General features: G+C 35.7%; 1 long non-coding RNA gene across 1 annotated transcript; it reads right to left on the bottom strand.

The window, feature by feature from the left end:
- Positions 1-40,243: 40,243 nt before the first annotated feature.
- Positions 40,244-66,627, bottom strand: LOC112399719 (uncharacterized). Its single transcript, XR_003003301.1, has 5 exons — positions 66,547-66,627; positions 57,686-57,771; positions 57,242-57,413; positions 53,522-53,583; positions 40,244-40,293 (listed from the first exon to the last, which is right to left on the bottom strand). It is a non-coding gene; the product is annotated as an uncharacterized LOC112399719 (long non-coding RNA).
- Between the last annotated feature and the right edge of the window lie 5,462 nt (positions 66,628-72,089).

Below are 72,089 nucleotides of genomic sequence, written 5' to 3'. Positions count from 1 at the left end.
TAAATGTAGAGGGTACTGAATGGAGATTAGTGCTAGGAGGAAATAATAAAACAGGATGAAGAGGTAGTGAGCACCGGGTTGGGGGAGAGGGACAGGAGGATACTGTATTATGTAGCAGTAATGCCCACTAGAAATAGACGAGGCTATCCTGTCTGAGGAGTTTATTTCTGCCCAGGTAACTGACGTCCTGAATACATTTCTAACTCTGACCTAGCTCTCTCATCTTCCCTCCAGGATTATGTGGCAGATCAGTGTCTCCTTTGTCTCAAATGTTAGTGATCTCAACATACCAATATCGGACAATCATCTAGATTCCTTCACCTCCTGGTACCTGCCTTAATTCCACTAGGTTCAATTATCATAAAACAACTGACACAAAGATTGTGTTTCTCTTTAGAGACCTGTCTTTGAATGTATTCTATTTTGGAAGTCAGGTTCTCTGAGTTTGGTAGGACTGCGTTTGGATAAGGGATTAAAGTTCTTTGCAGAGCTCATCACTGTTCTTTTTTTTTTTTTGAAGTTGGATCAGGTCTTTTGACTTTTCTCTTCAAAGCCATAAAAGAGAACTGAAAAAAAAAAAGCCAGAGGCCAAAAAACAAACAGGAAAACCAATAGAAAACTGCACCCATCCTATGTGAGAATAATCTGAGTTGCCATCGAAATGAAATTGCTGGTGTCTTTTGCTTGACTTGGAGACATTTCGGTTATACGCAGCTTATCTTTCAAGATCATTACATTAATTCTTAGCCAAAACCTGTTACTCCCCACAATTTCCATCTTCTCCACAAAGTCCATTAGCATGGCTTTAGCCATTTAAATTTCTGTGTTTCTGAAAACATGATTCTTCTCACACCACCATCTTAACTGCTTTTCAGTTCACATGCTTCCTGTGCAGTTGCTTTGAACTTCATGGAGATTGGATCTTCTGATCTCCACTTTTTACCCACAGGGACTGAAATCATAATTCTACTTATCCTTATCACCCACCTTGAGAAGTTACAGTTTCTTCATCTGATTTTCTGTTTCTAATCCTAAATCTTGAGACTTTTATAAATATTCATCAGTGTGCAACACTGTGCTACAGCAATACCGAAAACATGAGGATTGTACAAAATGACTGAATGTTTAAATATAGAAGATTCAGTTAGGATCTATGAAGGAGAAATCATCTTGAATGATAGCCGTTCAGTGTAACTGAGAGTAAGGTGCTATAGGTAAGCATTGTTTCAAGCAGTGGAGAGGATTATGTGAATTGCTCCAGAAAACCAGTAAAGCTTCTGGCTCCTTCGGGGTTATGCTTAGTCCACCAACTTGCTCTGTTTTCCACTGTGGTATGCCTGCAGAAAAATACCTTAAAAGAAATGTTTACTCTGGGTTTTTGCTGGATCACAACCCCAAAAGTAACCAACCAGAAAGCAGAAAATTTTTAAATTTAAGGATTGAAGAGTTTGTTAATTTCAGGGAGAATGAATATTATGAATACCTAAAAACTTTTCTTAATGGAAAATGGCTTTTGAGTTACGGAAGGATTAGAATGAAATTACTATTCCCTCCTACTCTGCTTTCTCTTTGTATGATAAATGATAGTCAGTTTTGTTGCACTGGCAAATTTCCATATTTTTGAGATATTTGTCTCATGGCCATTGTTATACAAAGTCCACTTATCATTTAAACTGCCTATTGACTATTTTTTTCTTCTCTCTCTCTCCATGCAGTATAGGATTTAAAAAAAACTATACCACAATTTGAAACTTGGATATTAATTAACATATTACTGTTATTATAGACTGTCTAGTCAAAAGGCAACACAGAAATGTGCTGGCCAAACTAGCAGAGAAGTATGAAAGGTTACCAGTTGCCAGGCACTAAGTTATTTGCTTAGTTCTATTTATTTAGATAAAGAAGAAAACAGAAAGTGGAGAACCAGCAGATTAAATGGTTAGGTATGTATATGACTAGAATATTTTTCCCATGTCATCAACAGTTTTTCCCTTACATAGACTGGTTTTAGTTTGAACTTGTTTAGATTTTTAATCTCCAGGAATGAATGACAAGTAAGGATAGTGATCTTACTAATTTTCTAAATTAACAAAGAAGTCATTGTGCTGTGGTACAGTTCATCTCTTCAGAGAATACTTGTTAAAAACTGAGTGACAGGGTTGTTGATTTTCATTTGAGAAAACTTTATTATGTCAAACTTTGCTTTCTCAACTTTAGTTTAATATTACATTAAAATGTAACATTGCAATAAATTCTCTATGCATATCAGCTTATACTAAGACTCCTCTAAACTACTGGGAAGAACCATTACTTGATTGGCTTTTTGATGGTTTGGGACCAGTGAAAAAGAGACTATATTCACATCTTCACTTCTGTTTCTGGTAAATTTACTTGTTTTGATGAAACTCAAAAGCATTTTCTGTTAGAGCACTTATGGAAACAGATACTATAAATCGTTAGTTAAAAATTTTTTTTATGTATTCATTTATTTAGCATGCTTCAAATGTGCAAAGTTCTGGTTATGTCATCATCATGGTGGCATGAGATACTCCATTTGTCTCTCCCCTTCAATCTGCAACTAGTAAAACATCCATAACTCAACAAAGGTTTCTCTCCTCAACATGCCAGAATGCCAGAGACATCCACACATCTGTATACCTCAGATTGAATGGATTGGAACACACAGAGGAGGTAGAACCAGGGGAACAATAGAGGCAGTGCTCACAATCCTAGTCCCATCTCCAAAGTGGCTAAGCTCACAGCCCCAAGGAACCCAGTAGTAGCAGCATCAAAGGTAGTGCACATGACTCTGACCTCCCAGTGGCAACAGTACCCACAGCCATAGGGAACTGGGCAGTCTCTTCAGCCATGGTAGTGCCTGTGGCTCCAGCCCCGTACCCACAGTGGTGGTGCCTGCAAACCAAACAACCCCAGATGCAGTGGAAGCAGTCAAGACTCTGGCTACCCCCCACCACTCCTCCGCTCTGGTGGTGCCAACAGCCAGGTGACCTCTGAAGCAGTGGGGGCACCACCATCCTGGTGCCCCCGGCAGCAGCACCAGTGACAGTGGCAACACCAGCCACAGCAAGACACCAGCAACCTGCAGGCACAAGCAGCAAAGAGGAGTGCACTGGGAATACCTCTGGCTGAGGTCGTAGAGGGTGGAAAGTGCAGATTCTCAAATATAGCCAGAGGCAGCTCAGGTAAGAGAAAACCAAAACTTGTACTACAGTGCCACCTACTGAAAAATAAAATTACCCATCTGCTGAATTATTAGAATCAAAGTAAACAAAAGCTTAACCTTAATTAAAAAAGGTGTTCACCAATTCAAATGTGCCAGGAGAAGAACAACTCATCAAGCACCATGAAAAATCATAACAACATCGATCACAAAAAGAAAATGACAATTCTCTAGAAACTAAACTTAAAGTCACAGAAGACCATGATCTGATAGAGAATTCAAAATAGCTGTCATGAAGAAACTCAGTGAGCTACAAGAAAGCTCAAAAAAAGCAGTTCAATGAGCTCAGGAATAAAATTAATAAACAGAAGGAATACTTTGCCAAAGAGACTGAAACTCTAAAAAAACTAAACAGAAATTCTGGAACTGAAGAACTCAATAAGTGAGATGAAGAACCCAGTAGAAAGCATTGGAAATAGAGCAGACCATATGGAAAAGAGAATTTGCAAGCTTGAAGATATAAATCTGGAAGTGATTCAGGTAGAAGAGAGACACAAGATTTTTTTTTAAAATGAAGAAACTCATGAGAGCAATCTGACTCCATTAGAATAGGAAACATAAGGATAATGGGTGTCCCAGGAAAAGAAAAGGGGCTGAAGGCAGCAGAGAGCTTTTAAATAAGAAACAATAGCTGAGAACATCCCAAACCTGGGGAAGGAACAAGTCCACAAAGCTAATAGAACACCTAATTATCTCAATGCAAAATGACCTTCTTGGAGACACATTATATTGAAACTGTCAAAGGTCAATGATAAAGAATTTTAAAGGCAGCCAGGAGGGAAAAACAGTAACTTACAAAGGAGCCCCCCATTAGGCTATCAGCAGGTTTCTCAGCAGAAATTCTACAGACCAGGAGGGAGAGGAATGACATTCTCAGAAAATGGAAAGAGAAAAAACTGCCAGCCAAGAATACACTATCCAGCAAAGTTTTCCTTCAAATATTAAGGGGAAATAAAGGCTTTCTCAGACAAACAAAAGCTGAGGGAGTTCATCACTAGCAGACCTGCCTAATAAGAAATGTTGAAAAAAGCTCCTCTATCTGAAACAAAAAGGCAAACGTACACAAAACTTTGAGTAAGGTGATAAACAGACAGACAGAATTAGAAAATTGTAACTCTATCAGAAGAGGTTGTTAAACTCAATTATAGCATAAAGTTTAAAGGGAAAAAGACATGAAAAATAACTATGGCTACTTCAATTTGGTAACAAACTCACAACATAAAAAGAGATAATTTGTGACAACAAAACATAAAAGGAGAAGAGGAAAAGGATGGAACCTGTGTAGGCAAATGAAGATAAGATGCTATCAGCAGAAAAAGAACTATTTTATCCATGAAATGTTTTATACAAATCTCATGGCAACCACAAAACAAAAATCTAAAGAAGGGAAACAAATCTTAAAAAAGAGGAAGCTAAGAAAAACGTCAGAAAAATCATCAAACCAAAATGGCAGACAGAAACACAGGGGAAAAGAAACAACAGAGATATAGATCAACCAGAAAACAAAAGATAAAATGTCATAACTAAGTCCTCATATATCAGTAATCACCCTAAATGTAAAAGGATTGAATTCACCAATGAAAAGACACAAAGTGGCTGGATGGATTAAAAAACAAGATACAAATATAAGCTGTCTCCGGGAGCCTCATCTCAGCTCTAAAGACAGACATAGGCTCAAAGTGAAGGAGTGGAAGATAGTATTCCAAGCAAATGGCAGCCAAAAGAGAGTTGGTGTAGACATACTCATATCAGACAAAATAAACTTCAAGTCAAAAAAGGTAATAAGAGACAAAGATGGACATTACATAATGATAAAGGGGACAATCCATCAAGAAGACATAACATTTATTAAATGTACGCACTGAATGTAGGAGCACCAAGATATACAAGGCAACTATTAACAGACCTAAGAGAGAAACTGACAGCAACACAATAAGAGTAGTGGACTCTAACAGCTGACATACATCAACAGATAGGTAATTGAGACAGAAATTCAACAAGGAAATATCAACTTTAAATGAATGGACTTAATATATATCTGCAGAACATTCCATCCAAATGCAGCATAATACACATTTTTCTCAAGTGCACATGGAACATTCTCAAGGGTAGACCATAAGTTGGGACACAAAACAAGTTTCAGTAAATTTAAGAAAACTGAAATCATATCAAGCATTTTTTCTGACCACAATGGTATGAAACTAGAAATCAACTATAAGAAGAAAGCTTGAAAAATCACAAATATGTGGAGACTAAACAACATGCTACTGAAAAACTACTGAGTCAATGAACAAGTCAAAGGAGAAATCAAAAAGTATTTGAAGACAAATGTAAATGAATATACGACATACCAAAATCTATGTGATGCAGTAAAAGCAGTACTAATGGGGAAGTTTACAGCAGTACAGACCTACCTCAGGAACCAAGAATGTCAAATAATCTAAACTACACCTAAGGGAACTAGAAAAAAAACAAATAAAGCCCAAAGCCAGTAGAAGGAAGGAAATAAAAAAATCAGAGCAGAAATAAATAAAATAGAGACCGAAAAGACAATAGAAAAGATGAATGAAAACTAATCTTTGAAAAGATAAACAAAATTGACAAACCTTTAGATAAACTCACTTACAAAAAAAAAGAGACGGTTCAAATAAATAAAATCAGTAATGAAAGAGAAGTTACAACAGATACCACAGAAATACAAAGGATTGTAAGAGAGTGCTATGAACAGATATGTGCCAACAATTGGACAACCTAGAAGAAATAGATAAATTCTTAGAATCATACAACCTTCCAAGACTAAAACATGAAAAAACAGAAAATTTGAATAGACTGATCATTGGTAAGAACATTGAAACAGTAATCATCCCAAAAAACAAAACGACTAGATGACTTCACAGGGGAATTTTACCAAACATTCAAAGATTTAATACCTATCCTTTTCAAACTCTTCAAAAAATTGAAGAGGAGGGAATGATTCCTTACTCATTTTACAAGGCCAACATTACCCTGATACCAAAACCAGTCAAGGACAACACAAGGAAAGAAAATTGTAGACAAATATCTGTGAACAAATTAGATGCAAAATCCTCAACAAAATATTAGCAAACCAAATTCAACAACATATTAAAAGGATCATGCACTATGATCAAGTGGGATTTATCTCAGGGATGTAAGAATGGTTCAATACCCACAAATCAATCAATGTGATACACCACATTAATAAAATAAAGGATAAAAAAATCACATGATCATCTCAATAGATGCAGAAACTTGACAAGATTCAACATTGATCTATGATTTTAAAAACTCTCAATAAAATGGGTATAGAGGGAATGTACCTTAATATAATAAAGGCCATATGTTATAAACCCACAGCTAGCATCATACTCAGCAATGAAAAGCTGAAAGCCTTTTCTCTAAGATAAGGAACAAGGCAAGAATGCCCACTCTTGCTACTTTTATTCAACATAGTATTGGAAGTTCTAGAGAGAGCAACTAGACAATAGAAAGAAATAAAAGGCATCCAAATTGAAGAGGAAGGAGTAAAACTGTCACTGTTTGCAGATGTCATGATATTATGTATAGAAAACACTAAAGACTTCACCAAAAAACTATTATAAATAAACAAATACAGTAAAGCTGCAGGGTACAAATCAATATACAGAAACCTTTTGTATGTCTGTACACTAACAACAAACTAACAGAAAGAGAAATTAAGCAAACTACCCCATTTACAATCACAACAAAAAGAATAAAATACCTAGGAATAAATTTAACCAAGGGGGTGAAAGACCTATACACTGAAAACCATAAGACATTGTTGAAATAAATTAAAGAAGACACAAAAAATAGAAGGATATTTCATGCTCATGGATTGGAAGAACTAACATTATTAAAATGTCCACATTACTTAAAGAAATCTACAGATTCAATGCAATCCCTATAAAAATCCCAATGACATTTTTCACTAAAAATGCCTTGAAATTTGTATGAAACCACAAAAGACCCCAAATAGCTAAAGCAATCCTGAGAAAAAAGAACAAAGCTGGAAGTATCACTGTCCCTGATTTCAAATTACACTACAAAGTTATAGTAATCAAAAAAGCATGGTACTGGCAGAAAGACACACAGATCAATGGAATAGAATTGAGAGCCCAGTAATAAACCCACACGTACATGGACAACTAATTTATGACAAAGAGCAAGAATGTACAATGGAGAAAGGAAAGTGTTTTCAATAAATGGTATTGGGAAAACTGGACAGCCACCTGCAAAAAAAAGTAAATGAAACTAAACTAGACCACTATCTAAACACCATACACAAAAATTATCTTAACACCATACACAAAAATTAACTCAAAATGGATTAAAGACTTGAATGTAAGACCTGAACTTGTAAAACTCCTGGAAGAAAACATAGGTAGTATGCTCTTTGATGTCAGACTTAACAACATCTTTTTGGATATGTCTCCTCAGCAAAGGAAACAAAAGCAAAAATAAACAAATGAGACTACATAAAGCTAAAAAGCTTTTGCATACCATAGGAAACCAACAACAAAATGAAAAGACAACCTACCAAATGGGAGAAGATATTTGCAAATCATACATCTGATAAGGGGTTAATATCTGAAACATATAAAGAACACATATGACTCAACAACAACAACAAAACAATTAACAAGTGGGCAGAGGATCTGAATAGATGTTTCTCCAAAGAAGACATTCAACAGACACATGAAAATATACTCAACACTAATTATCAAAGAACTGCAAATCAAAACCACAATGAGATATTACCTCATTCCCTTTAGAATGGCTGTTATCAAAAAGACAAGGAATAACAAGTGTTGGAGAGGATGTGGCGATAAGGGAACCCCCATAACGCTGTTGGTAGGAACGTAAATTGGTGCATCCACTATGGAAGACAATGTGGAGATTCCTCAAAAAATTAAGAATAAGTTAATCATATGATCCAGCTATTCCACTTCCAGGTATTTATCTGAATACCAAAACACTAATTTGAAAAGATATATGCACCCCTATGTCCATTGCAGCATTATTTACAGTAGTCAAGATGTAGAAATAACCTAAATGCCCATTGATAAATGAAGGAATAAAGAAGATGTGGTATATATATGCAATGGAATAGTACTCAGACATTAAAAAATGATGAAACCTGGCCATTTTCAACAACATGGATGGACCTTGAGGGTATTATGCTAAGTGAAATAAATCAGACAGGGAAAACAAATATCATATGATTTCACTCATATGCAGAATATTAAAAAATAGATAAACAAGCAAACAAAACAAAATAAAAACAAACACTTACCTATGGGTAACAGACTGGTGGTTTCCAAAGGGGAAGGGTGGTGGGGGGAAGACAAAATGGGTAAAGAGGGTCCATGTATGGTGACAGATGGAAACTAGATTTTTGGAGTTGAGCATGCTGTAGTGTATGCGGAAATAGATTTATAATGTTGTACACATTAAACTTATATAATATAAACCAATGTTACCTCAATTTTTTTAAAGTGTACAAAATACTACCCGAACACTGATGGGGGTTTGGGCGGGGGTGCCATAACTTAAGATGGGTCTGTTCCTCTTGGAGACCAAGTTTCAGGAAGAGAAAATGTAGCCATTACAGGTAACGCATGTCTGGTACTCCTGCAGCTTTCTGTGCCGTGGACTACAGTGATTCCCAGGCACATCATATCATCCATTTACCTGCTGCATGGCTACCGCGTGCTAAGCATGTACCCCTTATTCTGGAAGAAAGATATACACACCAGAGCGTTTCAGGATAATATTAATACATTAATTGTCAAAGATATAAACAAATATTTGTCTCACTCTTCTTATTCATATGTATTCTCTTAGAACCTAGAGTCTTCCACAGACAGAAATCATGAGATACCTCTTGGGATTACTGAATGCGTGGCCTTAAAAAGTGAATGCAACTTCCAAAAGTTTAAAATTTAAAGTGAAGTTGTACCTAAACCACTGGGGAAATCTGGCTCAATTTGTATTATCATTTTTCACCATACCACTTTATGCTTGGTCTCTCTTGAAATTTTCTTCTGAAGTACAGGCAAAGTTACTATCATTAGGGGACTACTGTTGTGTGAAGTCAGCAAGTGCATTTCAAACTTTAAAATATGCATTAAAGGCATTATAGTTGCAGTCAGTAATTACAGTAAGCTCTAAAACCCTGGCCTAACAGGTTCAAGGACAATGCTGTAGTGGTATATATATAATACCTACTTGCTGTGACAACCTTACGAAAACACAATTTCAAATAAGTGTTCATTTCATAATGACTTCTGCTATCAATACTCAATCTACTTAGTTACCAGAAACTGTCAATATGCCCTTCACCTCACATGCTCTTAAGTGACACGTACCACTTCTCCAGCTTGTTATTTATTTGTTAGCTTTATTGATTTAAATTCCTTCTCTACTTCTACTTACATGTCTAGAGGAGAATGATATTAGAACAGACTTTGTGACAAAGATGCAATAAACAGCTTAAAGTGATCACTACTGGATCAATCTGGGAGGTCGAGGGAAAATGGAGAGATATAATTGCATCAAGATGTGTTTATCACTATTCTTAATTTACACAAACCGATTTCCATGAATGTACTTATTAAATTCAGCTAATATTTTCTTTTCAGATAATAAAGAACACAATCCTGTCATTTAACAAACATTTCTTAGTACCTACTATGTGTTCCCAACAGCATTGGGAGGGAAAGATGAATAAGACATGCTCTTTGTTTACAACCTAGTGGGGGGAAAAGAAATAATTTAAATAATCACACTACAATGTAGTGAGTACCAAAGTAGACATTTGAATGTTTGGGGTTTTGAATTTTTTTGTTTTTGCTATAAATAATAACAACTTCTTCCTAAGGAGTGCCAATGAAATAAAAGTCCTTGATGGGATTGTGTAGGCAAGTTTAAACAGAACCTCAAGAGTTCAAGTGCTTTGCATAATAGAGGAAGAAGATTTTGACAATCTAGGAGAGAGGTCTAGGACAGCACAGTCCAGTAGAAATATAATGTGAGCCACATATATAATTTTAAAGATTCTGACGGTCACATTTTAAAAAAATAAAACAGGAAAAAGGAGAAATTAAGTTTGATAGTATATTTTATTTAACTCAATATATCCAAAACATTGTCACTTTAATAATTAAAAAATTATTACCAATATATTTTATGTTCTTTTTTCAAAGTCGTCAAAATCTGACTTGTAGTTTACCCTTACAGCACATCTGATCTAAAACTAGCTTCCTTTCAAATGCTCTAGAGCCACCTCAGGTGGTCAGTGGCTAGAGCACCTGACAGCACAGATCTAGTAGGTGATAAAAGAGGGAGTGCGCAATGAGAGGGCAGAAGCCTGTGTACCGTGCAATACAATCTATCCCGTAGCCCCCGCAATCTTCAGTTAAGGATACAGCACTCAAATACTTGGTGTGAGGAATGTGTGTTGCAGAAAATGACGAAGCTCAGCTTCACGAAAGTACTTATGTGGTGTGGGTCAAATGTGCAGCAGTATGTTTAAAGACAAGGAGACACGAAAGGGTGTGAATAAGTAGCTGAAGAAGTTAAGAGTTGTTATCAAGGGATGAAGCCAGACAGACGTGCCGGGGTGAGAATGTAAGGGATTCTGTGTACCATGCAAAGGGATTTGGTCTTATGTTGAACACTGTAGGGAACTATGGAGTGTGTTCATGCCTGAGAATACATGATCGGATTTCTGCGTAATTTCACCTAGATGTCCCGTAGACACTTCAAACTCAACATGATCAAAATTTAACTCATTGATGAACCATTCCTTCAAACCTGCCATTTCTATGTTTCTTAATTCCTCCCACTCTTTTTATTTTTAATAAATTAATTAATTTATTTATTTGGGGCTCCGTTGGGTCTTCGTTGCTGCGCGCAGGCTTTCTCTACTTGCAGAGAGCGGGGGCTACTCTTTGTTGCGGTACACGGGCTTCTCATTTTGGTGGCTTCTCTTGTTGCGGAGCACGGGCTCTAGGTGCGTGAGCTTCAGTAGTTGTGGCACTCGGGCTCAGTAGTTGCGGCATATGGGCTTAGTTGCTCCACGGTATGTGGGATCTTCTGGGACCAGGGCTTGAACCTGTGTCCCCTGCATTGGCAGGTGGATTCTTAACCACTGCACCGCCAGGGAAGTCCTCCTCCCACTCTTTTATCCTCCCAAACCTACTTCCTAAGGCAAGGCTAACTACTTTTCCCACTCTCCATTTCCCTAACCCTATTTCAGGCCATTACCATCTCCTGACTGGATTATTACAACTGGTCTCCTTCTTCAGTCTTGATCAATTTCAATCCATTCCCCACAGAAACATAAATTCGTCTAAAATGCAAAGTAAATCCCAAAGTTTCCTGCTTGTCTCCTGCTTTTCTTAGAAGAAATTCCCAATCTCCTAAAATTGGTTTAGAAGGTTCTGAGTGATCTGGCCCTTGATTACTTCTCCAGCTTCAACCCAATTTCTTCTCACCCTCCACTTAAGCCATATTGAACTCCTTACAGTCCACCAAATGTGCCCACCACTTCAGAACCTGGCAGGGGCTGTGTCTGATTTACGGAACATATTCCCTAATTTTGTGGTCTCTATACACATGACCTTCTAGGAAGTCTTTCCAATTGCCCCCAAGTGTAAGTTAGACTGCCCTCCTATACGGCTCTCTAGTCCCCTATATTTCTCCTGTCATAACAATAGCACGCTGTTTTATAGTTTTCCATTAAGGCATTATTTCCCAGTCAACTAATTTTTCCACTAACACAGAGTAACCACGTATTTTTCTCAGTGGTACCTTCAGGTCAAACCATACCTGGCAAAGATTTAGGTACTAAGGAAATGTTTGTTGAATGCTTAATTTATATCAATAGATCCGAGGCTTATAGAGAGCAGAGGAAGGTATCAAGTTAGGTTATTGTGATAGTCTATATAATAATAAATGTTGAAAGTCTGAAATAGACAGGAGGACTGACAATATGTGGAGGATGAGTGAAGTATAGTGAAAGATATTTAGAAAGTAAATTTGATATGACTTGGTAACTAATGGATGTAGGAGATAAGAGAAAAGAGTTAAGGATAATGCCTAGTTTTAAATCTTAGATAGTTAGTGATTCCAATAAAAGAAGAAACACAAAAAAAGAGCAGCAAGCTTGTGTGTAGGGAAGGTAAATAAGGGTGTAGAGGTCAATTTTGAAAACATTTAATTTCAGGGAAATGTAGAAGATCCAACTACTGATTGAGAACCTCCTACTGGAAGTAAAGCTTAGTGTAAAAATTCATTCTAAAATGATCACTAAGAACTGGGAGCACTATATACTTCAAAAAGTTGTAGGAAATCTTTTGCCACGTGTTCAGTGCTTCCATCTAATCTTTTAGTTGTCAACTCTTAAGTATAAGCAGACAACAAATATTACCAAAAACAAAAGAGTTTCTACTATGAAATATAAAAATTGAAATAGGTAAATAAAAGTTGGAGGAGACTGATTTTGCAGGAAAAATAAAACTTCAAAGGAAATTAATACTCTTAGGTAGAAAATAGGGACTTCCCTGGTGGTCCAGTGGTTAAGAATCCACTTTCCAAAGCAGGGGATATGGGTTTGATCCCTGATCAGAGAACTAAGATCCCACATGCTATGGGGCAGCTAAGCCCAAGTGCCACAACTACTGAGCCTGCACACTCTAGAGCCCATATGCCATAACTAGAGAAGCCCACGCTGTACAACAAAGCGCCTATAGGCAACAACGAAAGATCCTGCGTGGCGGAACAAAGATCCCACATGCTGCAATTAAGACCCAACACAGCCAAATTAATTAATTAATTAATTTAAAAAAAGAAAATAAATAAAATACTGCAACCATGAAAAAGAACAGGATACCATTAAAAAAAAAACAAAAAGGACATTCCGAGAACAAAAAGAGGGGTAGATTCCAAGAAAATTAGAACTTTGACAGTGGAAATGAAAAGTTCAAAAGATAAGTCTGAAGAGAAATTTAGAGAATATTCTAGAAATTTGGGTCAAAAGATAAAAAGATGAAATAAAGATAAGAAATTTGCCAGTGAGGTAAAAAAGTTATAGTAAGATAGGAGTTCCACAAATGGAGTACAGAGAAAAGAGGGGAGACGACCATTTGTATTAGTTTCCTACGGCTGCTACAACAAACTACCACAAACCTGGTGGCTTAAAACTACATAAGTGTATTTGCTTTCAGTACTATACTGGAGACCAGAAGACTAAAATCAGTCTCACTGGGTTAATATTAAGTTGTTGGTAAGGCTGGTTCCTTCTGAAGTCTCCAGGGAAGAATTCCTTTCCTTGCCTCTTCCTGCTTGTAGAAACCACTCATATTCCTTGCCATGTAGTTCCTTTCCTCCATCCTCAAAGCATATTACTCTAACCTCATTTTTGTCATCACATGGCCTTCTAACTCTGACTCCTTCTGCATATCTCTTATATGGACCATTATGATTACATCAGGCTTACCCAGATAATCCAGGATAATTTTCCTATCTCAAGATAATTAACTTGACCACATCTGCAGAATTCTTTTTGCCATAAGATATACATGTTCCAGAGATTAGAACATGGACATCTCATGGGGGGGGTGAGGGGGGATGAGGGGGACCAGAGAGAGCATTATTCAGCCTACTATACTGTTAATAAAATAATTCATGACAACTTCCCACAACCAGAAGATCTTAGTTTGGAGGTTAAAACTACACCTTACTTCCCAGCACAGTGTAGTAAATTTTAAGATATCAGAGACATATGAAGATCCTATAGACTACAGTGTAAACCGTAATTATGTAATTCTACTCAAGAGTACATTAAACATTAGAAGACAATGGAAAGAAATTATTTCCAACCTAGTATTCCATAACCAACTAAACTACTAGTCAAGTGTCAAGTTAGTATAACCCTGATATCCATACCTGACAAAGATACTACAAGAAATGAAAAGTTACAGGCCAATATTTCTCATAAATTAAATAACCCTAAATGAAATATTAGCAAATTAAATCCAGTAATATATTAACAGGATAAGATATCAACACCAAGTAGAGTTTATTCCCACAATGCAAAGTTAGTTGAACATTTGAATGTAATCACAATCAGTATAAATGACCACACATCCATAGACTAAAGGAAAAAATAATATAAATATATTAATAGACTAAGAGAAAGCAATTGATAAAATTCAACATCTATTCATGATAAAGACTCTCAGCAAACTAGCAATACAAAAGAACTTTCTCAATCCAATAAAGGTTTGTTTTGTTTTCTTTTGGTGAATATTGGCAAGCTGATTTTAAAATTTCTATGAAGGTGCAGAGGACCCTGAATAGCCATGACAACCTTGAAGAAGAATTAAGCTGGAGGACCTATACTTCCAGATATCAAGACTTACTGTAAATCTACAGCAATCAAAAGGGAAAAATTAATTCAAGTCATAGTAGTCAAAATAATGGTAACTCCTAAAGAGTGAGTATTGACTAGATCGGGGACTAAGAAACCTTTTGATTGAAAAAAATGTTCTATATCTTCATTTAGATGGTGTATACAGGTGTGTGTGTGTATATATATACATATATATAGTCATCAAATATACATTTAAGATTTATGCAACTTGCTATATATAACTTTACCCTGATAAAATTTGAAAGGTTTAATTTATATTTCAGGGTAGAATAAAAACATCTTTAGACATGTAAAGTCACAAATATGCTTTCTGTGAAAGCTATTCGTGGATGTGTTCTACAAAATGAGAGAGCAAACCAACAATGAGGAAGGCCTGGGACAGAAAAAAACAGATCAAACCAAGGAGAGAAAATGAAGGGATTCCCAGCATGGTGGTAAATAAATCCCAGAATGTCAGCTGTACCCCAGATGGAGGGAGAATAGCCCAGATTGGAGCAAGCTCTGGGAGAGAGAACTCCAAAAAGATTAATTTGATAGAATGCCTGGTACAACTGACCATATAGAGAGGAGATTTAGACAACTGCAGATAATTTGAAGTTTAATTAATGAAAGGTACAGAGAAAAACAAAAACAATAAATAACTTTTTTCCAGGAAGCCCATAAATTGTATAGGAAAATAAACATAGTTTATTAATTAACTTGGCTCTTTGAACAGCCTTTACTTGGTTATAATCATGTGTTCACCAAATATCTAACCAAATATACTATATTATAAAAGGGGTTAAATAATCAGCTAAGGTGTGAGTTTCCTCTGGGGTGGAGGGATTAGTGGCAGGCATAGCTGGAGACTGATATTTTTGTAGTAAACCTGGCAGCATATTTCAACTTCATAAATGATGTGCATGCACAATTTTTACTTAAATAAGACCTCAAAATTTTTCAGAGAGGATGGGAGTGATGCAAAAGAGATTAACAGGTGATCAGTCAGGAGATGAACTTCAGAAGGACTAATGGTGGGACTGAGTGATAGATTGCTGTGGATCATGGTCTAGATGGAATAGCTCAAGGTTTTCCAATTAAGTTTTCAATGCTATACCCTTGCATTTTAAACCTATCATTTTTCAGAGGAAGACAACCTTTCTTTTGGAAACTCCTTTTTTTTAATGCAAAATGCTTTAAATAATTTGTGAAGCATTCTGTCAGCATTTTATGCTTGCTGGGAAAAGAAGTTTTCTTCTCTCTTCCTATTATTGCTATCTCTCAACACTTGCAGCAGAGAATTTATTACTTATTAAAGCAGATGACATTCCTTAAGTGTTTTCAGGAATTATAAACAATTACAGGAAAGAAAAGTGTTTCCATTACCAAAAAGGTAATAATGATGGAACCCACTATTGAACATGCCAGTGAGATCACACAGCTTAGAGAGCAAGCACAGTGTTTTAACCTTTATCTTAGCTGATAGAAGATGATGCAGTATTCTATTATCCAGAATGACAAGTGATTTATTGGGATACTTTCTTTTCTTCCAAACTGTTTTAAACCACTGTTTTTTTTTTTTCCAGTTGCACTGATTTTTCATCTTAGTGCATATACAGGGCTATAAACATTTGAGCGATCATAAAAAAAAAAAAAACAATAAAAGACCCACCATCAACAACATTCTCAGTTCTGAAGATATTCATTTTGTTAGTGTTATACCACATGGAGGTTTGCCTCATTGCATGCCCAAACAGCTTTTAGTTAGGCAGATTTTTTTAGTTGGCTTGTCTAAAAGTAACCAAAGGCTTAGAAAATTCCTAACATTTTCCCAAAAATCTGCTTGCTAAAATCTTTTAGGAAAAATCATTGTATGAGGAGCCAGATACTCTTGCTAAAAGATAAAATTACTTTAAAATAGGATTCTGAAACATTTAAGGATTCAGGGAGCAAATTAAAGGCTGATAGTGGGACTTTGATGATTATGTATGTGCCATTTCTCAAGCCTGAAATTCTGGTGTGCGTTTTCCTTGCCCTTAAGGGAGGTGAGATTGTCAGTCTTACGGTAGTTGTTCAGAAAACCAACAGACAAGCAGTTTTCCTGAGGTTCTGAAATAAGAGCAAAACATTTAAGAACCTTTCCTCCTAATGTTCTTCTCCAATGGAGAGAAAGACCCGTACTCCAGGTCACTGCTTAGAGTGGCAGATTATTATTTGGTTTTCAGGTAGGGAGCTGGTGGGGAGTACTAGAATGCTGAGTCAAAGGGTGCTTTGCAACACTGATACCTCTTTGACAAATTGCCCAGATTTCCTGGTTAATGAGCCACTGTTACCTATGTTCTGTAGATGTACAAAATGAAAGCTCTGAAAGATAAAGACTGCCACTCTAGTGCATCTTCTGTTATTGCTTGCCCTTTGTGATTTTGTTACATACTAAAACTTAGAACTGTGTATGCATGAAATGGGGGGAAAACATAAAGGAAGAATGTATTATTAAAGATAACGATCAGTATAGTTTCAGGTTTCTTTTTATTTTAAAACATATAATCTAGCAAGAAGGAAGTCTAAAGTATTGAGGCCTACTTAGATTAGGGAACAAAAGAATTGGATTCTGATTACTTTAATGAGTGATTTCAGTAAATTACTTAATCTTTGTGCATCTAGGGCTTTATCATCTGGCAAAAAATAAAGTGAAAAAAGAAGAGACATTAACTCTAAAAAGCCTTCTAACCCCAAAAGTGGTTTTATTTTCAAAACATCATCATTTCCATGGGATATTAATCTAAGATATTATCTGTTTTGAATATTCAAACATTTTATCTATACTTTTATAATTTCTTCTATTTACATTTACTATTAATCTTATGATTTACATAGTTTAAAAAATCACATCCATAAAGGATATTAGGAAAATTTGTTGTGTGAGGCCAGTGTGATAATTTTTTATTTGGTATTAAAATTATATTAATTAAGATGCTGGGAGTTTGGGATTAATATATGCAAACCATTACATTTAGAATGGATAAAAAACAAAGTCCTACTCTATAGCACAGGGAACTATATCCAATCTCCTGGGATAAACCATAATGGCAAAGAATATAAAAACAGAACGTATATATGTGTATAACTGAGTCACTCTGCTGTACAGCAGAAATTAGCACAACATTGTAAATCAACAGTGCTTCAATTTTAAAAAAGTATTTAAAAAATTAAAAAAATTTAAAAAGATGCTGTCATTAGTTGTTTTAATTAATATTATGAACTATTTCAGCTATATTAAAAAGTAAGGATATAATAAACATCTACCACCTATTATAATAACTTTCTAGGCCCAAGATGGAGCTGCTCCTGCCTTGGGTACCAAGTGAGCAAATTGAAACTTAGGTGAACTTTCTTGTCCCTGTAAATGTTCCACGTGACCAGAAACGCAGTATAGCCAGTCAGCCAATCCCCAAACACGAAGCCAACTCTGGGCTCTATAGTTATCTCCTTTTCCCTTCTCATGCCAAACAAGGTTGACTATGTGGCTCCAGCCAATTAGATATTTTCTATTTTTCTCTTCCTTGTCCTTTATTCTTTATCCCATAACAGCTTCCTGCCTTCCACCCCATTTTGCAGTTTTCTGAATATAGACGGTCTGCTTCATCAAGTGTTAATAAAGTTTGTTTGTATCACCTAAATTCTCTGCTTTAAGCATTTTTTAACACACTCAATTTAAGAAAAAATTCCATTCATCTCCTTTTCTCTCTCAAAATAGCCATTATCTGAAAGCCATTATTTCCAACCATGTTCTTATAATTTTACCTATAACCTCTGTATTTGTATACAATGTGTCATCTTGCATGTGTCTATTCTTTATAAAATAGTAGCATACTGTACTTACACTATACATATATTATACTTTCGAGATTATCTACACTGATTATTTGGCTATAACTCATAATTTTAATTGTTCTATTTTAATGAATGTGACAAAACTTGTTTATGCATTCTCATAATGAATGTGATGGTGGGCCCACATTCATAAACTCTCAGAGGAGAATTCTGCTACCCCAACTCCCAGCTCAGACTGAAACAGGTAAGTTGCTTAGCTGACTCTGTGCCAGTGAGTATATATTTTTCCAGTTCACCCTTGACTTATTCACTAGTGTTGCAACTATTCCATAGTTTTTCATTTTACTTTCCATTTCATTTTCTTTTTTTTTTTTCATGGTAAAGACTGCTTTACTGGTGGCAGTTAGTACATGTCAATAAATATTGATCCTCAAAGAAGAACTCAGTCAGTTATCAGATACTGGCCCACAGAGAGCTGAATGGAGTTGAACCAACTGATTGCTGGGAAGATAAAGTGAAATCAATCCAGCTTCTTGGGAAATGAAGCCACAGCCAGCTGATATATGGAATACGCTGTTCCACCAAACGTAAGAATCATGATGGCTCTATACAGGAGGGTATCAGCTATCCCACACTTTAGATGCACTGGGATTCCATTACCCTTCTGAAAGGGCTTTTGTTTCTCTGGAACTTTATTTTCAAACTGCCTGCGTGAAGCAGTACTTATGGTCCTCTGGGCAGTCTAACAAAGAGCCAGCAGACTCCCGCAGCATCTTGGCTCAGTTACTGCCCACCAACCGTGACAACTTAACACCAGGAACGGAGATCCACACGTCGGAACCGGAACTACCTTCTCTCTATTTCATTCTCAACTCCCTGATTCGTGTATACACAGTGCCGTTTTCTGTTCCTACAGGGCCATTAAATTCCAATTCTTGATAACTGAGAGATGGAACCAACCCTCACCCCCATTTCCACCTCCCAAGGCAGCTGCCACATCAGCTGGGGCTTTGTTTCCTCATCATTTATCTCCGTTGGGATTTTTCAAATTCATCTGTGGGCATTTAAATGAACAGTTATGCTCTGTGTAGTATTTTGAGGTTTTTAATAACTGAAAGCTGTTTAGGTTATCTAATCCCTACCAACCAAAAAAACCAAGCCATTTAAATTGTTTTTACTGGATATAATGTTTAACATTCAATTCAACAATGAAGAAGATAATTTTAGGATTACTAAAAATGAAACCAAATTTTTCATATATGATTCAGTGAGAAATCTTTATATTAATGTCATATCCAAAATGGTTTAGCTCTTTTTAAAGTTCTTTTCAGAGGCGAAAGATGAAGAATTTGGTTTCTTTCAAAGGTCTATTATTTAATTCATGTAATTTATTAATGTATTTGAATTTATATGAATATAATTAACTCATTTATTTAACTCATTTCATCTTACATTTTCTTGATTTTTATTGAAATACCATGTATCATGATCTACAAGAATTCAAAAATCAGTAATTTTGCCAACTTTTCCCACTATTCTCCCATAACTAGCCTATGCCCACAGTAAAACAAGCTGGAGGGCATTTTACGTCCTCATGTGAAACATTTTTCTGCCTCTGAACCTTTGTTTATGCTTTAAACCAACCATATACTCTTATTTCCCACTCCTCAAGTCTAACTCTCAAACCCTACCCATTCTTCAAGGTCTCTTAATATGTCTATCATCTTCATGAAAGCACTCTTTATTCCCCAAATATGATCTCCAGTCTCTTTCTACATAATTCTTCTGGTTTTATCATATTCTATCTTGGTTTACTGCTTCATTGCAGTTTTATATTTTGTTTTAGCTTAGAAAATAAGTGTCTCTTTTTTATTCTTATAGTCCATGAAACACTTGGAGAATTTGTAGAAAGTCAGTAAATACCCATTAAAATTCAAGATAACTAAAAGCTCCTTTGCAATTCAAATTGAATGTTTTAAGTAATTATAAATAGTATCATTACTTAAATATAAACCCTGAAAGGGAAGATTTAAAAGTGCTACATGCTACATAAAAGGTGTGACAACACATGGAATAAACCTCTCTGGATTCCCACAGAAAGGGAGGTTTAGACTAGATGACTCCTCAGGTTTCTTCTACCTCTAAAATGCTAATATTCTTCTCCAACTTCAGATGCATTTTCATGAACATTTCGGTCAGGGCGCGTAGTGTTCGAATTGGCAATGAGATGGTCACCTGATGAGGGCCAGGAATGCATGCTCCCCAAGAAATTGAATGCTTTAGGAGTACAGCTAGGGTGGGGTGCACCTGGATGCTTCTTCCTTTCATGCATTGCTGGAAGCCATGCAGAAGAAGCAAATAAAAGACAAAGAGAAAATACTAGAAACAGGAAGAGAAACTCTTTCCTCCTACGATGTCTCTCCACTGCCCTCTATTGTCTTAGCTTAACACTGTGCCTGTTGAAAATAAGAAGTGATTATAGGATCCAGCTTCTTCATTGCAGAGCAGGCAATGCAGGATGGATTTGAAGCTGAGAGGCAATAAACTGATAACTAGCACAACAGGGAATATAAATTTCATTGCATACATATTATCCTCAATTTAGGAGCAGATTTCCTAACACTTAAAAGATGGAATGGTCATGTTTTGATATGAGGAGGTAAATCTGGATTTAAAAATTGTATAATTCTTTCAAACACCAAAGTACTAGTTAATAAACTACAATTTCAGTATATTAAATTATAGTGAAACAGCTCAATGCATTACACGATTTTAACTTATTCTATAATTTTACAAATGAAGAACATATTTCACTTTTCCAAATCTGTTCCAGTTTGATATCAAAGTCTATTTGTAATAAATACCATGAACTACTCATTGGGAAAAAGACAGACACGTGCCTTAAAATGAAACAGCATCTAGTGGTTGGTATATTAAATGATAATGAATCTTTGACTCTAACCCCTAGGAATTTACTTGAATAAACAGACAGTGTGATAGCACTAAAATATCACGTTCCTCCACAACACTGTAAATCAACTGTACTTCAATTTTTAAAAAAAATCATGTTCCTCAATTAACAGAATAAAGATCTGTTCTCCACTATGATTTCCTTGGATCTCATCATTCCTTTATTTACATTTTTTTCTATTATATTTAATAAATATAAAAATCCCTTGTACAACTTGGGTAGTACGCCATAGTGGTTAAAAAGCATGGGCTTTAAAAATAGACTGAGTAGGTTTGAATCCTGGCTCTCATACTTGTGCGACTCTGGGCAACTTGCTTAACTTTCTCAGTTTTGTCATTTCTAAAATGGGGACACAGTACCTGCCTCATACGGTTTTTGTGTGTATTACATGAGCTAATACAAGTAAAGTGCTTAGGACTTTGCCAAGAGCATAACAGGTGACAAAAGTTTGCTATTGTTTTTCGTACTACTACCTATCCTTGAGAACAACTGTCAAGCACTCTTCATTGATTATGTGACTGATTATGTTAAGAAGAAACAACTAATTTTCCCTAAAACCCTATTACCACATCAGAGAATAGAGGGATGAATCCAAAATGAACTCTCTCTCCCCTTAGAATTCAGGACCATTTGACTATTTCTTCAGAATAGGATCAAATGTATTGTTTGTACTTGTCCTAACACCTTGTCACATAAGTCACGACTGATTTATCCCTATCACTTAAGCTTTCAATTATCATTATGAAACGTGTTTTTACGTTTACATTTATATATTTCCTCACCCCAAATCACCCAACTGATCCTCAGAAAAAAATCTGTTAAGCTCTAAGGATAAAATTCCTCAGACTTCTGACTTTAAAGCTTGTTAAATTTCCTGTTTCAAGCCATGGATATCAATGCTAAAGAAGTTACTGATATAAAGTTACTTTAAAGAATAATCTGGTCCTGAGAATGTGCAGTTGAGCAGACAAGTGGTAGAACATTTTTTTCCTGCCAGCCTTAATACATTCATGCATCTAGTAGCTCGATTCATAATCATTTAATAAAGTGAACATTTGTAGCATTAAATATTAAGAAAGAAACAGGCTATTAAAAGTTAAAACCCTACTTGTATTTAGCTATGTTTAAAAAAAAAAAATCCCAGGAATATTGTAATGAGTCTAGGTTTAGGAGCAAGCATTATGCAAGTTAATGTAAGTAATGAACCTTTCATGTGAAATGATGTAGTGTCACAACTCATTTGCATCCCACTTATAAAGTGTAATTAAGTTTCTCTGACAGCGTGGCTTATGGCTGAAAGAACAGACCTGGCTGCTAAATTAATCCAGAGTCCCTCAGTTAATAACCCTCACAAAGAAAACTTCACACTCTTTCATTTAAAGTTCCCAAACTCCCATTTACAGAAGTGTATGACAAGGCAGCCCTACAGAGAAACCTATGTATAAAACTGATGGCCTCTCACCAGATTTAATCATCAAAACACCTGAAAACCGGACTTTGATGAATCAGGAACTGAGAATATGCTATTTTCACTCCAGCTAGGAAGGCTGGTGGTCTGGAGGGGGAGGCTTCACACTTGAATTTCACTGCACTATATATTTAAACTATAGTATGTTTTCAAACTGAAATATGAAGTGTTGGGAAATTTGAGATTTATAACAGAACTGGCTTACCATAATAAGAGCTCAGAAATAATGGAATTTGTTTTTTCATTCATTCTTTCAGGACTTGAGTACTTCATATACGTTTCCAAGTGAAGTTGCTATTCATTAAATTCTCCTGAGTTTTTGTTTATTTGCTATTGTCATCGTTTGTTTTGTTAAGGATATTCACTTTTGCAATCCCCAGAACTGAATGTGATGTTGCCACAAGATTAGAACTACAGAGTGTTATTTAGAACAAGTTTTAACTAAACAAGGATTTAACTTATAAGTAATCTAAACTGTTTTCAGAGAGGCGAACAAGAGGACAGGCAAATTTCTCAGGATCAGATCCCACTTCACTCCAGGGCAACACAAGAATCCTTGGCCAGCATTTATGCTATTTTCCTCCTCTTCTTTTCCATGCCACCCAAATTCAAAGGCTGATATGGAAAAGAAACAGTCTATCTTTAAGCTGAAGGTCTCAAAATCAACTATTGGTATATAAATAAATAAATATATTTATATATATATTATATATAAACATATATACAAATAAATATAACTATTGCTATATAAATAAATTGGTTCCTCAGAGAGTCAGTGAAAGTGTTGGTAGCTGGACAAAGAAGACTAGATATACCTTTAACATACAAACCATTCCTGAATCCAAGTGCCCAATAATTTAATAATGTAATGATTAATGGACTTACTCTAGTTCACTCAACCAATATTGCTCAGGGTATTTTAGGTTAAGTTAACACTTATTCTGACAGATGACATGCAATGCCACCCCTACAAGAAAATTGTCATATTTAGAAATTAAATAATGTATTAAAATGTAACATTGAGTAGAAGCTATAATATTCACCTCCATGTTTTCAAAGCACTGAAATGTCCTTAGGGCAAAATTTACAGCTGTTCATTTTTCTACTTCAGGTCTCAGCACTATGCAATGTATCACTGGAATTTTAACAGAAACATCTCATGTTCTTTCTTGATTTTCCAAAGATCTATTTCAGGGAAAAGAAAACTTGCCAGAAAGGATGAGTTGATGGGAAAGAAGCACCCTAACAATTATTTTCTCTTATCGTTTATTTAAAAAAAAACATTATTAGTAAAAGATACAGCAGAAGAGTCATGTTCACTTAGATAATTTATTTCTAGCGTGTTGTTGGAACATTTACAGTGGTAGCAGACAATGATTTTACTTCAGCTGTCTAACTGAGGCCAAAAGGTGGTGGTACATGGAGTTCTATTTGTTAAGTGCTTTTCGTTACGAGCTATAACCTGTGTTGTCAGAAGGTAAAGGATCACAGCAAAGCTCCTTCCACAGCTCTGAGTCTGGCTTCTCCCAGTTGTTTCCCATAATCCACTTCAAGTTGAAAGGTTTGAAATACTCAAGGCGATGGCTTCAGGTCACATAGAAAAAAATTCAAATTTTAAGTATTCAATACACAGCCATAGTTTTATTTATTCATTAAATAAAATTTAAAAGAAAAACATATCCATGCTTTAATTACTTTAAACATTGCTCATTAATATATCTATTATTTTATTTTAAAATGATATTTATAATAACATATTACATCTTCTTTTACGTACATGTATAATTTTTCTTATGTATACAAGTACAGAACTTGCCACAATATTCATTGAGGAGTGAGAAACCATTATTTCTATGCTAATTAATGATTATATATACATATATATTTTTCTTAATTCAAATCTCACTGAAAAAAGTTTATATGAGCAGTTTGTTGAATTCACATTTTAAGACATGTGAAGATGGTATGAATCCAAGGTTTGCCATGCAATAATAAAGGTATCCTCTCATGTCTTATTGGTAGTTTCTGTGAGTCCCCGATTACTACGAAACACGCTCACTCAACTCACACAGAAATACTGTATACTAATTAAGTACTTTCAGTCATACAACACTCCTTTAAAATGAGCTTTACCTATGTATTATCAAAGTATGCAAGCTTTTACTACCAGTGGCAATGTTACTACTATCATTCATAAAAGCAAACAGAAATCATACAGTCCTGTACAGTGCCTAGTACAGCCTGAAGGAAGCTGATTCAAGTTGACTGCTATGTAGATTCATTTCCAATTATGTAGGAGTTGATGCAAAATGACAGAGTTGTTAAAGTGTAAAAAGTAGGTCAAACAAAAATGTTGAAAATAATTCACCTGTGTTATACATAAACAATACAAAAAACTATATATGTATACATGTTACACATACTTAGATATTTATAATTTTACATGTATGTGTAGTTTTTTATTTTTTTAACTTTTTTATTTTATATTGGAGTATAGTTGATTAACAATGTTATGTGTAGTTTGAGTGTAGTTGATTACCAATGTTATGTGTAGTTTTTTTAATTTTAGGCACTGTGAAAAAAATGATGAATGCTTACATTATCTTCCCCTCAAAATGTGTAGCATCTGAAATGAACAGGTATCAAAACAAAAATCTCAAATATTTATAAAATATAATACATAGGGAATATTTGCAAAAAGAACCATGTTTGGATTTTGGGTTGGAGTTATGGAGGGCTGAGAAATACACAAGAAAGGTTACTTGGTAGATTTAATTCTACATTTTAGAAAGCTTAATTTACCATTGTTCCTTGGCATTTTCAATTCCAATTAGCTCTTAAAATATAAACCAGAAAATATTTTAAAATAAATTTGGTAAAAATCTCACTATTTGTGAATAGAGCTACTTATTCTAATTATCAAAAATGCAATGAAAATCTTTCTGGGATATAAAAAAATGTAAGGAGTTGTTGTTAAAGCTCTTATCTCCCTCTCACAACTCACTGTAGGTAAAACCTGAAAGTAAATATATAGTCAAATTATTTGCATACTTACACGTTAAGCCTTGTCCATCTTCTATCTCTTCATGTGGCATTGAATAGAGGGCTTCATAAATTCTTCTAATCCCTGATCCATGAATTACATATGAATTCATTTTATCAATACCACATGGAAAATATTCCCAAGGAAGAAATATAATCCCACTCCACCAGTTCCAGGTAATGTTGACTTTAAATTGTGAACTTGGCTCTTACTTTCATAGTTAGGAGGAAATAATCAAAACAGCAATAATTTTCAACTGGCAGATTTAATGCATTAAACAAATAGAACCAAAGTTTAAATTAGACAAAAATGATATAATTGCTTTGTAAGGCAAGCTTGTCAGTCATGGTTCCTAAGTTGAAGACCCATTAGTAATGCCATTGAGTATTCACCCCATTCACAGTTTTATTATTTATAAAAAGTTGAAAGTATTTATGGTCTTCTATAAAACATATAAAACGTCAGATTCAATTTGTACAAACAGCTAATTTTTATAAGGGCATAATGATACTGCTGACCTAAACACTGGTTCTTCATGCTTGGAGCTCTAAGGAAAAGCAAGTGAAACTGCTTTGTTTGCTCATTAGCCCTAAATTTATTGTAGTTGCTAATATCTATGCTGATCCCTGGCAGGCAAACCCAGACTATGGAGACCTGTTAAGCAGCCACCTTACCCCAAGGAACCTGACCTGAATCACAGAGACAATTTCTAATGGAATTCATATGCCCCTACCTGCTCGAGTTAATTATTTCATTCTTTGTCACCATTTCAGAAGCTGATCATATTTATTATATTGGTCACAGTCACTCAATCATCAACAACTGTTTTATCAGTTTTGTAAGTAAGGTTTTAGAAATTTTTTGCTGACATCAATTTTTACCTTTCTAAATGGTTCATCTCATTAATGCTTATTAATATAAGGCATAAAAGGGATAGGTTTTTGAAACAATCCATGTCCCAGATAGAGAATACTGGATTCCTTTTTTACTTAGATTATCTCCCCGTAGACTTCCTTCCCCGTTCCCAGACAGATCCTGTCAACCCTAATGAAGAATCTAATATCAACTGAAGTTGGCCAGAATCACTGACAATCCCATTCTAAAAATTACCCATTTGGAAAAAGTGCTGGTCAAGAGCCAAATTACCCTCTCTGCTCTCCCTCAGAGACTGAGACAACTCAATTTTTAAAAACTGTTCGGAAAACTGCTGTAACAGTGTTGTCCACAGGACAACTGACAACCTCTGTGAAGAGACTAAGCCAAAATCTACGATAATCTATGATAAACATATTCCACTGATCACAGTCATTTCCCTTGACAGTCTACTCTGCATCTAGAGAAGAAAGTATGTGAGGAATTTTATCCAGGGATGCTCGGGAACTAGCTCTACTGTAACTCCATAGAGCTGCCAATAGTTGTCTCCCTTTTAGAATTTTTTTTTTTTTTAAGAGCACTATAAAAATAAAGGGTCCACTGTCAAATTAATGGAATACAATATACTATTCTGCGGCCAGGATGAACTTGAGTAACTTGCTTGACCTACTTTCAAAACAGAAATTCCTATGAGTTCTCCATTATGACTATAATTTCTTGATTCATTTTAACATGCTAAGTGTATCATAAGGATGCCATTTTTCCAAAAGCCATTTTCGAAAAAAGATATTTTTATAAAGATCTGAGCCCACTGAGCTTCAACAAATGTTAGGATCTAAATAGAACACCATTATCTTCTCCTCATTCCACTTGCTTCTATATCAAGAAACTTAAATCAATTCCTGACTTTATCAAGCTCTGGACTGTCATTCAATGAGTATTTATTAAATGCCTGCCATGTGACAGACACTTTTCAAGGAACTGGGCATACTGGGTCAACAAAACAAAGTCCTTGCCCTCACAGAGCTGATATTCTAGCTACATTCATAAAAGCGACTCTTGAGTAACAGCAGACACCTAAGGCAATCATCTTAAATCCCTTTACCATTTACCAAGAGAAGAACCGGATGCCGTTTTTGATTTGCTGAAAGCACTGCAGAAAAACTGATTTATGTTTAGAACACAGACTATAGCAGTAAATCATTATCCAGCTGAATAACCTTTTTATTTCCCATCTGCTAGTCCCTTCTGCTTGAGAAGAGTACAATTCTAAGAGGTCAAAGAGGATGCCCACCTTCTACACCAACATGTTCCCATTGTCTAGCACACTTAAAATTTGTGGAATGACTAATGAGCATTAGGCCAAGTAATATATGAATAAATGAGTATATTCAAAGGGAACTGTATAACTGTGGTTGATTTAACATCCTTAATTATTCACAGTATCATCTTTCTTGCTTCTCAAAGTGACTCTGTCAAAGTGACCCTCCTGTTATATTAGGCAGCAGGCAAGATCCTAAGAAAAACTGTAAATGTGCTTGTCATAGATTGAAGTAGCTATTTCTGTGCCCTTCGCCCACCCCCACCCCTTCCCTTCCTCTACCTCCCAACATTTGGATATTCTGCTGCTAAATTCTTTAAATTTTGCTCTAAGTGGTGAAGCAAAAGATTCCACATAGTAGCTGCAAGAGGGAACCAATGTGCCATTTATGTGTTACCACAAAGGAGAGCTCCCTTGACTCCCCAACTGCAGCATCATCAGCCTGCCACCTACCCTCTCAAACCCTACTTGTTTTTCCTGCTGGATTGCTCATGGTTTATTTTTTTTTTAATTGGAAAAATTTAAACCTGATTCGGGAGCCACATTAAAATCTGGTCCTCAAAAATACTGCAGGACAATCTCTTCAAGGTTTATGGTGACTATTTCTGCAATGTCGCAGAAGGGCTTGTTTAAGCATTTGAGTAGAACCAGAGAAGTTTGCTTGAGAAAAGCTTTGGCTCTCACTGAGGCATTCCTGCACAGTTTCTTTGTAACTAGGATAGCTTTTCATTCCAGCAAGAAAATAAGAGAAGCTCTTCAACATTCTTCCTGAAACACCATCTTGGCCATCAACTTTGCCTGATTAAGATTACAATAGAGAATTTCCTGGTGGTCCAGTGGTTAGGACTCTGTGCTTCAACTGCCAGGGTTTGATCCCTGGTCAGGGAACTAAGATCTCACAAGCTGCGTAGCATGGCCAAAAAAAAAATAAAATAAAATAAAAAAATAAAGATTACAATGGTCTTCTATCAATTAGCAACACATAATAGAAGGCATCATCATAGTGCAACTAGCTGTTGCTTCCCACTGTGAATTTTCTGTCACATAGTTCTTATTACAAACCTAGCCAAGATCATTTATATTTGAAAGGAATTGATTAAAGTGGTCATTTTTTAAAAATTGCGTGATTGTAAGGTATTTAGAAAAATACAAATTCCTAGGAGCCATTCAAGATCTCCTAAATCTGAATATTAAGAGAAGATCCAATGCCTAGAACAGTGCCTTGCACACAGTGGATGCACCCTAAGTATCAGTTAAAAGAATAATGTATGAGCTATTAAGTCCCACACTGCAGTGTTTCATTCCCTGAAGATAGATAGTTCATTCTGTGGGACAGAATCATTAGGATTTTCCCCACCTGAGCTCTTTGCTAGTCAAGACTTCCCCTGGAATGTGAGGTCCTTGAAGGAAGGAGCTCTGATGGTCTTTTTCACACATATAACCCCAGCCACATGAACAACACCTTGTACATGGTAAATGCTCACAAAATATTTGTTGAATAAATGAATAAGCCGGTGAATCCCCATATTTATCAAGCCCCATACATAATGCCAAGGGTGTTCAATCAGAGTAGAACTTGTAATACTAAATACAGGTAAACCTAAGCCAGAAAAGTTGAAAGTTGACATTGATGACTTCAACGCAGTTTAATAGCCTATTTTCTTTCTTCAAACAGTAATATTTACTATTTGGGAAGGATTGTAATGGCTCTCACATAAAGACCAAATTCTTCTTATTTAAACCTGTATAATAATGCCCCATAAAATTGTATACCTACAGCTAAAAATGTGAAATGTATTAGTTTATTAATATTGTAGCAGATTTTGCAGGTGGCACTGGTGTATTAATGAACTTCTAACCTAAAGAACCATCCTCAAAGAAAAAGTATAGTTTTTAACACAGAAGAAAAAATTTTTTTCTTCCTTTCGGAGTTAAGGAGGTTTTCTTATTTTGTAGACTCCCAGTGTAGTAGCATGGCTTGGTGTTGTTTGTTGTTTTGTTTTGCTCTGCTTTTTATTTTTTTATTCCAAAACAGAAGCAGAGATATTTAAAGTAGATATAAAGAAAACATATACCAAAAAAAATTTGGAGAAAACTTGTTTTTAAGAAATCCAATCAATATTAACTAAATTAACAAAACATTTTGAAAAAGTGGATACATGTCACGGGAGCAAAAACTCCAAGAGAGCAGAGACTACATGTTATTTGACTTTGCATCCTCTGCCCCTAACACAGAGCCAGGCCCATAAAAGGTACTCAGTGAAAGTCTGGTAAATGAATGAATGAATGAATTCATTTCTGCCTAACAAATATATTCAAATAACTAACTTTGTTTTCATTAATCAAAGCCATTTTTTAACATACCACTTTCAGTAGCAATTTTCTTGATCCTCAAGTGCACATACCTTTTTCCACATCTTCAGACAAAATTGTGCTCCAATTTTCAGTGTTGATTATGCTAGATACTACAGAGCCAAACCATTTTAAGAATTCAGCAAAACATTTAACTCTATTTGACACATAAATAGACAGCAGTGTTAAATCTGTCACTTTGTTTCAGTTACCACTACAACTGTTGATGGGATTTTAATCCGGTTGGCATCTACTTAACAAACAATATACTCACAGTTCTCAGTTTTCATTTTTCCACTTTTACAAAGTAGAAAGTTAAATGGTAAAATTAATAGAGCTGTAAAAAATATAGTACCAGATTTATTTTAATGACAGTGTGAGTGTCACTGATTTAGAACAGCTGCTCTCTAAATAAACAGACTCAGGGCCTAATAACTGTACAGAAAAATGTCTATTGCTGGGGCCTGAAGACCTGTTGGCAGGTCACTGCCCAGTTAGGATTACTGGTCTCAGTGGCAGTTTCCCCATAGCTCAAAAAACTGCCCAGCTGCTTTTGTATGCAGAGGTTTCTAGATCGATTTCTTACTGGAATAGATTCCTCACAAACAAGGATAATCCTTTATTTGAGGTTTAGTCACTTGAATTCCTCTCTGTACTCTTCACTGTCAGGCTTTGCAATTTTTATTTATCCTTGGTAGAATGCGCTTACTATTGTAGTTATGGCACTTTTCACTCTAAGCCCCTCTTTTCAGCGTCTTCAAGAGAGAAAGGTCTTTAGCTAGAAATTTCTCATGCTTGCTGACAGTCTGGAAATGATTTATTTTAGAAGAGAATAGAGGTGAAAGGAGTAGAAGGAAAGATCATTATTCCACCATCTTTGAGAACCTATCAGTTAATCACTGGTTTATTGTTAAATGAAATGTGATGGCTTTCAAGATTTAATTTTATTGCTTTTATCTTTAAGAAGTAACACTAAAATATTTTACAGTCTCATAAGTAGAGTAAATCCAACAGGCTAAAAGGATTCCCTGTGGCTAAATTAATTTTAATTTATTCTCTCTCATATTAGGTAAAGTGGATTACTGCAACACTAGACAATGAAAAAGTGCTTTAATCTTATACATATTTATAAACACATTTACAAATATATTTTTAATGTATGGATCTACAGATAAAAAATATTTATTTATGCTTTCAGATGTTTTCAAGACTAGCTTCTTCCACACACATGAAAGAGTCCATAGTAATCAGAACTGTCACTCTTTAAAACCTCTACTTAATTTCCTGATATTTTAATCCATTGCTTTCCAAAGCTTTTTCTCCACGAGAATTATTGCATATATACGTAGAACTAAATTATAAAACGGTTACTGAAAGAATTATTTAACAGTATTTCAAAATATATCAAACTCACTCTGGGCTTTCTGATTTTGCTACATAGAAATAAAATATTTACTTCTTTATTTCTTTAATTTCTTTAGAGAATAGCAAGATTCAAGGCCATCTGTTGCTGTTGTCTCTTCTTTTTCTAATAAAAGAGTTTCTTTGAAGTAAATTATTGCCAATTACACGTTCATCCAGGGAGAATAGAAAAAATAGTGAGTGGATTTGCTCAAAAGACTATTCCAACTTCACAAGTGTGAAGTCTTCAATATAGACTATTTAAAAGTAGAGACTAGAGTGGAAAATATACAGAGACTAAAACGAAATACTATAACTACTAAGAATTTAAAGGAACCTTGTCATTATCTTTTTAATTAGATGCAAAAGCAAGCTGTTGATGAAAGTTAAGACCCCTATACTTATGTCTGATTTCTTATGCTAACCTTAAAGACTCTACAATGAAAACTCACTGAAATACTGAGTCCACATGCAGGTAATAACTTCTCAAAACCAAGCTTATATATCAGAAACAGAAATCGAAGGAAAGTATACATAAAAATATAAAGTTATAAATCATGTTTTTTATTATCTGGGCTCTAGAACTGGATTTTGTCTCATCTTCGTAATTCCAAAATGTAAAATTAAAATAAATAACCTGTGTTTTTTCCTCTAAGAATGTTTGACTCAGGGTAAGACTAACAGTAAGCCATTACTAAATTTAAATTCCCCTTTCTCCTCTTAGGGCAGGATCAATAAGTTAGAAGTAAACTGGACATGAATATTGTACATCAGGAAGTTCCCCCAAAGAAGACACTATATCCAGGATAGAACTCAACATGTTATATAAACAGTGCACTGGAGCCAGCCTCACCTGAACTGGAGTTGTCTTAGCTATTGTCCAGAAAGCATAAGCAGGAACATAAGGAAAGATTCTCTTTTTTCCTCCATATTCAGAATAACACATTGGTATCACCTTCCTGGGTACAGGGGACAAGCGTAAGTGACTGTTGCCTAACTTCCCAACGTTGAAAACAATTATGCTCACTTGAAAAATCCTTTTTCAGCAGAAAAGTATTACTTCTCACAAATTCTTAAATGGAATACAATTTTATGTCCAATCAAACATTATTATTACTACGTATGAACCACGGTAGGACGATCTGGCAGGTATATTATTTGGGGCACAAATCCCAACCTGTGTTTAAAAAAAAAAAAAAGCATTACATACAATGCTCAGTTAGATGTTAGCCAGGGTTCAAAACGAAAACATATGCACGAGCCATTCAGAGCTCACAAATAAATAAAAATGCAAAGGTCAGCAATGGTCTTTCTTCCTCACTGTTACTAAGCCTTCGAAATAAGCTCAGGAAATGTATGCAGGTGGTTTTTTGATTAATTTGATAGAGGTACAACCATGGAACAAATTTACAAGTGATTTGCAGGCAGGCTGGCATTACTGAAATGAACGGTGCTATTACTATGATTTATGCTACTATTCCTAACACAAATGATAAAGTGAAATTTACAGTCCTTAATTACCACCATGAAAAATTGGGAGGGAGAAAAAAGAGCAAAGATTGGTAATTTGCAAACTTGTCAGTAAGGCAAGATGCAAAAATCCATTTGCTTTACTTAAAAATAAAAGGTACTGCATAAATGGGCATTGCTATATTGTTATCAACCCATTGGAGAAGGGAAGGGAGTTAAAAAAAAAAAACAAATGACCAAAATGTAACCCTGAGATGCCAGGTAGTGTGGTTCAGGAAAACAGCTGACAAAATGTAGCCTCTATTTATTAAAAGCAGGAAGGCGACAAAATACAACACTACACTATACTTTATTTGGGCCAATCACAAAGGCCCAGCTTGCTCTTCAAATCACTTCCTTTCAAATGTTCTATAGTGGGAAAAAAAAAGAAAATTAAAGAAATCATATCTGTAATTTTTAACTAAATGTTTTTCTCTTGTCCTATTCATATCCAAATAGCACTGAGAATCTGTTAGGATATTCAGAGATGTTTACACAGACATTGCTATTCACAGAACTCTAACAAAGCTTTGCAGAGGAACCTGTTCTGAGACGCATGGCTCAAGCACTGCATTTGTCAAGAGTTTGGAGATTATGTGAATGCCTAGTTTCCTGGGCCCATGGCCCTTTGCTCTCTCCATCTTCCATAACTTCCTACTTTAGCGGTCCAGCCAGGCTTTATTTCCAATACTCATTCCCTCACATGACTAACCTACTATCAGGGAATGCCTAGGGTTCTAATGGACCTTCTAATCACTATTTGTTACGTTTGGTTCACTATATAGTAATTCCATTCAGTGGTCATTCACACTACTTCACAGACCGCTGCATAGCAAAACTCCGCAAAGTTACAAGGCATGGCAACTGGTTGTATATAACAGGCAAGAGAGATGGAACAATCAAAGATGGCAGAAGTTTCTTGTCTGCCTGATTTAGAAAATAATGGTGCAACTTTAGATAGAGGTGCACAACCAAGACCTGGAAATTGATAAGTTAGTTTCAGTAATGTTAAGCCTGAGTTGCTGTCAGGATACCCAGATGCAGATACGCAGTAAACATTACTAGGAATGTAGGACTAATGCTCTGGAGAAAACTTAAGCCCAGTTATATAGATGTTTGAGAAATCTGAACAGAAATTAAGGTTGAAGGCATGGAAGAGGATCAGATGGTCACAGTGGTCCATCTGATGGAGGGCCGGAATTAAAGAAAATAATGAGATCAGAAAGGACTAATCAGAGAATAGGAGGAGTCTGAAAAGAATCTCAAGAAGAAAGGAATGATCATCAATGTCACATGCTGCATAGAAATCAGGAAGAATGAGAAAATTCCATTAAATCTGTTGACCAAGATAACTTCAACACACAAAAACCAAAATACAAGATTCTGAGAAATAAACACACGTAAGAAAAAGGAGCTGCAAGTGTAGAGTTTTCCTATTAGAAATGAAACAAGAAAAGATTTAAGAGAACACTATGGAGATGAATTAGGAGAAAGAGCTTTATATAGTAGATATAAAGCATACATGTGTCTTATCGATTTCTGATTTCCCGCCACTTCTTAAAAATTTCTTCTTTCATCACTGGGATATTATAGTGTATGAAAAAAGCCTTCAGATAGGTCTGTTATGGAGTTTATCCCTTTTGTATGTAGGACCTCAGTGATCATGATGGACTATTTTCCTTGCCTTGTTCCCAGAAAGCCTAAAAACATGTGTGCATTCTACAACCAAGTACTTTCTCCATTTCTACTTCCTATCAACTCAGGCTTCCTTCCCACTCCATAAATCTTCTTTTTTTAAAGCACCATTTTCTCCATTTCCATAACCTTCCTCCTGAGATTTTAAATTATAATAAAAATTTCACATCTTCTCTAATAACCTCCTTACTTCAAATTCATAAATTTCACACTTTTCCCTCAGGAATTTTCCATACCTCCATTCATCTGTATTTGGATAGTATCTCTTTTTCAAAAGTATTTGCTAAGTTATATTTTCATCACCATACTTGAAATGCACCACATGGAATTTGCAATCCTCTGCTTCTTCTAATTTATATTTCTTTTAACATTTTCATCAATAGTTAATATTAACTACAATTTGAAGGCTTATTCTATGCATTAAACTTTTAATATACTGCCTGACATTCATTGTCTCATTTCATCATCTCTAAAAACCTTTGAAGTGATTGTTTTTATTCTCTCCAATTCACAGATAAAGGAAACTGAGTGTCAGAAAGGTTAAGTCACTCATCCAAAGTCACACAGCAACTAAGCAACAGAGCTGGCTTGGAGTTTGTACCCATGTCCATTTGACTCCAATGTTCATCACTTCCCTTGCAGAAAATTCTATCTCAATCCTTTTAGTCTTACTTTATAAGAATATCAATTGTCAATTAACATATTTTCATTATTGGAACATTGCACAAGACAATTAAATTCTCATTAGTGAAAGCAGGCCTCTATCAATTCTGGTTCATCTTAACTCAAAATACTCAAAAGGACAGATTTCAAGAATTGTTTTGTTCCTTCTTCTATCCTCTCTTCACACTTTATCAAGCAGTATCCTGTCTTGCAAGAGACCCAAGTTGTTTTAATGGGTCTTTCCCTCTGTCACTCTCCCTTGTTTTTTCCTCTATCTTAATTACTCTGAATTCTTTATTGGTAGATAGCATAAATGTGCATAAGACACCAAAATTTCAAATTACCCTTAATTTTCATTAATATTATGATACCCACATCTTCTAGAGTTGATTTTAGTACATATATTCGTTTTTGTCAGATATAATATATATCATATATCTATAACATAAGTATATAAACACACAGTTTAATGGTATTAAATTAGCAGTATATATATTAGGTAGCTTTATATTATGTAGCTTAGTGTGAATATGTTAAATTTTTATTTTTATCATATTTTATATATTTATATGCACATATATATGTAATTTAATGGTATTAAACCAGCATGTTTTATATTAAGTAGTTCTCAAACGATACATAGATTGGTTTTTTAAAACATTCCTTTTATAACTTTTCTCTCCTTTCTACTTTCACAATTGGAATGCTAGCTATATTCATATCTTCTCAAGCACATTAAGGATCAAAAAGCACAATTACATTTAAAACAAAAGAGGGGATGTTCCTGGTGGAGCAGTGGTTAAGAATCTGCCTGCCGGTGCAGGGGACATGGATTCCGTCCCTGGTCCGGGAAGATCCCACATGCCACGGAGCAACTAAGCCCGTGTGCCACAACTATTGAGCCTGCACTCTAGAGTCTGCGAGCCACAACTACTGAGCCCTCATGCCACAACTACTGAAGCCCATGCACCTAGAGCCCTGCTCCACAACAAGAGAAGCCACCGTAATGAGAAGCCCATGCACTGCAACGAAGAGTAGCCCCTGCTCACCGCAACTAGAGAAAACCCACGCGCAGCAAGGAAGACCTAAGGCAGCCAAAAATAAACAAATTAATTTAAAAAAAAGAGTTCTAGAGCCAGAGTGGGTTTGAATGTCACTCTGCCACTTATTAAAAAATAATAAAAAGAGAAGATGTCATACTTCTGTCTATGTGATACTTTCTCTAGAACTTCACTGTTCAATACTGTAGCCATCAGCCACACCTGGCAATTTAAACTTAAATTTGAATTAATTAAAATTAAATAAAGTTAAAATTTAGTTTCTCAGTTGCCATAGCCACATTTCATGTGGCTAGTGGCTACCATTTGGGGCAGAGCATATACAGCACATTTTCCAACATCACAGAAATTTCTACTGGACAGTGGTGATCTAAGAAAATTCAACAGATAAGTCAATCTTTAGTATGTCTTTCTATTTCTCTTAAGATTATTCCCCGCCATGAATGAATAAAGAAAATGTAGTATATACATACAGTGAAATACTATTCCAACTTTTAAAAAGAAGGAAATTCTGCAGTATGTTACAACATGGATGAATCTTGAGGACATTATGCTAAGTGAAATAATAAGTCAGTCACAGAAAGACAAACATAGTATGATTCCATTTACATGAAGTATCTAAAATAGTCAACTTCATAGAATCAAAGAGTAAAATCCAGGGGCGGGAGGAATGTGAAATGGCGAATTACTAATCAATAAGCATAAAGTTTTGGTTTAGCAAAATGAATAAGCTCTAGGGGTCTGCAGTACAACACTGTACCTACAGTCAACAATAACATATTATACACTTAAAAATTTAAGAGGGTCGATCTCATGTTTTTTGTTCTTACCACAATAAAATAATATTTTAAAAAAACATAGGGTTATATCTGGGCATGGTTCTGAGGGAAACAGATGACCGATATAAATTATTCTCTTACCATTAAAAAAAAATTATCTTCTTTCCTACCTTTTACTTTTTTTAATTGCTAACCCTTAGTCTTTATAAATTTTTCTACTCACTACCACTTTTAAATAACAGTCTTGGAAATATTTTACAATGTAAGATCAATAATGCAAATGTCCTCCAATTCAAAAAGTCTTCCATGACTTTTTCTTAAATAAAATAGCCAAGAGATCTTGAACCACTTTTTATTTCCCCTTGCTCCAAAATTTAAATAACAAAACAAAGTAAAACAAGCCATCCTAATAGAATGAGCAATTCTTTGTAAATTCCAGTGATAAGGCCACTGTCCATACAGTGGGTATGGTCCTTTGCTAAGAATTTTGTTTCTAGAGCTGGAAGAGAACTTCTCAATAGCGTGTTACACTTTTATAGACAGGTCATTATTTCAGCTCCTAAGTCCTATATTTCTACCACTGTCAGCAATTTTACAACAGACTTCTGGTTTTTTCCTTGCTTCCCTATTTTCTGAGATGTTTCAAACCGAAAGAATGCACATGTGAAAAGCTGTCATGACAAAAGTTAGGGTTGTAATCTACAGTCATGGACCACACAGAGAATAACTGGCCAACATATACATCAAACCTTTAATCTTGACCTTCTTAGCACACACTCTTTGACTGAGATATCCTTGACAACAAAAAGTTTATGTCTGAATGTATTTCTACTAGAAAAAAGGTACATCTTCTACTGTGTCTTTTCTTAATGATTAAAACGAATTACCAAAACACACACCAAGTATTTTAAATATGAAAACTAGAAAAGGCAGCTAAAACTGTTGAAAGCAGTTGCCCATGGAACAAGACCAGAGGGAGGAATAACGGGCCAAAGGTATATTGTATTCAGTCCTATAAGTCTTTCAGTAGTTTTTTTTTAATTTATGTATTTTATTTATTTTATTTTTGGCTTCATTGGGTCTTCATTGCTGTGCGCGGGATTTCTCTAGCTGCTGCGAGCGGGGGCTACTCTTCATTGCGGTGCGCGGGCTTCTCACTGCGGTGGATTCTCTTGTTGCGGAGCACGGGCTCTAGGTGCACGGGCCTCAGTAGTTGTGGCTCGCGGGCTCTAGAGCACAGGCCTAGATTTTTTTTTTAAAGCAATTTTATCATTAAAAAAATTATTTGTAAAAGGCACATGGTTTAAAAATCTACTGAAGGACGTCCCTGGTGGAGAAGTGGTTAAGAATCCGCCTGCCAATGCAGGGGACACGGGTTCAATCCCTGGTTGGGGAAGATCCCACATGCTGGAGAGCAACTAATCCCGTGCACCACAACTACTGAGCCCGCGCGTGCTGCAGCTACTGATGCCCACACGCCTAGAGCCTGTGCTCTGCCACAAGAGAAGCCACTGCAATGAGAAGCCCGCACACCACAGTGAAGAGTAGAGCCCACCACTCGCCACAACCAGAGAAAGCCCACACGCAGCAACGAAGACCCAACGCAGCCAAAGATAAATACATAAATAAATTTATTTTAAAAAAATCTAGGGACACAACCTGATTGTCCACCAATTGAGGAACATGTCAATTTTACATATTAGAATAAAACGTGTGAACAATTGCAAAATACATGAATTTGGAAAATATTTGACTTTTGCCATATATCTATATATATATCTGCCCTTGATTCTATTTACAAAAACATCTTAATTAATGGCTCTTCCCAATTTATTAAGAAGAATATACAAGTTTTTAAACTTTTAAAATATTTAAAAAACTGTTTTTATGGATACACACGTTTAAAAAGGCAAGAAAACACTACGAAAATGATACAAACCAACTTTAGAATACTGAAAGTTGAAAAAACTGGAAAAGGTAGGAAGAGGAGACAAGAGAAGGAAGCATAAGGGATAAGAAACAGTCATTGGCTGTGTCTATAAGGATTTATTTTTTAATATCTGTTAAATCTAGGTGGGGAATGTTAAATCTCAGTGGTGGGTGTCATTATTTTCTGTACTTTTCAGTTATTTTGAAGTTATTTCACTTTTAAAAAAAATTTCTCCTTCCTCATTGTTGAAAGTGTCCTTGTTTATTTTAAGATTTTCCAACTAAATACACAGTATTCTCTGCTGCTTCTTTTTAGAGAACTGAGGAGAAACTTTAATCCCAGAATTGTAGTTATCATTATTAAATCCAATGTGCAAGAGCACACATAAAACAACAAGCAATATTAATAATCTGCCCATAAACCAGCCACACCAGTGATACATCAAATGAATATATATTAGCCTCATGCACTTCAGCCCTACTCAAGCCCTTGAACCCTTTTATTTGCTTCCTTTTCCTTGAACTTTGAGAAGAAAATGAAGGTTAAACAAGTATATAAATATTCAAATGTCCAAAATCATGTCAACCTGCATTTTAAAATATGGTCACTGTAAAACAAAGGTTGCTTTGATTAAAGATTTGTAGTACTCACTGTAAATGAATCCCTGTTGGAGAGCAGTAGGACCAGGTGCTGTCCGTGCCTAAGTGAACAAAAAGAGAATCATAATGATAGAGTTGAAATTAGGCCGATAGTTTGGGCATTTTCAAATTAAAATGTCATCCAATTTAAATTTTTATATAATCTTCTTTGTGATTTTCCAGTAGCTCATTCTCAGAAAAGCTGCAGGCTACTTAACAGACTGAAGCGAAGAATGAGTGACAGTGGGACCAAGAACACTTACATTTACACAGTTTAAAGGAAGAGATTTGTCTTTCTCCATTTGTGTAGGTTATATAAATTTCTTCAACTTTTAAAAAACCTACAATTAAAGGTGTGCTAAACACTGTCCATAACTCTAAATTTCATCTAAATTTTCAGCTCTATTTCTATTTTTTAAATTTAATTTTATTTTTTTATACAGCAGGTTCTTATTAGTTATCAATTTTATACATATTAGTGTATATATGTCAATCCCAATCTCCTAATTCATCCCACCAGCACCTCCCCACCACCCCTGCTTTCCCCTGTTGGTATCCATATGTTTGTTCTCTACATCTGTGTCTCTAATTCTGCCTTGCAAACCAGTTCATCTGTACCATTTTTCTAGATTCCACATATATGCGTTAACATACGATATTTGTTCTTCTCTTTCTGACTTACTTCACTCTGTATGACAGTCTCTAGGTCCATCCATGTCTCTACAAATGACCCAATTTCATTCCTTTTTTACGGCTGAGTAATATTCCATTGTGTATATGTACCACATCTTTATCCATTTGTCTGTTGATGGTCATTTAGGGTGCTTTCATGACCTGGCTATTGTAAATAGTGCTGCAATGAACACTGGGGTGCATGTGTCTTTTTGAATTATGGTTTTCTCCGGGTACATCCTCAAGAGTGGGATTGCTGGGTCATATGGTAGTTCTATTTTTAGTTTTTTAAGGAACCTCCATACTGTTCTCCATAATGGCTGTATCAATTAACATTCCCACCAACAGTGCAAGAGGGTTCCCTTTTCTCCACACCCTCTCCAGCATTTGTTGTTTCTAGATGTTCTGATGATGCCCATTCTAACTGGTGTGAGGTGATGCCTCATAGTAGTTTTCATTTGCATTTCTCTAATAACTAGTGATGTTGAGCAGCTTTTCACGTGCTTCTTGGCCATGTCTATTTAGGTCTTCTGCCCATTTCTTCATTGGGTTGTTTGTTTTTTAATATTGAGCTGCATGAGCTGTTTATATATTTTGGAGATTAATCCTTTGTCAGTTGCTTCGTTTGCAAGTATTCTCTCCCATTCAGAGGGTTGTCTTTTCATCTTGTTTATAGTTTCCTTTGCTGTGCAAAAGCTTTCAAGTTTCATTAGGCCCCATTTCTTTATTTTTGTTTTTATTTCCATTACTCTAGGAGGTGGGTCAAAAAAGATCTTGCTGTGACTTATGTAAAAGAGTGTTCTTCCTATATTTTCCTCAAAGAGTTTTAGAGTATCCAGTCTTATATTTAGGTCTTTAATCCATATTGAGTTTAATTTTGTGTATGGTGTTAGGGAGTGTTCTAATTTCATTCTTTTACATGTAGCTGTCCAGTTATCCCTGCACCGCTCACTGAAGAGACTGTCTAATCTCCATTGTATATCCTTGCCTCCTCTGTCATAGATTACTTGACCATAGTTGTGTGGATTTATCTCTGGGCTTTCTATCCTGTTCCACTGATCTATATTTCTTTTTTTGTGCCAGTACCATATTGTCTTGATTACTGTAGCTTTGTAGTATAGACTGAAGTCAGTGAGTCTGAGTCCTCCAGCTTTTTTTTTTCCCCTCAAGATTGCTTTGGCTATTCGGGTTTTTTTGTGTCTCCATACAAATTTTAGGATTTCTTGTTCTACTTCTGTAAAAAATGCCATTAGTAATTTGATAGGGATTGCATTGAATCTGTAGATTGCTTTGTGTAGTAGAGTCGTTTTCACAATACTGATTCTTCCAATTCAAGAACATGGTATATTTCTCCATCTGTTTGTGTCATCTTTTATCTCTTTCATCAGTGTCTTATAGTTTTCTGAGTATAGGTCTTTTACCTCCTTAGGTAGGTTTATTCCTAGGTATTTTATTCTTTTTGTTGCAATGGTGAATGGGAGTGTTTCCTTAATTTCTCTTTCTGATCATTCGTTGTTAGTGTTTTGTATACTGCAACTTTACCAAATTCATTGATTAGCTCTAGTAGTTTTCTGGTGGCATCTTTAGGATTCTCTGTGTATAGTATCATGTCATCTGCCGAGTGACAGTTTTACTTCTTCTTTTCAAATCTGTATTCCTTTTATTTCTTTCTCTTCTCCAATTGCCATGGCTAGGACTTCCAAAACGATGTTGAACGATAGCGGTGAGAGTGGACATCCATGTCTTTTTCCTGATCTTAGAGGAAATGCTTGCAGTTTTTCACCATTGAGAATGATGTTGGCTCTGGGTTTGTCATATATGGCCTTTATTATGTTGAGGTACGTTCCCTCTATGCCCACTTTCTAGAGAGTTTCTATCGTAAATGGGTGTTGAATTTTGTCAAAGGCTATTTCTGCATCTATTGTGATGATCATATGGTTTATATTCTTCCATTTGTTAATATGGTTTATCACATTGATTGATGTGCATATATTGAAGAATCCTTGTATCCCTGGGATAAATCCCACTTGATCATCATGTGTGATCCTTTTAATGTGTTGTTGGATTCTGTTTGCAAGTATTTTGTTGAGGATTTTTGCATATATATTCATCAGTGTTATCGGTCTGTAATTTTCTTTTTTTGTTCTTCATCTGGTTTTAGTATCAGGGTGACGGTGGCCTCGTAGAATGAGTTTGGGAGTGTTCCTTCCTCTGTAATTTTTGGAAGAGTTTGAGTAGGATAGGTGTTAGCTCTTCTCTAAATGTTTGATAGAATTTGCCTGTGAAGCCATCTGGTCCTGGGCTTTTGTTTTTTGGAAGATTTTAAATCACAGTTTCAATTTCATTACTTGTGATTTTCTGTTCATATTTTCTATTTCTTCCTGGTTCAGTCTTAGAAGATTATACCTTTGTAAGAACTTGTCCATTTCTTCCAGGTTGTCCATTTTATTGGCATAGAGTTGCTTGTAGTAGTCTTATGATGCTTTGTACTTCTGTGGTGTCCATTGTAACTTCTCCTTTTTCATTTCTAGTTTTATTGTGTTGAGTCCTCTCTCTCTTTTTCTTGATGAGTCTGGCTAAAGGTTTATCCATTTTGTTTATCTTCTCAAAGAACCAGCTTTTAGTTTTATTGATCTCTGCTATTGTTCTTTGTTTCTATTTCATTTATTTCTGCTCTGATCTTTATGATATTTTTCCTTCTACCAACTTTGGGTTTTGTTTGTTCTTTTTGTAGTTCCTTTAGGTGTAAGGTTAGATTGTTTATGTGAGATTTTTCTTGTTTCTTGAGGTAGGCTTGTATAGCTATAAACTTCCCTCTTAGAACTGCTTTTGCTGCATCCCATAGCTTTTGGATCGTCTTGTTTTCGTTGTCATTTGTCTCTAGGTATTTTTTTATTTCCTCTTTCATTTTTTCAGTGATCGCTTGGTTATTTAGTAACATATTGTTTAGCCTCCATGTGTTTGTGTTTTTAAAGTTTTTTTCCCTGTAATTTCTTTCTAATCTCATAGTGCTGTGGTCGGAAAAGATGCTTGATATGATTACAATTTTCTTAAATTTACTGAGGATTGATTTGTGACCCAAGATGTGATCTATCCTGAAGAACGTTCTGTGTGCACTTGAAAAGAAAGTGTCATCTGCTGTTTTTGGATGGAATGTCCTACAAATATCAATTAAATCTATCTGGTCTATTGCATCATTTAAAGCTTGTGTTTCCTTATTAATTTTCTGTCTGGATGATCTGTCCATTGGTGTAAGTGAGGTGTTAAATTATCCCTCTGTTATTGTGTTACTGTCTATTTCTTCTTGTATATTTCACATTTAAGGTAATTATCAATATGTATGTTCCTATTAGCATTTTCTTAATTGTTTTGGGTTTGTTTTTGTAGGTCCTTTTCTTCTCTTGTGTTTCCCATTTAGCGAAGTTCCTTTAGCATTTGTTGTAGAGCTGGTTTGGTGGTGCTGAATTCTCTTTGCTTTTGCTTGTCTGTAAAGCTTTTGATTTCTCCGTCAAATCTAAATGAGATCCTTGCTAGTTAGAGTAATCTTGGTTGTAGCTTCTTCCCTTTCGTCACTTTAAATATATCGTGCCACTCCCTTCTGGCTTGTAGAGTTTCTGCTGAGAAATCAGCTGTTAACTTTATGGGAGTTCCCGTGTATGTTATTTGTCATTTTTCCCTTGTTACTTTTAATAATTTTTTGTCTTTAATTTTTGTCAGGTTGATTACTATGTGTCTCAGATTGTTTCTCCTTGCAATTATCCTGCCTGAGACTCTGCACTTCCTGGACTTGTGTGGCTCTTTCCTTTCCCAAGTTGGGGGAGTTTTCGACTATAAGCTCTTCAAATATTTTTTCAGGTCCTTTCTCTCTCTCTTCTTCTGGAACCCATATAATGCAAATGTTGGTGCATTTAATGTCACACAGGTCTCTTAGGCTGTCATTTCTTTTCATTCTTTTTTCTTTATTCTGTTCCGTGGCATAAATTCCACCATTCTGTCTTCCAGGTCAGTTATCCGTTCTTCTGCCTCAGTTATTCTGGTATTGATTCCTTCTAGTGTATTTTTCATTTCAGTTATTGTATTGTTCATCTCTGTTTGTTCTTTAATTTTTCTAGGTCTTTGTTAAACATTTCTTGCATCTTCTAGATCTTAGCCTCCATTTTTTTCCAAGGTTCTGGATCATCTTCACTATCATTATTCCGAATTCTTTTACTGGAAGGTTGCCTATCTCCACTTTATTTAGTTGTTTTTCTGGGGTTTTATCGTGTTCCTTCATCTGGTACATAGTCCTCTGTCTTTTCATTTTGTCTGTCTTTCTCCGAATGTAGTTTTCATTCCACAGGCTGTAGGATTGCAGTTCTTCTTGCTTCTGCTGTCTGCCCTCTGGTGGATGAGGCTATCTAAGAGGGTTATGCAAGCTTCCTGATGGGAGGGACTGGTGGTAGGTAGAGCTGGATGTTGCTCTGGTGGGCAGAGCTCAGTTAAACTTTAACCCGCTTGTCTGCTGATGCATGGGGCTGAGTTCCCACCCTGTTGGTTGTTTGGCCTGAGGTGTCCCAGCACTGGAGCCTACAGGCCCTTTGGTAGGGCTAATGGTGGACTCTGGGAGGGCTCACACCAAGGAGTGCTTCCCAGAACTTCTGCTGCCAGTGTCCTTGTCCCCATGGTGAGCCACAGCTCCTACTGCCTCTGCAGGAGACCCTCCAACACTAGCAGGTAGGTCTGGTTCAGTCTCCCTTGGGATCACTGTTCCTTCCCCTGGGTCCCAATGCACACACTACTTTGTGTGCCCTCCAAGAGTGGAGTCTCTGTTTCCCACAAACCTGTCAAAGTCCTGCTACCAAACCCTGCTAGCCTTCAAAGTCTGATTCTCTGGGAATTCCTCCTCCCATTGCCGGACCCCCAGGTTAGGAAGCCGGACATGGGGCTCAGAACCTTCATTCCAGTGGGTGGACTTCTGTGGTATAACTGTTCTCCAGTCTGTGAGTCACCCACCCAGCAGTTATGGGATTTGATTTTATTGTGATTGCGCCCCTTGTTCTGTCTCATTGCGGCTTCTCCTTTTTCTTTGGATGTGGAGTATCTTTTCTGGTGAGTTCCAGTCTTCCTGTCAATGATTGTGCAGCAGTTAGTTGTGATTCTGGTGCTCTCGTGAGACAAAGTGAGCACACGTCCTTCTACTCTGCCATCTTGACTTAAAGTCCTCTCAGCTCTATTTCTATTAATAGGAGAAGTTGTCAGATAAAAGAACATTAATTTCAGGACCAGTTATTTAGACTCATGTTAATAATGTTTAACACACTGTTCACAGTATACTAAAATATTCTGCTCACAAAACAGAGTTGGCAAAGTATCAGCAACAATCCAGCCTCAGTTGATTTACTGCCCTTCACACAAGAGATGTGTGTATTTCAACCAAAGTCTGAATTAAGTACATACTTGCTAAATGTCATATTTACAAGGTCAAAAACTAAACTCCCTCATCAAAAATGTTAAGGAATGAACATCTTAGAAGTATTTCTTAATAATTCAGGTTTCCAATAATGATGTCTTTAAAATTAGAAAGTAAAATTAAATTAGTAGTGTTCAAAGTTGTAACATAAGCAAATTAAATTGAAGAATTTTAATACTTAATTTCTTTAAATTTTATTATTTACCATACTTGTTCACCTGTAATAATGGACAAAATAATGACACTCAATTTAGCACTATTTGACCTACATGTTTAAGTTCTTATAGTGATGTATACTATTTGTATTTTTTAAATATCATTTGTAGTGACTGGTGAAAATAATAAAGAATACATTTTTGAAAAAAAAATTGCATATGCTTTCTACATTTTTCCATTACTGCATTGACACTCTAAGAAACATCTAAGGCATATGAATTCACATTTTTTAGATAAAATTACAAAAATGTACCTTAATTTAATTTTTTTCTTTTTTTAATTTTTAAAACATTCAATTTATTTAAACTAAAAACAAAAAAAAACCCAGTTCATCCATTTCTCCCTTTTCCATCTACCCCCCCCACCCCAACCTCTGGGAACCAATCTGTTTTCTGTATCTATAAGCTTAGATTATGTATCTCTCTCTCCATCTTTCTATCAATATAGATAGATAGATAGATAGATAATTTTAGATTCCACATATAAAAGAGATCATCAGGTACTTGTCTTACTCTGCCTTTCACTTAGTATAATGTCCTTGAGGTCCACCCATCTTGTCACAAGTGGCAAGATTTCATTCTTTTTCATGGCTAAATAATATTCCATTGTAGATATATATCACATCTTCTTTCATCCATCAATGGACACTTAGACAAGACATTGTTTCCATGTCTTGTCTCTATAAATAATGCTACAATGAACATGGGGATATATGCATATATGCATGTGCATATATTTTTTTCAAATTAATGTTTTCATTTTCTTCAGATAAATACCCAGAAGTGGAATTGCTGGGTCATACAGTAGTTCTATTTTTAATTTTTTGAGGAACCTCCATATTGTTTTCCATAGTAGCTGTGCCAATTTACATTCCCACCAACAGTATGCAAGGCTTCCCTTTTCTCCACATCTTTGTCAACACTCATTATTTCTAGTCTTTTTGATAACAGCCATTCTAACAGGTATGGGGTAATACCTCATTGTGTTCCCAGCATGCTTTTGATATGTAAACTAAGCAATCTAGAGCCATGCTTCCTTTATCTGGTCATACCACCTACGAGGCAGTATTTCTCTGCCTTAATCATCCCAGGGCCAGGTAGCAGGTAACTAAGGACGACCTTAGAGCTTACAGACTGCCAACATTTTTCAATCAAGCCAAACCTGACCTATTTACAATGCCCTGCCTTGCCTTTCTCTCAGAAAATCCAAGCCTACACACCCCCTCACCTCTGCCCCTTCTGGCTCCTGATCCATGCTAGTGCTTTCTCATGTTGCTCTTCATGTTATGTCATGCCTCCTGTTTCTAGGGCCTATAAGTATAATAAACTTTGTTTTCATGAATTTCTCCTGGGTCTCTTCTTGTGGCTGTACCTGAATGACCATCACAGAACACAGAACATGATGTTTATGTTTCACTTGTTTTCCTGTTTTATACATGTAGTATTACTGCTAATTGTCCATCAGTATCTAGTCTCTCTTGCTACCTTTTAATAATAGGTAGTATTGGGTTTAGCTGGCCTGTGACTGCCTGGCTAGAGGTGACATTTCCTAGCCTCTCTTGCAGCTGGATGTGGCCCTGTGATTAGGTTTTTGCCCAACTTATCACATAGATGAGAAATAAACTTGTTTTTGTTCATCTAAAAGTCAAAACTGGGAACAGCATCTAGGAAGTATATAGAAGTGAGTTTCAATTAAATATGGAAAATTACTTTCTAACAATGGCATTCTTTAGAGGTTACTGCCCTTCCAACACTATATCTTCTTTTCCATCAAAGGTTGGGTAACAACCTTTGCTCCAACAACAAGACGGAAGGAGCGATTTCTAAACTGAATAAAACTTTGGAATATATGGACCTTAATGGTTCTTCCAGTCCTAGTATTCTACAATTCTAAGCCAGATAGGAAAAGTTGGGACAAGGGAGAGAAAGTAGGAGGCAGGAAAAAAGAGCCAGACAGAATGAGGCAAAGGAAAGGAAGGGGTAAGGAAAAGGCAACTTTTAGAACCAAGGAATAGATTACTGGGAAATACATTGAGTACCTAGAAAAAAATTTCTTTAATTATCATTTTTATACAATACCAAATTTCACATATCCTTACCCTTTTTAAAAAACAAGGAAATAACCACAGAATCTTTCAAACAAATATATTTGAAAATCTAGAGGGCAAGCTCTAGATTCAGAGTATAGAAAAAAATTACGTCCCATGGCTGTGAGATTAATTTATTGGAATTGAAGACTCCTCTTATTCATCATCCATAGTAGTTTTAGATGATTTGATTGATTCATGTTATAATCATGGGGTAATTTACTATCCTAATTTATAACATGACATCTGTTGACATTCGCCATACTTATATTTAATCTGCACTTTACAGATTCTGTCACTTCAAAGACATCTTAGTTAACAGTTCCCTCCAAGTTATTAGTAAGTTTAATTAAAGCAAATAAGGTAAAGGACTTTGTCACACTCATCCGTCTACTGTCTCTAGTGCCTAACACAATGCCATTATTATAAGTATGGCTCAGAAATACTTCTATGCAATGATCGTTTATTAGCCCCACTGTGTTGCTGCCAATGCCCTGGGCACTGGAAGCAGTGCAGCATGGTGGTTAAGATTGCAGGCTTCCAGGTCAGATGAGTCTGTGTTTGAATCCCTGCTCTTGATACTTAGTGTACCTCAGTTTTTTATACCTCACCTGTAAAATGAACAAAATAATAATACTTCCTTCCCAGGTGAAGACAATAAGGTAATATGTACAATACGCTTAGCATAGCCTGGCATACTGTAAGTCCTCAATAAATGTTATTTATAAGTCAATCACATAGTATCTATAAAATGATGTCAATAATACAACCATTCATATTATAACCCATGTACTATAATTCACTGAATAAATGTTCCATGAGGAAAGGACTTTTTGCCAATTTTTTTTTTCATTACTGTATCTCCAGTGCCTAAAACAATGCCTGGAACATAGCAAGTACTAAAAAAAAGTATTTTAAATAAATAAATCAGTAATCACAACATATTTTTACATTAAAGTAATTTAATTTTATTTATTACAGGCACTCATTTCAAGAATTATAAACCACATGGACGAATGCTCTATTAAGATTAAACGAAGCAGGACTTCTAACATATCAAGATAATCTAGTTCCTTCCAAGATCCTGGCTTAGAAAGACAATATAGGTAGTAACTACTTACAGTAAAATGCCTACCTTTATATTATCTAAATAATAAAATCTTCAAAGTGGCAATAAATGTGGTTGAGTTAATGAAGCATACCATTAAGACATTCCAAGAAGTCTTAACACATAAGAATTTGAAAACCCCAAATGATAAATTCTTGATATTCTTATTACTCTCAGGACTACACAAGACAAATTCTTTTAACAGAAGAAATTAAAATGCTAATGATTTCAATCTTATCTCCCAACAACATACTTTAGTAGTTCCTGATATATGGCAAAATAGCTTATGCACATTTGTTTTTCCATTCAGTCCTCCAGAAAATTTGCCAAAAGGTAGGGTTCCAGGTGAAACAAAAGAAAGAAAACGTGAAGAATTTAAATAACCAATAGGATTTATATTTAAGAACTATATAATGACTGTGCTGGAGATGTGAAAATAAAATGAACACCAAACACTTCTCTCTGCCAGATTTTCCTTCTCCCTTTTTCTCAGAACCCTCATTGCCTTTGAAGAACTGCTCCTCACCCTTCAAACTATGTGGTTCTGGCAGGGCTGGCAATGACAGTGTCACAGCCTCCTTACATACTGAAGCAGGAAGAAGAAATCTGCTTCCTTTAAGGTGGCTAAGTTAGGAATGTTGTAAATTTCCAATTGCCTGAGTCACCTCCCTCACCACCACCTCATAAAGGAAGCCCCTCTCTATAGGAGGAAAGAACAACACAGACACACATAGATGTGGAAAGGATTTAGAGGCGAATGGGGGGGAGGAGTAGGACATGGAGGTGTAAGAAGAGAAAAGAGCAAGAGAGAAATACTTGTTGACATCACCTCTAATCTTTGGATTGAGGCAAACTGAAGGAGGCTAGCTAGCTCACCTGTGATCTTCTGAAGTATCTGAGCCAACAATTCTTTCTTTCTGATCAAATTTCCTTGAGTTGTATTTCTTTCATTTATAAATAAAAGAATTCTGATGAATACAGGAAACTTTCAATTTACTTAGTCACAGAATATCTAGAGGCACAGTATAAATTTATAAATCAAAATATTTAAAGTCTTATAAATACTCAAGATTTTCAACTTGTTTTCAACTTTTGTTTTCTATTTTTAATGTTTTATGCATTTATATGATTAAAACTACAAAATATTTGGGTTTTACTCATTGAAACTATTCTCCTCGAGATGTGAATGTCCACACAATTAATAAGAGTGAAGAAAATAACTGATTCATTTTGAAGAAATTATCTTAGCAACTCAAGTTAATATAGTTATTATCAGCAGAAGCAGCACAGGGATTAAAGAGCGTGGACTTTAAAAACCAGACTTCTTGAATTCAAATTTAGACTCTGTTACTTACTAGCTGTGAAACCTTGGTTAAGTTATTCAACAGATATGTTTCCTCACCTGTAAAATGTACTATGGTATGGCTAAAGGATTTAACATGTGAAAAGTGCTTAGAATAGCAGTTGACACAATGTAAGCATTGTGTAAAGTCATTATTGCTGCTGTTGTTATCTAAAACAACTGATGCTCAATTAACAGATCTCAGGTGTCACCAGCATGACTTGGCAAAAACAATACAGTGCCTTAAAACGCCTCATTGATTGGCTTATTTTATCATCTCACACGTTGCTTCAAAGGAAAAGATGAGGATCAGAACTGCCCAATAGATGCACAAAAGTTCAGGTGTACACATCCAAACTGATGAAGCATTTTAGCAATGTCAGTAATGCCAAAGCCAAGAACAGCATGGTGGTTCCCTCTGCCACTTACCCTTTTTTCCTCTAAGGGAAAGGAATGCAATGGAAAGCAAATGATCTGACTGGGAGCTTGGGACTTGAGACAGAAAGAACCTAATGCTGATTGCTTCTGCGTGTTTTCTATGACAATATGATAATATGTTCAAAAAAAATTGTTGCACCGTGATTCTAGAGATCTCGTGCTCAAATATGCAGAGGACCAGACATGCACTGTAACTATGAGAAGCACTCTAATTGCAGTTAAATTCAAAATTGTAAAAACACACTGTAAGTAAAAAAACGGAAAAACCAAACCAAAACAAACAAACAAGAAAGACCAATCTGCTGGTCATATTCAGCTATTTAGATGCTGGTTATATACTCAGAGGTGAATAATGACTTCATCTGGGTAGTAATATTACAGCTGATTTTTATTTGTGTATGTGCCTTTTATTATTTCCTAAGTGTTTCACAATGTATATGATTTCCTTTTATCGTCAAAGGAGAAAAGTACACAAAATATGTGTGTTTTTTTTTAAAAAAGTATAGGTTCAGTGACTCAGCTACACCTAACTGAATTTGCTAATTTGTTACATCTAAGAAAATCATAAAACAAGCTTTGTGATAAGAGGACAGAAATGAATAAGCACTTTAAGGAACAACTTTTACCAAAAGAAAGAGAGAGAAATCTGTGGATAAGGTTAATTTGAGGAGGTGAAATACATACTTAGATGACTGGCTGTCACAGAGGAAAGTCCAATATAGCATTTTCACCAGGCAAAATGTGAAGGGATTCAAATACACTGAATGTGGTAAGTGCTTTTTAAGAGTGGTAAAATTGTATTTAACAATCCAAAATGACTATCTAAAGAATTATTTCTTTCTTTAAAGCTATAGCCATGCAGTTTGTTTCTAAACCATAATCCTTGACTGAGTATCTTTACAGATATCAATATTGTCTGCCCAGCACAGTAAGGGCCAGAAGAATCCATACACCCTTGTCTGGACTTTGTGTAGAAATGGGTGATGCCCTGGATGGAGTTAAATAGATGGCTTTAAATTTTAAAAGTTTCAAGTTTAAAGCAAATGCTTTGGAACTCATAACTCATCACATTAGGAAATTACCTTCTAAACTTTGTTTGCTTGTTAACTCAAAGACAAAGTCTATAAAATGTAAGGGGTGTGTGTGTGTGTGTGTGTGTGTGTGTATATAGAACTTACTTACTGGAGTTGAACTAGAATCAAAAGTATCCTAAAAAAACTTTAGGTATCATAACTACACTAGAAGCTCTCTATAATTTTGAGACCTGTGAGACTAGTTTCATGAAAAAAAACCAATCATGATGAATTTAAATCAGGAAGTGGGTCAGCCTTAAGGAAATATATTCTCAATCACCTGTGTGATTCTGTATTTCAGTGGAAATGCACAGTCTACCTACTTTAACGCTTCTAACTTCCTATGAGGTCTACAATAATAAATATGGGAGGGACTCATGCATATTTTTCAAACCAAATAGAATGAGAGTTTAGTGATTTTTTGTAACATCTTTATTGGAGTATAATTGCTTTATGAGTTTAATGATTTTTAAAACTATTTGGAAAGTTAGCCTAAAGCAGTGAGCAGCCTGTGTATATTAAAAGAGAACTTACGGGACTTCCCTGGTGGCGCAGTGGTTAAGAATCTGCCTGCCAATGCAGGGGACACGGGTTCGAGCCCTGGTCTGGGGAGAGCCCACATGCCGTGGAGCAACTAAGCCCGTGTGCCACAACTACTGAGCCTGTGCTCTAGAGCCTGCGAGCCACAACTACGGAGCCTGCGTGCCACAGCTACTGAAGCCCGCATGCCTAGAGCTTGTGCTCCGCAACAAGAGAAGCCACTGCAATGAGAAGCCCGCGCACCTCAAGGAAGAGTAGCCCCTACTCGCCACAGTAAGAGAAAGCCTGTGCACAGCAATGGAGACCCAACACAGCCAAAAACAAATAAAATAAATTTATTTAAAAAAAAGAAAAGAGAGAACTTACGGGCAGAGTTCCACCTCCAGGTGCTGTTTAGTCTTGCTGTTCGAACAAAAATGATTCAACAACTGCAAATAAAAAACAATCATCATATTGAGAAATTTAATCCACAAAGAGTCAAGAAAGGAAACATTTGTAAAGAGTCACATTCTGAAGAATGGAAATCTAGTATCTTATACAATTAAAGTTTTATATTCAACATTACTGCAAACTATTTCAGAAAGCTCGATGTAATATTCTCGGGACCTTGTGAATATTAAAAGTTAATTTATATGTTGTCCATACAAAGTAACGTTTCAATTGTATCCCGAAGTGATTTCATTGAAACATTAATTCCGCAGAATTTCTACAGATAGTAGGTATTAAATGTGGGAGGCAGCTTAGAATAGTAGTTGACTTCAAATTGTGCCTAAGCCACTATGTAAGCTTGGACAAATTTCTCAAATGCTTTATGCTTCAGTTTCCTAATCTGTCAAATGCAGGTAAAAATGGTATCTATGGGGCTTCCCTGGTGGCGCAGTGGTTGAGAGTCCACCTGCCGATGCAGGGGACACGGGTTCGTTTCCCGGTCTGGGAGGATCCCACATGCCGCGGAGCGGCTGGGCCTGTGGGCCATGGCCGCTGAGCCTGCGCGTCCGGAGCCTGTGCTCCGCAGCGGGAAGAGGCCGCAGCGGTGAGAGGCCCGCGTACCACAAAAACAAAAAACAAAAAAAACCAAAAATGGTATCTATGTCATAGGACTAATATATGAAGTTTTTAGAATAGTGTCTGGAGTAAGTACTCAATAAATTCTAGTTGCCATTGTTGTTATTAGTATTACTGAAAAGTAGAAAATATGTTTATGTATGTTGGGTTAATAATATGAAACAGGTTTCTCTTCTGAAGGATTTGGGAATTACTAATATGCTAATATTCATAGTGACTCTCCAAGGGACAAATAGAGTTTGCAGTGTTTTCTAAACATTTTTCACTGGAACCTTTTTTTTTCCCCTCAGCATATTTTTCAAAATTAATGTCAATGAACAGACTTGAGGGATTAAATAAATAAAAAGAGAATTTCAAAAAGAATTTTTTAAAAGATAATACAAATGAATTCATCTACTGTAATCAATCTAGTAAGGAATTTTTAAAATTCTAGTTCTAAAACCAGACAACTTGGCCTTTTGAGTACCAGCTCCATTACTTATGCACCGAGTGATCACAGGCAAGATAATGACCTTCTCTGAGCCTCTGCTTCCTCATTTGTAAAATGGTGATAGTAACAATACCTATCTCACAGGATTGCAGTGAGGATTAAATGGAACAGTACCTATAAAGTGTTTGCCAGAATGTGGTCAAGCGGGGGACAGAGATTCTGCTCAGGACATCCTGTGCACTGGCATGTCTCCATTCTACGTCCACATCCAACATGACCTTCTGATGCCACATGAGACTTGAGAAGAGAATTCAGAAGGTCTCCAAATATTTCTGATTAAGGACACATTATTGCTAGTATAAGATTTTCTTGAGCGATAACATAAATTCCAACCATAAAAGTCCATGGCATAATAAATCATTCACCTTCTCAGAGCCTTCATGACTGAGCCCTGCTGGGACTGTGCCATTACCAAGACTTTGGGGGCCAAAGGAAGCTGCTCAGAGAGATCCTGTATCTTCTCCTGCTCTGTGTGTGCTTGCTTCTGCCAGATTTCTGTATTCTTTGTCATTACAAATTGGGCAATTAATATAATTTATTATATTGGGGTTTGAGTGGCACAGGGGAAGGGGGTTCTTTCTATCTGTAGCTAAACAGAAATATTACAGCAAAACAGTGCCTCAACATAAGCACAAAATGAATATTAATTGTTAGCTATCATTCCCATTCAGAGGTGGACCCAAGGTTTATGGGGCCAGAAGCTTAACAATGTGGGAGGACCCTGTCTGAAAAAAATTCAAAATTATCAAAACAAAAGTAGACACAGGACATTAGTAGGGAACCATGCAAGTAAGGGGCCCTGAAGCATAAGTTTCATTAGCTTTATAGTAAATCCTCTCAGGGAACAGAAAAGACATGTTCTTGCCTTTTAGGAGTTTTAAAGATAATAAGGAAAACAGACATTACCTAAGAATTGAAACAGCAGTCAAAAATAATAGAGGAGATTCAATTTGGGGTTATGCAAATGTCATGAAGCAGTATATAATAAATTTTTTGATGAATGGCACAGCATAGATATAGGAGTTCAAAAGACTGAGTAATCACCAAGAACTGGATTATCTTAGAAGTCTTCACAAAGGAGGTGACATTTTAGCCAGGTTGAAAAGGGAGGATTTGGGTAGGCAGAAAGGAAGGGAAATTCTATGTGTTCAAAGGTTCAAATCGTTTAAGTTAGAATGAGCAGACCTGCTTGGTTGAGGCAGAGGTTTCTGGAAGAACGGTAATTGAACACAGTTTGAAGAGGAGCCAATCAAAGGCCTTGGACAGCAGTCTAACAATTTTGGGCTTAACCTTGCAAGCAAAACGGAGCTATTAATCTTCTTGAAAAAATGTAGTGACATAATCAAAGTGGTGTTTTAGGACCACCAGCCAGGTCACTGTGTGTGGAATAAGCAGGATCAGGGAGATGCTGGGAGCAGAAACCCGTCGGAAACCATGTACTGTAACGCTGGGAGCAGAAACCCGTAGGAAACCATATACTGTAACAGTCTAGACAGTCCTCAGGAAGTCATGCTGAGGATGGCAATGAAGGGACACACTCAAGGGATATCCCTAAAGAACAATCAGAAGGATTTGATAACTGTTTGTGGGGACAAAAAAAATGAAGAGGTCAATGATGACATCAGGATCTCACAGCTGGTAACTTGGAGAATAACAGAAACTGGAAAGTCAGAAATAAAAGTGATTGTGTATAAAGACAAGTTCAGATTCAGGTGTGAGAAGTTTGAGATAAAGAAAGGGTATGTTCAGGTTTTCATGTCCACAACAAAGTGGTAAATATGGTTTCAAGAGAGATTCTGGAGAAAGAATTTCTACTCATTAAATTCTAGTAGTTGAAGAAATAAAAATTTTTAAACAGGACAATAGCATATCTTGGAAGGTTCTGGATTTGGAGTCAAGAGCCCTCAGATGTAGACACAGGTATGTTTAAGGTAGCCAGACTTCTAGACTCCTCACAGGCAGAGTTCCAATACACTATGATTCCATGAAAAGGCTACTTTATTTTCCCTAACTTATTCAATGAAATCTGTAAATTACTAAAACATAAAATATCTGGATGAAAAATCTTTCTCAAAATATATAGCTACATTTTTAGAAATAAGAATCACAAAACTACCAAAAGTATTTTAAAGGTACAGTTTTTTAGTTCCTAGAACTTAGAGAACACTGTCAATTTAAATTTAAGGATGCATGCTTTACAAATGCCATTAAATACCTGAAACAAATCAATTATCTATATTTATTACTTGAACTAACATTTTCACATGAATTGTTAATACTGCTTCATAGATAATTTTCTTAAATACCTACCAGATATAGACTGTTCATTTCAAAAATCTCAGTTCCAGGTCACACAGTTTTTGACCTCATCTTTCCATGTCACTGCATTTTCAGATACGTGGGATAAGTAGCATGAGGTATTTGGAAACTCTGAGAGGATTAACAGATATTGTAAGAGAGCACTGCCATATATCACAACATGTGCTCTCTATTTCTCTCAGCTTTTGCACTCAATATAGAAAATTTCTCACCTTCATGCTCCATCAAAAGGCAGTCCTGCTTCGCCTGGTAGTGCTGGGGATCATCAAAGAAAGGATCATTCACTTTCATCAGTAAGCCTTGGACCCCAGAATCAAACTTGAGAGTCACAGGGCTCTGTAGCACTGGTAAACTGCACCATGTTGTGGTAACTCTATATTCCAACTGTCAAAATAAGACAGAAAAGCAAATCCCATGGTATACGTAAAGCAATGTCTTTCTTGCTTCCTTGGTCTTGATCAAATTAAACTGAAATAACATTTTTTACTAATATCCTCGAGGCAATCAATACCCCATTACATTTTAAGGAATTATATTAATTGTAGTAAGACATTTTTGTGCTGTATTCATGCACAGCAAAATTTGTACAAAAAATATTTTGAGGAATGGCTTTTTGGGACTTAATACACAGGTACTTTTATTTATGTAGTACTTACAATGTTTAATGATGTGAATTTGCTTTTATTCATTTGTTGGGGAAGCAGAAAACTTTCCTTTACTCTCCTAGGTTCTGCCGGCTGGTCTAAGAATTAAATTGACATGAGACAGATTAAAAGGAGAAAATGAAACTTAATTTTTTACATATGGGAATCCCACATACGTGAGAGGTTCAAAGACCAAAAGGTAAAATGACGTATAGATGCCATCCTGAGCTAAGCAATGGGATAGGGGCCCAGGGCTTCCAAGGATAGGAGGGTTATTCACAGGACAGTAAGAAGAAAAGCAGAAGTTTGATAATTAGATGTTTGCCCTGCCATATAGATGGGGCCACTTAGATAAAATTTACCTCTGGTAATAAATCTTTTCTGGGAAAAATTCCTAATTCAAATTCTTCTGCCTTTCTCTAGTTAAGAGAAAGGCAGTAGTTTCTCTTGAACCTGCAGGGACTCAATTGCCCCCAGCTCAAAACAATCTTCATACAAAAGTGACACATTCTGAGGAGGCTCATTCCGAACCCCTACACATTCCATAAATAATTTTTGAGATCATATTATGTGTGTAGCTTCTCACTAGGTTCTGCAGAGAAAATTCAAAGTAGAAGATGTAACCCCTGCCCTAAAAGAACATATAATCTTTATAATCAGAAAGAAAGACAAAATGCACATCTAAAAACCAATGAACAGTTCAACGAAGCATAGATTTAGAACCTGGCTGGATAACACAGAAAAGTAATAGAAACACGGAGATAAATATAGGTTGGAGTAGTCAGAAAATGCCTCCTGGGACTTGAGCTGCACATGAAAGGAAAATACATATGTTGAATATAACTATCTTGGATAGTTTATTCTGGGTATTTATTTTACCTACTTCAAGTTTTTTGAGAACAGGAAATAATGATGTCAGTTAGTCAGCATTTATTATTCACAGCCCATGCTAGCTTCTGACTTCTATGTATCCCCCCAAAATGTAATATTAGAATGTTGTTCTTACCTGGGTATACATTAAATGCTTATTAAGTGTTAATCAATTAATAAAACAAACATTTCTCATATAACCACCATCTGCCTTTTCTGTGCTAGATGTTAGAACTCCAAAAACAAGACACTTCCCTTGCCCTTAGGTAACTCACAATCTGGGGGAAAAGAGAACTGTGAACAACACATGAGAAAACTGTGAAAGTGCTGTAACAGAAGTATGGGAGCACAGAGCAGGAAGCCTCTAGTTCTGACTGTGGGGATTGGAAGAGTAGACAGTGTCAGCAAAGACTTCACAGAAGTTACAACTGAAAGATGTGCTGGAACAGAACAGGAAAGGACACAAGTGTGATTATGAATGGAGAAAATTGCTTGTTAAAAGCAGCATAAGGAGCATGGTGGGTGATGGGGGGATATACTGAGAGAAATGATGCTGGAAGAGGGTGAAGATCCTGGGGGCTAACATTAGAGTTTATGCTGAAGCTACGGGAAAACAATGTCCAGTTCTAAGCAGAGAATTTACTGACAAGGTTTATGTTTTAAAAGAATTACTCTGAAGGATGTCTAGAAGAATAAAAATACTCTAAGAAATTTGGAGTCTTATTCAAAATTTAATTTTCTATTCCAATTTCCCCTAATTAAACTGGTAAGTCATTGTTTTCAAAGTTATACTCTTTATTTCAAATGATTCTGTGAAACGTCTGTAAGAGAAAAGGATCTTAAAGAATAGAATTGAACTCAATTCAGTAACAATGGGACTCTTTATTCCCTCTCTACAACATAATACTTCTTGAATCTCCTACTGTTAGGTACATTCATGCATTCTCAATTACTCATTTCTCATTTTGTAAAGAAAATTAACCAAAGTGATTCTGATGGAAGGAAAGAAAGCAAAAATTTGAGCCAGTAATAAATTAGTGTAAACATTGAATGCTATAGGTTTAAACAGCCATTTAGAAAACTATCTCATCATAAGAGCAAAAGAAATTTATCCATATACTCAGTGGTATGATTGTTCTTTTGCTCCTATATATTCTCAAATTATGTCTAGCTCTGAGCTACTTTCGCTTAGAAAAAGAGTTAGAACATTTTTTAAAATGTATTATGTGGAAGGTTTTTTTCCTTTTCTTATAAATAGATTATGTTCTTTCTAATATTCCAAAATGGTCAAAGGCATTCTTCTGGCAACTTGGAAATTTCAGTAAAAATATCACCTTCAGTAAAAATTTAAAATGTCAAAATAATCATAATTTTGTAGGAAATTTTAGTTGTTTTGTTATATAGCTTAGAAATATCAAATAACAATAAGAACATTTATGGAACAAAATGAAATTAATATTTTTGGACAAGAAGCACAAATTTTCTACTTTAGTATTCAAATGTTCTCTGGTCTGAAACTTTTGAAGAGAGCTATCTATTTTATTAAACCCACTTTGTATATAAAGAAAAGCTTAAATGCAAAAACAAAACAAAACAATACAAAAACTCCACAACACCATACATAACAGTTTTAGGTATCTTTATGCTCAACTGCTGATGTAATTATGATGCAGCCCCTTGCCTAAAATAGCTTGATGTTTACCAAATTCTCAACTGTTTATTTTTTCTGTTAAATTTATGAAATTCCCATTTGATGCCAGCACTACAAAGAACAGAATTTGGACTGATGAGTTTTGTTTTGTTTTGTTTTAATCAGATTTCCACAAAGGAATATTATATCACCTGTAGTAACAGAGAGATGTTATTTGGCCAAAAACGCTATAACTTCTAAAAGGCAAAACTACATTTTTTCTAAACTGGAAGAAATAAACTTCTAAAGTCAATAAAGAGCAAATAACACTCTTAACAGGCATGTTTTATTGAGCATATAAACTTTTACTGTTAGATTTCTTTTTTAAAAGTCCCTATAGGAAAATCACCAATGATTTTCAAGTGATAATAGGAAACCATTATAGGGGTCCCAGAAGAAAAAGAGAAAAAGAAAGGGACTGAGAAAATATTTGAAGAGATTATAGTCGAAAACTTCCCTAAATTAGGAAAGGAAATAGTCAATCAAGTCCTGGAAATAAAGAGAGTCCCATACACGATAAATGCAAAGAGAAGCACGCCAAGATACATATTAATAAAACTATCAAAAATTAAATACAAACAAAAAATATTAAAAGCAGCAAGGGAAAAACAACAAATAACATACAAGGGAATGCCCATAAGGTTAACAGCTGATCTTTCAGAAGAAACTCTGCAAGACAGAGAGGAGTGGCAGGACATATTTAAAGTGATGAAAGGGAAAAACCTACAACCAAGATTACTCTACACAGCAAGAATCTCATTCAGATTTGACAGAGAAACTAAAACCTTTACAGAAAAGCAAAAGCTAAGAGCATTCAGCAACACCAAACCAGCTTTACAACAAATGCTAAAGGAACTTCTCTAGGCAGGAAACACAAGAGAAGGAAAAGACGTTCAATTACAGGAAAAAATCTGTAAAAAATACAAATACATGTAGGACAAAAACTATATTACTTAATAACCAAGAGATAACTGAAGAAATCAAACAGGAAATCAAAAAATACCTAAAAACAAATGACAACGAAAACATGATGACCCAAAACCTAAGGATGCAGTAAAAGCAGTTCTAAGAGGGAAGTTTATAGCAGTACAATCCTACCTCAAGAATCAAAAAACATTGACTCAAATCAATAGAATGAGAAATGGAAAAGGAGAAGTAACTGACACTGCAGAAATAAAAAAGGTCATGAGAGATGACTACAAGCAGCTATATGCTAATAAAACGGACAACCTGGAAGAAATGGACAAATTCTTAGAAAAGCACAACCTTCCAAGACTGAACCAGGAAAAAATAGAAAATATAAACAGACCAAACACAAGCACTGAATTTGAGACTGTGATTAAAAATCTTCCAACAAACAAAAGCCCAGGACCAGATGGCTTCACAGGCGAATTCTATCAAACATTTAGAGAAGAGCTATCTATCCTAACACCTATCCTTCTCAAACTCTTCCAAAATATAGCAGAGGGAGGAACAGTCCAAACTCATTCTAGGAGGCCACCATCTCCCTGAAACCAAAACCAGACAAAGATGACACAAAGAAAGAAAACTATAGGCCAATATCCCTGATTAACATTGATGCAGAAATCCTCAACAAAATACTAGCAAACAGAATCCAACAGCACATTGAAAGGATCATACTCCATGATCAAGTGGGCTTTACCCCAGGAATGCAAGGATTTTTCAATATATGCAAATCAATCAATGTGATACACCATTTTAACAAATTGAAGGAGAAAAACCATATGATCATCTCAATAGATGCAGAAAAAGCGTTTGGAAAAATTCAACACTGATTTATGATAAAAACCCTCCAGAAAGTAGGGATAGAGGGAACTTACCTCAACATAATAAAGGCCATATATGACAAACCCACAGCCAACATCATGCTCAATGGAGAAAAACTGAAACCATTTCCTCCAAGATCAGGAACAAGACAAGATTGTCCACTCTCACCACTATTATTCAACATAGTTCTGGAAGTTTTAGCCATAGTAATCAGAGAAGAAAAAGGAATCTTAATTGGAAAAGAAGAAGTAAAGCTGTCACTGTGTGCAGATGACATGATACCATACACAGAGAATCCTAAAGATGCTACCAGAAAACTACTAGAGCTAATCAATGAATTTGGTAAAGTAGCAGGATACAAAATTAATGCACAGAAATCTGTTGCATTCCTATACACTAATGATAAAAAATCTGAAAGAGAAATTAAGGAAACACTCCCATTTACCACTGCAACAAAAAGAATAAAATACCTAGGAATAAACCTACCTAAGGAGACAAAAGACCTGTATGCAGAAAACTATAAGACACTGATGAAAGAAATGAAAGATGATACAAACAGATGGAGAGATATACCATGTTCTTTGATTGGAAGAATCAATTTTGTGAAAATGACTATATTACCCAAAGCAATCTACAGATTTAATGCAATCCCTATCAAAATACCAATGGCATTTTTCATACAACTACAACAGAAAGTTTCACAATTTGTATGGAAACACAAAAGACCCTGAATAGCCAGAGCAATCTTGAGAAAGAAAAATGGAGCTGGAGGAATCAGGATCCTAGACTTCAGACTATACTACAAAGCTACAGTAATCAAGACAGTATGGTACTGGCACAAAGGCAGAAATATAGATTAATGTTATAGGATACAAAGCCCAGAGATAAACCCACACACATATGGTTACATAATTTATGAAAAAGGAGGCAAGAACATTCTATGGAGAAAAGACAGCCTCTTCAATAAGTGGTGCTGGGAAAACTCGACAGCTACATGTAGAAGAATGAAATTAGAACACTCCCTAACACCACACACAAAAATAAACTCAAAGTGGATTAAAGACCTAAATGTAAGACTGGACACTATAAAACTCTTAGAGGAAAACATAGGCAGAACACTCTATGACAAATCACAGCCATATCCTTTTTGACCCACCTCCTAGAGAACTGGAAACAAAAATAAACAAATGGGACCTAATGAAACTTAAAAGCTTTTGCACAGCAAAGGAAACCATAAACAAGATGAAAAGACAACCCTCAGAATGGGAAAAAATATTTGCAAATGAAGCATCTGACAAAGGATTAATCTCCAAAATTTACAAGCAGCTCAACATCAGAAAAACAAACAACCCAATCCAAAAATGGGCAGAAGACCTAAATAGACCTTTCTCCAAAGAAGATATACAGATTGCCAAGAAACACATGAAAGGATGCTCAACATCACTAATCATTAGAGAAATGCAAATGAAAACTACAATGAGGTATCACCTCACACCAGTCAGAATGGCCATCATCAAAAAACCTACAAACAATAAATGCTGGAGAGGGTGTGGAGAAAAGGGAACCCTCTTGCACTGTTGGTGGGAATGTAAATGGGTACAGCCACTATGGAGAACAGTATGGAGGTTCCTCAAAAAACTAAAAATAGAACTACCATATGACCCAGCAATCCTATTACTGGGCATGTACCCTGAGAAAACCATATTTCAAAAAGAGTCATGTACCAAAATGTTCATTGCAGCTCTATTTACAATAGCTGGAACATGGAAGCAACGTAAGTGTCCATCGACAGATGAATGGATAAAGAAGATGTGGCACATACATACAATGGAATATTACTCAGCGATAAAAAGTAATGAAATTGAGTTATTTGTAGTGAGTTGGATGGACCTAGAGACTGTCATACAGAGTGAAGTAAGTCAGAATGAAAAAAATAAATACCATATGCTAACACATATATATGGGACCTAAAAAAAGGTTGTGAAGAACCTAGGGGGAGGATAGGAATAAAGACGAAGATGTAGAGAATGGACTTCAGTACACAGGGAGGGAGAAGAGTAAGGTGGGATGAACTGAAAGAGTGGCATGGACTTATATATACCACCAAATGTAAAACAGATAGCTAGTAGGAAGCAGCTGCATAGCACAGGGAGATCAGCTTGGTGCTTTGTGATCACCTAGAGAGGCAGGATAGGGAGGGTGGGAGGGAGACACAAGAGGGAGGAGATATGGGGTATATGTATATGTATAGCTGATTCACTTTGTTATAAAGCAGAAACTAACACACCATTGTAAAGCAATTATACTCCAATAAAGATGTTTAAAAAAAAAAAGGAAACCAAGCTGCATTAGGGCTAGGTTGTATCAAATTACAGAATTTTATTTCTAGGTTTTCTATCCATACCTATAAGGGTAAAATAGAGTTAACACAATTATGTCAAGTCAATGGAATCAATGTAAATACACAGTCCAGCTAACCAGGCTACAATCTCCTTACTGTATCATTTCTTCAATGACAGGGCTTAAAATTTTTGCCCAGCCCTTTTCAAATAAGTACTTCTATTCTCTACCTTGCCTATGTAGACACAGCCCTAAAAGAAAGCCAGTAATTTATGTAGGCTTCTATAGCCATTTTTTATCCTTCTGATAAGTATCTTTGAAGTTATATTTTTTCAGACCTAATACACTACTACTGAGTCATGATCCTTTTTTTAAGATTTAATTGTAGATGGGCAAAAAAGTGATAAAATCAAACTGATCCTTATAGGGGAATCAGTTTATATTTTATAAAGTATATGAAGTATCAACAAAATAGAATTATTAGCTTTATTTAATAAGGTCTAAACATAGCTAATATTTTATATGTGTATTAAAATCATAGGTTACTATTTTGAATTTGGGGAAATATGCATATATTTAGCTATTACCACAAAGTTGCTTTATAGAAGAAAATGGTGAGGCTGTTTATAATCTGAATTTATTCATCTGAAATATAAATATATAAAAGCATGTATGTATGTATATATCAGGTAATCTAGTAATTCTATACTTTCACATATTTATCAAATTTAAATACGACTTAATGCATAGCATTTTTACTCCATTAAGATATAAGACAATATTTAATTTTAAGTTTTAATTACACCTTACTTATGAGCAAGACACAGAACAAAACAGGAAACATAAGGCTTAGAATTATATAAGGTATCCTATCTACATTCTCGCAATTAATACAGTGATGAGCTAGATACAAATAATAGTATAGGAATAATATAGAATCAAAACTTGGAAAAGAAAAAGTCACATGGTCTTCATTGAGCTATACAAAATTATAACACCATAAAGCTTGTCCCACTGTAGAACAAGGTGATCTCTGAAATTACAAGGCAGTGAATTCAGAACCATAAAAAGGAAATATTACTTCATAACCTTTAGTTAACCTGTAGCTACAGTTCCATAGGAGGCCATAAAAACAAATTTTGTGGTTGGATTTAAAAACTGGATACTTTTATAGCTACTCCTAACATCAAGCTTCAAGCTCATTGCCTTCAGCAGCTGGAATAGAATTCTTTGATCATTCACATCAGTAGACCACTAGGTATGAAGGTAGGTGGTACTACGTGTTATTCTAAAGATTAAATACTGTTTTTTTGGAGTCAAATGACACTGTTTACCACCTTGGTCTCCTTTCTAACATGCAGAGAGTGATGAAGGAGAATAGAAGCTGCAGGAAGCTGTCCTCCTAAGTCAGAATTATCATTCTCTTATGGAGTCTTCCCACCAATTTACAAATCCACATGTACAGTAAACCTACTTTTGATAAAACACCAGCATCAGATGGATGCTAGTGTTCCCATTTCCAGGTTATTTCATCTTGAGTGATCTTCTGTTTCCAAGCTGAAGCTTCACTGTCCAGAATGCCCACTCTTCTATACATGGTGCTTTAGCTTCTGAGGTTACTTCCTGTATCTATCATTTGCTCAAAAACTACATTTTACAGTGTCCTATCTATACAAACATTTAAATTGTTTGTTAAAATGAACTGTCCTTTCATCATTATACATGTTTATAAACTGCTATTTCCTTCTCTGTGCCTTTGCTCATTCTGCCTCTATCACAGGAAAGCCATTCTCTGCCCCTCCCACATCAACTGTCCCTCTTAATTCCAGTTTCTCCATGAAGTGATTCCTGCTCTCCTCAGATGAAAGTGACACTCCAAACCCACCCTCCCTGTATGTCCAAAATATTGCACCTATATTTCTAGTATTTATCCATTTCTACCTTATTTGAAATGATGTATAAATGAAGACAACTTACCTCTTGCTCAGCTCTCTTGTAGAATGTAAAAATTTTATAAGCAGTTGCTGCACTTAATTCATCACTTGTGTGTTTCTCAGCACGTAGTCTAGTGTCTTCAATGTGCCAATTGCTCCATAAGCATTTGTGGCACAAAAGAATAATTAAATGAATGAGGTTTGTTATTTATTGGACAATCATCCATGTGGAGAATTGCTTTGCAACATACCTGTTACCAATATCTTCATATAATTCTCACATCTCCTCTTCCAGCTGGCAGTTGTTTTCTTTCTTAGTTACTTTTGAAAATTTCAGTCCTTTAAAATAATAAAAAGAAAATTAATCTCTATAAAGAAAACAAAAAAAAATACAGTTCTTAGATCCAGTATTCACATGAAAAGAAATACTGCAGTAAGAATAAATAAAAGAGTGCTGAGACTGTCATTATTTTAAACACAGTCTTGTGGTTGTTTCTGGGTAGAGTTGAATAAGGCACCAAAAATATCATTTTGTTAACCTGCTTCTTCCATCTAGTGGCAAAAAGCAGTAAGAAACAATGTCCTAGAAAAACATTGTGATTAGATGGTTCTAAATGCCGTTTCAGGAATTACTTGATGGTGAGAGTCCAACATCCAAGGTTTAGGTTATGAGTCTATGATAATTATTAAAAAAAAATAATTCTAGCAAATTGGCAGAGTTCAGCTCAGGTAACAGTAGAATTACTTAAATTTGTAAGTGTATTTGCATGTTTTAACAAAGACTTCTGATATGTATATAAAGGTATACATCACCCTGCATTAAATTGTAATGGATTTGTTTTTGGATACATAGTTTTATTTCTGGACCAAATTATTGGATAACTATTTAGAATTCCATTATTTCCTCAGCTCTTGGCACAGGGCTACTGTGCTATTATAAGTTTCAAGAGGTTAAAACTGAGAGCCACTGAAAGTGACCTATCCCGTTGGAATTACCAGTTAAAATACTTTTGCAATAACAATAGTAGGCAGTGAAATACATTATGACCTAAGGCATGGGGTCAAATTGGAGGAAAAGAGGTAAAGTTTAAAGGAGGTACAGTCAGCTGTTCTGCATTGTTCAAGCTGCTTCAAAGGCATTAATGAAAAGTTACATGCAACTGCACAGCGTAACTGTGCATGCTCTGCACTCTCAAAGGCCACCAGCTAATACCTAATACATGAGGTTTGACTGCCCTTCTAAAGCTTTGTGTGCCTCACTGCAAATGTAATTAATATTTTAGAAGTCAAATGTGGCTTATGCAGAAATGGATAAAATGTTCTCCAGGACAAGTTTTTCCCCTTCACCTATTCAACTGAGCCAGTTAACAATGCATAGTGGTAATATAAATTAAGGGTTATCAATATAAGTGGAAAATATATTAAGATTACATAAAAGAAATGAAAGTATTAGTGAGTACCATAATTATTTGAAATTCAATATTTTGTATTAAAAGAAGACTTTTTGTTTGCTTCCTAATTTTCAAGAACTGAAAAACCTTGCCTTAACACCCTCAACCCCGAAAGCAAATCTGAGTGTAGAAGGATTGGCTGTTGGTTTTTCTCCTCTCCCTAGCCGCCCTCCTTGCTCAAATGAAAGTAGACTAAAGTTTTATGTTCTGTCACATATGGGGGAGAAGGAGGGGAAATAGAGCGATGACACAGAGGAAAGGGTGAAGCAAAGAAGATGGGATCATAGTGCAAAGTCATCTGAGCAAATAACAGGGCAGAAGGTGGTTCCCATTTCCCCAGTATTCTTGTGGCCAGTCTTCCTGGATTGGGCTAAGGAAAGGGTGCCAATTAACTGGGAGATCACTGGAGCCACTGCCACTGTTTAGATGCCCCAAAAGCCACAAGACTCGAAGCCTCACCCGCAATAATTAAACTAACACAAATGATTGTTGCCACATGGTGTCAGCAAGAGCCAGGATAGGGATGGAATCCGGTGGCCCAGCAGGACTGCTGGCACCTGTAGTGGAAACTAGTCTGGCACTTGTCATTTACTTCATAATCATGAGTCCTCACATTATAGGCAATTGCAATGTGTGGAACTCTCTTATGGTGTTATAATATAGTTTTGCTAAAACTAGAGTGTTGGTATTTAAAATTTTCTTTCACAATGAACAAGTACAGTTCTGGAGAAGTGAACTTCAGGCAAACTGTATATACACAGTTATTGGCATTAATATCCTATTCATTATGTTTATCAGTTCTTTGACCTTGATCAAATTATATATCCCTATTTTATGGATGATGATACCCATCTGATAAGGTTTTTATGAGGAACTAAGTGAGAAAATGATTATAAATTCCTTGGAAAACAGTAGATGCTCAATAGATATGAAATATTATTAAGTTACAGGGTACTTAATATATACTAAGAATTTTTGTACATTACCCTGCATATATTAAGGTATCTAACATTTACTTATATGTGCTTGTAAAATAAAATTAACAGTGCTCCCTTTGGTGCAAATATTTCTTTATCATAGCTTACCTTTGTAAACAGGCATGGTGATTTTTTTTAATAGATGTTTACCGGATTATAATTGCTTCACAATACTGTGTTAGTTTCTGTTGTACAACAAAGTGAATCAGCCATATGCATACATATATCCCCATAGCCTCTCCCTCTTGAGTCTCTCTCCCACCCTCCCTATCCCACCCCTCTAGGTTGTCGCAAAGCACTGAGCTAATCTCCCTGTGCTATGCTGCTGCTTCCCACTAGCTATTTTACATTTGGTAGTGTATATATGTCCATGCCACTCTCTCACTTCGTCCCAGCTTACCCTTCCCCCTCCCCATGTCCCCAAGTCCATTCTCTATGTCTACGTCTTTATTACTGCCTTGCCGCTAGGCTCATCAGTACTATTTTTTTTTTTAAGATTGCATATATGTGTGTTAGCATACAGTATTTGTTTTTCTCTTTCTGACTTACTTCACTCTGTATGACAGACTCTAGGTCCATCCACCTCACTACAAATAACTCAGTCTCGTTCCTTTTTATAGCTGAGTAATATTCCATTGTATACATGTGCCACATCTTCTTCATCCATTCATCTGTCAATGGACATTTAGGTTGCTTCAATTACCTGGCTATTATAGAGCTGCAATGAACATTTTGGTACATGACTCTTTTTGAATTATGGTTTTCTCAGGGTATATGCCCAGTAGTGGGATTGCTGGGTCACATGGTAGCTCTATTTTTAGTTTTTTAAGGAACCTCATACTATTCTCCACAGTGGCTGTATCAACTTACATTCCCATCAACAGTGCAAGAGGGTTTCCTTTTCTCCACACCCTCTCCAGCATTTGTTGTTGTAGATTTTCTGATGATGCCCATTCTAACTGGTGTGAGGTGATATCTCACTGTAGTTTTGACTTGCATTTCTCTAATAATTAGTGATGTTGAGCATCTTTTCATGTGCCTCTGGGGCATCTGTATGTCTTCTTTGGTGAAATGTCTATAGGTCTTCCACCCTTTTAATTGGATTTTTTTTTGATATTGAGCTGCATGAGCTGTTTATATATTTTGGAGATTAATCTTTTGTCCATTGTTTCATTTGCAAATATTTTCTCCCATTCTGAGTGTTGTCTTTTCGCCTTGTTTATGGTTTCCTTTGCTGTGCAAAAGCTTTGAAGTTTCATTAGGTCCCATTTGTTTATTTTTGTTTCTATTTTCATTATTCTAGGAGGTGGGTCAAAAAAGATCTTGCTGTGGTTTATGTCAAAGAGTGTTTCTCCTATGTTTTCCTCTAAAGGTTTTATAGTGTCTGGCCTTACATTTAGGTCTTTAATTCATTTGGAGTTTAGTGTGTGGTGTTAGGGAGTGTTCTGATTTCATTCTTTTACATGTAGCTGTCCAGTTTTCCCAGCACTACTTATTGAAGAGGCTGTCTTGTCTCCACTGTATGTTCTTGCCTCCTTTCTCGTAAATTAGGTAACCATATGTGCGTGGGTTTATCTCTGGGCTTTCTATCCTGTACCATTGATCTATATTTCTGCTTTTGTGTCAGTACCATACTGTCTTGATTACTGTAGCTTTGTAGTATAGTTTGAAGTCTAGGAGCCTGATTCCTCCAGCTCCGTTTTTCTTTCTCAAGATTGCTTTGGCTATTCGGGGTCTTTTGTGTTTTCATATGAATTGTAAAATTTTTGTTCTCATTCTGTGAAGAATGCCATTGGTAGTTTGATAGGGATTGCACTGAATCTGAAGATTGCTTTGGGTAGTATAGTCATTTTCACAATATTGATTCTTCCAATCCAAGAACATGGTATATTTCTCCATCTGTTTATGTCATCTTTGATTTCTTTCATCAGTGTTGTATAGTTTTCTGAGGACAAGTCTTTCACCTCCTTAGGGAGGTTCATTCCTCGGTATTTTATTCTTTTTGTTGCGATGGTAAATGGGATTGTTTGCTTAATTTCTCTTTATGATTTTTCACTGTTAGTGCATAGGGATACAAGAGATTTCCGTGCATTAATTTTGCATCCTGCAACCTTACCAAATTCACTGATTAGTTCTAGTAGTTTTCTGGTAACATCTTTAGAATTTTCTACGTATAGTATCATGTCATCTGCAAACAGTGACATTTTTATTTCTTCTTTTCCAATTTTTATTTCTTTTTCTTCTCTGAATTGCTGTGGGTAGGACTCCCAAAACTATGTTGAATAATAGTGGTGAAAGGGGACATCCTTGTCTTTTTCCTGATCTTAGTGGAAATGCTTTCAGATTTTCACCATTGAGTATGATGTTTGCGGTGGATTTGTCATATATGGCCTTTACTCTGTTAAAGTAGGTTCCCTCTATGCCCATTTTCTGGAGGGTTGTTATCATAAATGGGTGTTGAATTTTGTCAAAAGCTTTTTCTGAATCTATTGAGATGATCATTAGGTTTTTATTCCTCAATTTGTTAATATGGAGTATCAGATTGATTGATTTGCGTATATTGAAGACTCCTTGCATCCCTGGGATAAATACCACTTGATCATGGTGTATGATCCTTTTAATATTTTGTTGGATTCTGTTCGCTAGTATTTTGTTCAGGATTTTTACATCTATGTTCATCAGTGATACTGGACTATAATTTTCTTTTTTGTGATATCTTTTTCTGGTTTTGGTATCAGGGTGATGGTGGCTTCGTAGAATGAATTTGGGAGTGTTCCTCCCTCTGCAATTTTTTGGAAGAGTTTCAGAAGGATGGGTGTTAGCTCTTCTCTAAATGTTTGATAGAATTCATCTTTGAATCCATCTGGTCCTGGACTTTTGTTTGTTCAAAAATTTTTAATCACAGTTTCAATTTCATTACTTGTGATAGGTCTGTTTATATTTTCTAATTCTTCCTGGGTTAGTATTGGAAAATTGCACCTTTCCAAGAATTTGTCCATTTCTTTGTGGTTGTCCATTTTCTTGGCCTATAGTTGCTTGTAGTAGTCTCTTAAATCCTTTGAATTTTTGTGGTTTCTGTTGTGATTTCTCCTTTTTCATTTCTAATTTTACTGATTAGAATCCTTTCCCTTTTTTTCTTGATGAGTCTGGCTAAGGGTTTATCAATTTTGTTTATCTTCTCAAAGAACCAGCTTTTTATTGATCTTTGCCATTGCTTTCTTTGTTTCTATTTCATCTATTTCTGCTCTGATCTTTACGATTTCTTTCCTTCTACTGACTTTGGGTTTTCTTTGTTCTTCTTTCTCTAGTTGCTTTACGTGTAAGGTTAGATTGTTTGGGATTTTTCTTGTTTCTTGAGGTGAGATG

Source organism: Neophocaena asiaeorientalis, unplaced genomic scaffold (genome assembly GCF_003031525.2).
Source record: "Neophocaena asiaeorientalis asiaeorientalis breed wild unplaced genomic scaffold, Neophocaena_asiaeorientalis_V1.1 scaffold65, whole genome shotgun sequence".
In the NCBI taxonomy this organism is placed as follows: domain Eukaryota; kingdom Metazoa; phylum Chordata; class Mammalia; order Artiodactyla; family Phocoenidae; genus Neophocaena; species Neophocaena asiaeorientalis.
This window is presented reverse-complemented; position numbering and strand designations above follow the sequence as displayed.